Genomic DNA, 72,089 nt, shown 5'->3' with positions numbered 1-72,089 from the left:
AATTTGAATTTGGAATATTTCTTATATAGATTCAAGATGAGGAAGTTCCTTGAGGCAATGAAGCTGTATGCTGTTGGTACCGCCGGGGATGAGAAGCTGAGGAGAACGGCTCGTTCCAGGTGGGATGCTTTTACAAACAATATTCAACAGTAAGTACTTTCCCATTTGACATTAAAGAGTGATGGATAAAAGGAACTCTTTCTTTTAATTATAATTCTAAGCAGTCTTCCTTTTGAAATCCCCTCTCTCTCTCTCCCCCCCCCCCCTCTCTGTCTTTCTCTTTCCATCTGTACCTGCCCATCTCATCACTCCATTCACCACATCCTCCATCTTTCCCTCCCCAGGTTTCCAGAGCGCAGAGGAAGGCAATGGAGAAGAAGAAGATGGTTCACCGACTCTCCTGAGCATCGCTTCAGACCAAGGGTTCCTGAAAACGTAACAACCTTCTTCCGAAGGCTCAGGAATATTGACTGGACCATGGTAGCTACGTGCTTCCGATTTGTCCAGCATGAGGTAATTGTAGCACTAATGATAACATACCACATGTACTCTTCCTGCAAGTGATGGCAAAAGCTGCTTTTGGTTTCTATCAACAGTGTAAAAAATAACAAGACAAGATACATATTATACATTGAATAAAGCATAACAAAAGAATGTCCAAGACTAAGCCACATTACTGATTCAAGCTGAGCAGATAATCTTTATATGGAGTCAATATTAATTGGCTTTTGTATAGTGCGATATCAATATACGACTGCTCAAAGCGCTTCACATTTATATTTACCCGGTCACTGGATTAATAGCCTTTTTAGCAACCTTTGCACACTTGCTAAACCAACCACAATGATGGTTGTTTCCTACCGGTACCCAATAAGCACCGGGTTGAGAGTGGCAGAGTGTGGATAGACGCCTTGCCAAAGGACGTTAGGCCAAGGTGGAAATCAAACACGCGACCCTCTGATTACAAGGCAAGAGTCAGAACTGCTACACCACGGCGCTTCCAAAGGCATGTAAAGTACAAAAGAGATATCAAAAGTAAAAGATAGTAATAGCCCACTACAGTAAATCATGATGGAAAACATTCAACTGTTAATATTTAACTGTTTGTTATTAATTTGTGTAATTTATTTCACTTTTATATAGCACGTAACTTTATAATGTTTATAAACACCATATAATACTAGCATACTCCGGCTTTAGCGAGGCTACCTTAATCAGGTACTTGAGCATTTAAGGTATACCTTCCTACCAGGTGCCCATTTACTTTACCAGGTTCAAAAGTGGTAATTGTAGATAAAAACTTCACCAATTAGGGCGTATTTTTGTGATATGATTTGCATTTGATCGGATCTTTCAATGTACAGTTGTTAACTAAAAGAATCAGTTACCAATTACATTTTACAAATCAGTTCGTGTACACTTAAATACCTAGTTGCTTGCCGTACGAAAGGCGTGACCGCATTGGTCAGATAGTGTCATGGGCACGCGCAATACTGCGTATCAATCAATGAGATCGCTCGTGGCATATCATGTACGCGTCTGCATTTAAGTGCGACTTAAGTCATACTTAAATCTTTGTGAAACACCCCCCTGGCTATATATTTCCTACAGGAGGTGGACATAACACAGAGGGATACGTTGAGAAGCAAAGATGTCATGAAAGTTCAGATGGAACCAGAGAAAAGTAAGCATAACTTTTACACAGTAGCAATTTACCAAGGAGTGTTTACAATGTGAAATACACACCAAGAAAGTTTACACCAAGTGAAAAATTACAAATTTTCAGGTGAAATGCACATACCTTCCAAAATATTTGACCAAGACGCAATTTAGTCTATTACCTTGTCCATGTTAACACAAAACAACAGACCAAGTTGCAATTTATAAATTATAAAAACAAATGCAATATTCCTATAACAAAATTACTATCAGCCAATCAGAATGAATGATTTCAGTAGCTTTCAACTGTTATTGAAAATTTTCTACATTCGAACAGGCCCCATCTCTCAAAGAGTTGCAATTGATCTGATCAACCACAAATATGGAAGCCAGCAACGTCAACATCTTAAATGCTAACTACTATATTTTGTATATTCATACATGTACATTTATTCATTTTTATTCAGTGTGCTTCTCTGTGTTTACAATTGACATCGTTAAAATTTCCTGTAGAAAATATTATGATAGTGATGGATTTCCATAGAATTGAAGTTGATCAGATCAATCAAAACTCTTTGTAAGACGGGACCCAGATGTGGGTTTTATACAAACAATTCAATTCAATTATTTTTATTGTCGTGTTCAATTAAAAAACACAAAAATTGTCCTCAGACTCTTATTAACAAAAAGTACATTGAAACAAAGAATAATCAATCACAAACTATAAATACATCAAAATAATACATACATGTAATATAAATATATCAATGAAATAAATATACCCTGTTTGCATGCTTGAGCACCCCAACACGACACCAACGACTGGCCGACTGTATGAAACAAAAGTGTCAACCGCAGTGGAACCATGCAGTCTAAGGTGGGTACTCAGGCTTGCGAACAGGTACCGGAAACAGGTACCAGAAGCTATTACATGGATACAAACCTTTGCCATGGCTATCTTATGGAGATATGAACATGGTAATATAGGGTATTTATATTGCGCACATATCCACCTTGTTAGATGCTCAAGGCGCTCCTATATTACCCGGCTAAGCTAGGCGTTCATAGCGCACACAGCTTTTTAAGAAATTACTTCCTACCGGTACCCATTTACCTCACCTGGGTTGAGTGCAGCACATTGTGGATCAGTTTCTTGCCGAAGGAAATTACGCCATGGCTGGGATTTGAACCCACGACCCTCTGTTTCAAAGTCCGAAGACTAATCCACTGGGCCACAACGCTCCACCTGAACATGGTAACTAAACAAGTTACAGAAGAATGCAATACGTTTACATGTAATTGCTGTAAAGCAGAAGCATCTAGAGTCTGGAGCTAGTGTCAAGTGAGACATAGAATTATCAATAGTGCCATGGGGTCCTTTACCATGCTTATGGTAAATTTGGATCAGGGAAACAATGTCAAGATGTTCAAATTACTTGAACGATTTTTGAGCAATGGTTATGGAAAATGTGGTATGCGCATTAGTGTTGGCATTAATTTAATCCATTGTGTAGTATGAACATCTGTACAAGACAAACTTTTGGATATGCCAAAATGGTAGTGGCATATGGATCAACAACAACCAAAAATGATACACCAAGAGAATGTGAAGAGAATATGTTGGCTTTTAGAACAATAAAGAGAGATTCTTCAGTGCTGGTGAACAAACAAAAGTAAAGTATCCATGCCTGGAGTACCATCGTAATGTTTATGTTTTGCGTAGATATTGGTTTTAAAAGAGCATGCATGCAAACGTATATGTACAATTTATGTAATAATGAGCCTCTCATAGCGTTCATCTCCTTTTAATCTTGAGGTAAAACAGAGGCTGAAGCCAAAGGCTGCAAGGTCCAACTTTCCGACTCCACCTACCCCGTCTTGACCCTCTACGTGGACGAGAAACATGGGAAGCTTACTTCGACCAAGGAGAAGGAAGACCTACGACACCATGACCTGATGGAGATCACTGAGGAGTTTAGTTCACCAGGACAGGGCGATGATCACCTGAAGGACGAAACGGATGATGGCAATCTTGCAGAGAAGGGCAAGATGCTATCTGCAATTGATTTTGAGGGTAGTCTCCAAGGTCTCCAGAATGGCCATGTTGGGAGAGGGGTGACTGATGATCCACCACGTGTTGATAAAAAGAAGTCTCCCGCCATTTCTGCGTGTAAGGAGCTGTCAGCAGAAAAGCACGGTAGGAAGAATTTGAGAGGTTTAAGAACGTACTAAAAGAAAGTAATTAATGCTTGTTCATTAATATCAAATCACGTACCTTCTGTTCTTTCTGTATCAGTCACTTTAAAAAAATATAAGTTCTACTAAAAAATTATATTAAGTATTCTAGACAAGTAATCAAATATGGTTGATTGTTTATCATTTAGATCCTTGCCATGAGAGTGAACGGGATACAATAGATGACGACAATGTTGATAGGTCTTCGACATCCTCAGATGACAGTTGCAAGAACAGGATGATGGAGATCTTAGAGGATGCATTCAAGCTAGAGCTAGCACCCAAGGTCTCAGCTCTCATGGCGGACTACTGCGACAGCACTCAAGGAAGCAACGCCGCTCAGGAGTCTTTCGACGTCGACTTCCAGTCCTACCACGATGACGACCCAGATGAGGTGGACGTTGATGCCGTCGAGTGGGTTGGCAATGGTGAGGTAGGTGGAAACTTACACCAGCAGGATGGCCCTTGCCCTGCAGGAGATCCGCAGGAGGGGGACAATCACCGGGATGACTTTGAAGCTGGTGAAATCAAAATTGATGGTCTCATGCTGAAGGATGTGATCAGCAGTTCATCTGACGACGATGAGGATGGTCGCAATTTCATCAAGGAAGGAAGGTATATAGATGTCCAGAAGATGCTTACGGCCAATCTTGAGATGATCTTCCCGGAGACAGTGGGCCATTCCCCAACCTCTCCTTGTGACCTGAACAACAACACAGAGGCAAGGAAACACAGAGAGAATGGGAAAGAAGGTGACGTCACTGCAGGAAGCTCGCTCTATCAAGGTGAATTCAAGCTGTTAACCTGTTGACTACTGAATTCTGTAGTTCCCATAAACTTCAGGGACCACATGTTTGATATAGGCAATGGGTGTAGATTGCCTTCTGATTTGTGGCATTTCCTAATGAAACCTGTACTTCACATAGACTGTACAGGGACCACTAAGTTCACGTATACATACAATGGGCATAGTTGTTCATTCAAACTCATGGTGTTAACCCGTTGACCACTGAATTCTTGATATATCATAGACTTTCTAGAGAGAACAGAGGTTTCCCGTAGGCAACATGTTAACCCATAGACTACTCAATTCTGTTTTTTTTTGTCATTGACTTTATACATGGATCATGCAGTTCCATTAGGCAAAGGGTAAAGATCATAGTCTAATATTACTTAAGTTTCATTACCTATTGTCCAACCATCACTTGGTATAATACTCATTTGACTTAATTGGTATTTTTTCAAATGGCCAGATTGTCTACGTTTCAATTTGCCAAATCAAAATTTGATTCATACACAGTTCATTTAATCATATATACTGAGTAGTGTTTTAACAAGTGGATATAAGATGAAATGGGTATGCCTAAAATGAAAATTAGATAAAAGATTTAAAGCTAAATTACAGTTGTTGCAGTAAAACACTAATTTCGTGAGAAAGTCTGTAAAACCAAGGTTAAGTATGACTATATCATCGTGGATCTAGATCTGGTACAGTTACATAAACTGAACTTTGTGAAATCATAAAATCTAAGCTGAAATACGATCACACTGAAGATCGCCAACACAGATAGGCACACGTGGGACAGTGTATTATTATTGCTGGAATAAAGACCAGACGGAAGTGACCGAATCCGCGCTTATTTTGCTTATTTCTCAGCAATTACACAATTTCTTCCAGAATCCTTTGGCACATATTTTTTATTCATACAAACAGACACTTGGGTGGTCATTATATTAGATTCTGTAAAAAGTAATTTTGAGATCATTACCAGAACTGGAATTTACCTTTAAATGTACTGTACAGCAATAAGACAAAATATTAGTACACAAAGAGCTGAAGATGAACTAGAATGAGGCCATGTGTGAAGAGACCAAATGGAAAGTAGATGAAGCGAGTGTTGACCAAGTGGCAATTTACCTACATTGACTCCTAGAAATAACAATCTCACTTCTTTTCCTCAGTTTCAGCCCTCAACGACGCTGCATTCATCAGTGATCTCTCCCTCGAGGTCAACGTCAACGAAAGCGTTCCCCAGCCGCAAGAGGACAACGAGGGCAGGACTGGAGAAGGGGAGTTAGAGGAGGGAGAGGATGATCCGTTGAGAGATAAGTCACTTCATTTAGCACTAGCCAAGTGAGTGGAGCAAGGAAATAATAGCGGGTGTTTCACGAAGAGTTTACTCTGTCTAAATGTCATACTTAAGGCAGGGGATGTCAAAAGTCCCAGCCGCATCTTTTCCGCAGGAACTTTTGCAAACGGCTTTTCATAGTCAATTGTCACATTTCATCACTAGGGAATGCAGCACAGTCGCAATGAAAACATGCATAGTGCCTTACTAGCGATATTCCTGATAAAGGATGTGATTTTTGACAAGTGCAATATTGTTGATGATTATTGTCCCTTTACTATCATCTGACCAATGCGATGATGCGTTAGATACCATATGCCACTGGAATATGGTATATATGTGGGGGCATCTTGGTCTTGTGGTTGCGAATCTTGCCTTTCAAACAGAGGGTTGTGGGTTCAAATCCTAGCCATGGCGTGTTTTCCTTCAGCAAGAAATTCATCCACACTGTGTTGCACTCGACCCGGCAGGATGAATGCACTGAGCGCTGAAAGGCAGTTTGAGCTAAAGCCTGGGTAATAATAATAGTAATAACAATGCACCTCGGAATAGATTATTTCTAGATAGATGGCACTATATAAATGCCTATTACTATTCTTATTATTACCAAGTAGCAAAACCAGTATTTTCCTCTCAAAAACATTTTAGTTTCTGTGTATGAATTAAATTATAGGCTCCATCATTCTCTGTATCATTGATGGTTATTGCAAAATGTATATTTTCAAGACTAGTTGTTTGTAACACACATTCAATGAGAGACCACACATTGTTAGTCAGTTTGCTCCCTCTTTGAATCTTTGTGAAAAATAACCCAGAAATGCTAACCCATTTTCCCATCCAATCAGTCAGTGATCTACAGAAGATATGACCTTGTTGCATGGGGTCTAGTTTCACAAAACATATCACCAATTACAGCTTGCCATAGAATAAGCCACTACAATCATACGCTTTAATTGTCTGTGAGCAAAGTTAAAATAGAACTAATAGCATTTGAGTTGGAGTTATGAAGCATCATTGAAAGAGAGTGGTTCGAGATGCATGTATATATCTTAAAGACTTTAAAATATGTATTTCATTTGCAAATTTTAACCATTTCGGAGGCCATGATCTATATTTCATTTTGCTTCTCAAAGCTTTAATGATTCAAAACCTCTTCAATTTTGCATCCTTGGTTGGCAAATTGAAGCTCCCAATCCCCCCCCCCCCCCTATCAAAAAACCTTGTACGGATTTATTTTGTGAATATGGGTCTGTCTGTCTTAATTGCTAGGCTCGATCTGACACAGGCAGAAAAGGACGAGGTCCAAGAGTGGTTTGGAGGACACGGCAGCGTGCGCAACCTCATACACAACTATGAATCCAAGATACAAGAGATACAGTGCGAGACGCTCCGATCTAACGTGACTAGCCTTGGCGCCCTCTTGAGGCGAGAGTATGGCATGTTGGATCAAGGAAACGCCCACGACGCAAGGCGGTGTGTGAGCGATACAGCGGCGCTGCATCGGCCGACCGAGCCACACGCTACAACTTCAGGTATGCCCCATACAGGCCAATGTGTAGTCTGCTATGAAGGAATGTACATTTTGTTGAATAAATAGGTAGATGATAAAAAAAATGGTATTACTGTACCTCCAATAAAATTTATACTCTCTCATATTTTTTTTGAGGGGGGTGGAATGAATGTAGTCTGCTATGAAGGAATGCCAATTCCTGTAATCTGCAATACAAGAATACCTAGGGTGCTGGTCAATTCAATGTGGTCTCACCCTGAGAATGAGATCATATAAATTGTGTTGAATAAATGGGTAGATGATAAAAAAAATGGTATTATACTGTACCTCCCATATAATTTATACTCATATTTGTTTTAGGAGGGGGGCAATGGATTTTTTTAATGAATATCGATTCTAGTTGAGTTTCAAGGGCAAGCTTGAATTGCAATCGCAAACAAAATTAAAAATTATTTAATGAATAGAATAAGGGAAATTCAAAATTTCTGTGACCAGGGGAAAATGACTAGTTTGTAACATTTTTGGAGGCCGGGGATTAGTTAGTGTCAGTTGGTTACTATTGAGATGATTCAACTCTTTATTCAAGATTCCAAAACTCCAGATCACGTGTAACTTTTGCCACGGTATTAATCATTGATAATACAGTATATTTGGAGATGCTTTACAGAGAAAATTATACCATAGCATTGACATAAATATGCCTTTAAACCAACAATTAATGCTGACAGACAATTCTTCTATGCTGGATACAGGTGAGTTTTCAACTAATTCTTAATGCTTTCTTCATATTTGTAAAATGGTTTCAGATTCAAGAATAAAGAGGACTTTATTCATTTGGCTCAAAAGCTTTTTTATGAACCCATGATAACTACAGAATTCAGTAGTCCACAAATAAATTACTTCTGGGGCTCATTTCATAAAGCTGCTCGTAAGTTAAGAGCGACTTTAAAAACGACTGGTGAACCTTTCTTACGCCCTTAACCATTGCCAATGGTGTGTACCATATACCACAAGAAAGGATCACCAGGGGGCCGTTTCATGAAGGTTGTCAGCACTGACAAGTTGTCTTTCTCCGACAGTTACCATAGTAACAGTCAGAGGCCAGTGCCTTTCAGCCAATCAAAACCAAGGATTTCACTGAAATAGTCAGCACTGACAATTTAGTCAGTGCTGACAGCTTTCATGAAACACCCACCTCTCGTTCTTAAAGTCGCTCTTAACTTACGAACGGCTTTATGAAACACCCACCTGTTCTCGAACAGAATGCCCAAGAGTGATGCCAACCCAAGACACCAGGAAAGCCCCGCCTTTTAGTGTTGGCATGGAGATGGATTCGGATGACTCCTGGCTCTGGCCTGCCAGCGGGGAGGAGGATGCAGCAACCTTTGAGGAGCAGCTACGTTGGAGCATGGAGGTCATCGACCTCGAGGGCGAAGAGGGAGAGACAGGTGCAGAGAGTGGCAGAGGGGATGCAGATAAGCAACTTGAAGGTGGGAATAGTTGACTTGGGTTGTAATGTTAGTGGTGTAAATGGTGATACTACTGCTGCTGCTCCTGCTGATGACGATGAAGAATAGTGATAGTGTGGTGGTGGTGGTGGTGGTGGTGGTGGTGGTGGTGATGATGATGACGACGACGATGATGTTGATAAAGAAGTTAATATGTAGTGATGATTGCAACGATGATGATGACGATGATGTTGAAAAAGCTGATAGTGATGGTGAGATGATTGTGATGACGATGACGACAATGATAATGATATGATGGTAATGATGATGATATAATGATCATAATTGTGAGGATAGTGGTGATGATGATGATGATGGTGATGATTACAAAGATGATGTTGTTGAAGATGAGGATGATGATGATGATGATAATAGAGTTTTCAAGAGAATTAATTAAAGATTCAATTACAAAGTTAGGAAAAATTTTACATGTTATAGGGATTTTATCTATAAAAAATGAAACAATTTAATACAGTAATTATAATGGTGCTTCACCTACTTTTTCATATTTTGATCCCCGCCCTCCCATCCTTCCCTCCAGTAGATCAGAAAAGGCTTGTTTCACCACCCCCTCCTACCTGCACCCCAGAGGAGCACTCGCCACGCCCCATCCCAGACACCCAAGCAGATAACAGTGCCGCAAGTCATGTCAACAACTCTGGCGACTGTGAAGTAACAGGTAAGAAAACAAAATAAATACACAATCAATATCCCATTTTGATCATTAGAAATTAGCCTTATTGTCCCATTTTCACACTATACTTCTTTACCCCAATCTTGATACTAGGCCTTCTTCAGCTAATTTATAGATTTACTTTTCATAATTTTCATGCATAGTGAGGATAATCTGAAAAGATGTGTGTAAGCCACAAGATCCAAAAACATATAGGTCACAGATTTCATCATTTAGTATTTTAGAATTTAGGCATGTACTGAAATACAATCATCAGGGGTGTGAGAGTTCATAATTTTTTCATTTTGATTTTCAGCTTAATTTTCAGGTTATTTTTGGCTTTCCTCTGTACCAAAAGTATGGGAGCTTTTTCTATTTCAGACTTTTTCAACACTCTTCAGCTTTTTTCAGATCTTGATTTTCACTCACACCCCTGAATCATGGTCTGGCAATGGAAGAGGCATACATTTTTACTTTGTTCAGTCGACAATATGTCTTTTTTTCTAAATTGTTCTACGAACTACAGAAGAAGCAGCGGGGGTAGAGCTCCGCAAAGCCCTGACGCCGCCCTTTCCATCCCCGTCCACCTCCCCCAGAGCGGAGGCAGAACTCACACCCAAATTCAGTCCCCCGAGCGTGGTCGGTAAGAAACTGATCAAGATCGATGTGATGAGATCGCCCACTGTAGAAGCAATTCAGAACACTTTTGACTAGCTTGAAGAAAAATGCTGACCTATTGTGACAAAAGGGAGCAAGTGACAAAAGGACATTCTTTTTTAATTGTGTAATATCGGTGATATACATGCACACTTATAGAGAGGAAGTTCTGTTAGGATGGAGGGGGGAATAATTGCCCCACCCGATGATTTTAAAGAAGAGAAAAGAGATCAAGAATTACAAAGAAAACGGAACAAGAACACAAATACACAAGGTCCATTTTATCACTTTAAGTTAGATTGCATGAAAAAAGAGTTTGTTAAACATCAATTGTGTTTACCAGTATGTGTTATTTATATCATCATTATTGTTTATCTTGAACTTGGTTGAAATAATTTTTTCTGACAAACTGAACCAAGCAATAGTCTTAAATGCAATTTTGATGTTTTTCTCAAATTTTTCTCTTTCTATAATGATTTATACTAAATGATCCATTTATTTATTCAGATTTTTGATATTATTCAATGTATAATGCGAGCACAACTGTACTATTGCATCTTTAATCTCTTAGTTGTCATATTAGTTTTCTTGCCAGTATATTTTTTTACAATTTTATGATTGTAATTGTTGCAATATTACCTCAATCAACAATTTGCCATGTTTTGTCATACTTCCTTAAAGTGAACATTTCATCAAAATTATTAAAATGTAATTATCTTGTTGACATTGAATATTTTCAACTATTACTCGTTCTGTGTTTACAATCTTCCAATTGTCCTTGTTCTTCTCTTTTTACTGATTGCATTATAAATTACATTGTATATATTGTATTTAATATAGTTTTAGTTTCCAATATGTAGATAGTCAAAAATTGCTTTTCTAAAAAAGAATATAAATCAAATGAAATTTTGTATGTCTTATTTGTGCATTCTTTCATTCATAATCATTTGCAATCACATGATCTTGCCAAAACTTTTGTTGTGAAATATTTCCAACTGTTAATAATAATAATAATAATATAGGGTATTTATATTGCGCACATATCCACCTTGTTAGGTGCTCAAGGCGCTCCTATATTACCCGGCTAAGCTAGGCGTTCATAGCGCACACAGCTTTTTAAGGAATTACTTCCTACCGGTACCCATTCACCTCACCTGGGTTGAGTGCAGCACATTGTGGATCAGTTTCTTGCTGAAGGAAATTACGCCATGGCTGGGATTCGAACCCACGACCCTTTGTTTCAAAGTCCGAAGACTAATCCACTGGGCCACAACGCTCCTGTTAGCGTGTTCTTTTTTTTTATCGGCTATGAGATTGTACATATTGTATATCAAAGTATTAGTTATTTTTTAATTTGTAAATATCTTCTCAAAATTCGCTTCTCTGACGAAAGAGAATTTTTTTTAAAAATGTATTTCATGTTACTTGTTCATTCATTCCTTCTATCACAAAAGCATTGCATTCGTGCCTTTCTTCGTTCAAACTTGTTACTTTGTGGAATTACTGTTGACTTTTCTCAATTCTTTGCATTTTTTTTCATCTCATCTGCTTTTATTACACATTTTACTATGCAATGCACATGGTTGTAGGGTACTTTGATACAAACTATAAAATAAAAATAAATATAGAAAGTATTATATTAGTCATTTCCAGTACAATTCATAGCTAAATATAAAATTTTCAACAAGAACATGTTATTCTATAACAAATTTGATCTTATTGTTGTTTAAATGTTATAAGGGTGTGAACATATTCAATATTCATCATTTATACAGATATCTGTTTGTGATTTTTTTTTTGTTCCCTTGTATTTTCATTTTGTCTTGTATTTTTTCTACACTGATATTTCTTTATTCTTTATTTCATTTTATTCTATGATTTATTTTTTATTTATTGCTTTTGATTTTTTTGATTTATTTAATTTATCCATTTTTAAACTGATTTTTTTTTTTTCTTATGTTTTTTTTGTAGGGGGACATTCCTTTTTTGCTTTGCAAATAAAAAAAAATACCAGTAGGTCTCCTACCTCTTTTGTATTCATCTGTTTATGCTGTTTTCCAAAAGTGGTTCTTATTCATGAAACAGGGTACGAACCCCAGAAACCTCAAATTTCCTTCCATGAGTTGTATGCAATAATGGATTCGTTCGGGGGTGTTGTTTTTTTGTTATTTACATTAAATATGTATTCAATCTTTCAAAACTCAGTCTTCCAGGTGCATTATAGCTTGCAAAATTATTGAGATATACTGAAAAAAATTATGTTGTGCTAGCCATTTGCGGGTATTATTGCTTGGTTTCATGATGTGAATGATTTATATATGATATTTGTTCTAGAATTCAAAGAGTATGGTTTATTTATAATGTATAATGAATGTTGGGTCCATTTTATGTATATTTACTTTTCATATTGTTACTTTATATAAATATGGATAAATATAGGGGCTTTGAAGGGAGGGGGGTTCAATTATTAAAAATGAATTTCATCATTTTCTTGGGTCAGTCCATTGGGTTGGGTCCAGCATTTTATTTTTTTTATTGAACCGATTTCATTTCATTCTTCATAAAAACACATACAAGTCAATACATACAAGTGAAAAATAATGAGCATTAAAGATATAACAGAACTTTAAAAAATGTTTTTCATTTAATCAACTATAGGCATATATTTTCCAGTGATTACTTCCACAAAAAAATGGTATCCCACAAATGTTTACAAATTAACATCACGATTGTTGTAGCTTCAGACCTGACCTTCTATTGCCAATTATATATGAATTTGATGTCCATGCAACGTTGGTTTAAAAAAGGTGGTTTCTACTACAACAAATCCAGAAATATTTCAAGATCAAACATAAATTACTATGGTTGGAGATCTTCCTTACATTGACACATTTAATCTGAGCCACGTCTGAATTGGATCTTCACTGTGCAATAGAATAGTCGATACCTATGTTACATGAACAACATGGGTTTTTTTTTGTTTTTTTTACCCAACCCAGTGGATTTACCATATAAAGCTTTATAGATACCCAGGGTACCATTTCATTACATTGTCATTTATGAAAATGACAGTAAACCACTTGATTTTGAATTACTGAGAAAATCTGTTAATATGGTAACTCTCATGTCATATTGTGTTGGTGTTAATATCATCTCTGAACCTGAGCCACATGAGCTACTCTAATGGTATTATGTAAATGTATTTTTTTATTTTACTTGTTGAAAATTTGGTAAACTGCCGATTTTTCTATTGCCAACTCGTCCACTCATCACACGGTCTAGCTTCATTTAGTCTGATGCCATTCCGTCCATCAACATTTTGTTTAACAACCATTTTGTCCAATAACTTTTTGGTCCAATCATCACTTTGTCTAATCACCAGTTCGTCTATGACCACTTCGTCTCATTATCAGTTGGTCTGATATCAATTTTATTTTCATTCATTTCGTCCAAATAATACCTCGTCCAAATTGACCAATATGGACCAAATGGCTATTGAACCAACTGGTCATTAGATGAAATGGTGAGTGGACAAATTGGCAATTAGACCATGTGAATGGTGGAGGAACTGATAGTAGACCAAATGATACTGGACGAGTTGGAAATAGGACGAATTGACATTAGACCAATCGGAAATAGACTGAAGATTCAACAAGATTCAGGTGAATTTGTTCATATTAAACATAACTCTGTTAGTATGGCAAATGCAATTGAGTCACAATTTTGTCAATGGTTATAGACCTTATATAAGAAAATGAGCTCTAGTGAAATGAACTACTCTGTTTATTATGTATTTATGAATTTGTTGTTTGTTGAGAATTTAGCGTTCTTGCCATTAAATGGTCGTTGTCTTTCTTTTATATGGAATAAAAGTTTTGAGTCTTTCATGGCTCAGCAATGCTAAACCCGTCTATCATTCTTATGATTCACTTTTCATTGTTTTTATTCATCTAAATCCCATAATGTCACTTTTCAGAAAGTGATTGGAATTCATTGCTTTTTATGTTGGTTACATTTTGATGGAGGTGTTACCATGTATAAAGTATCATAAATGCAAGCTGGCCTTGGCCTTTATGTACATGTATGATCAATCTGCATACTCAAATGTTCTTACAAGTTATTCTTGGTGGTCCCCAAAATACTAGATAAGTCTCCAAGTAGTTCATTCACATACATATTCAATAAATGAATACTAGGACTTGCTTTACAGAATCCTTACAATGCAAAGAAAAAAGTGTTTTAATTCTAAAACCTATAATATTTAAAGGGATGCTCCTGGCTGAAAATATTATGATTTAAACAGTAGAGAAAAATCAGACAAAACAAAACACTGAAAATTTGATAAAAACGGACAAGGAATAACAAAGTTATGGCATTTTAAAGATTTGCATTATTCCGGTGAAATAGTTCTAGGCATGTCGTGAATATTCAATTAGCAAATTGATAATGCCATATCCCCATTTGTTGTTCTGTATTTTATTACATAAAATTTGGTTTATTCAAATTTTTTCTAGCAAGAACTTAAAAAATTGAATTGACAACTGATTTAGTGTAGAAGATATTCATTGCTGCAGCTAATTTTATTATAAAGGAGACACATTATTCACACACGTATGAAAAAATTAAACGGTTATAATTTCATGTAATAACATAAGAAAAACGAAAGTGGGGATGTGACATCATCAGCCCAACTAATGAATATTCATGATGACGTGCATATACTATTTTTATTTTCCAAAAATATTGCAAAACTTAAAAATTCAATAACTTCGCTATTTGTCATCCGAGTTTGATGAAATTTTCATCATTTTGCTTTGTGAATTTTACTTTGTTTATTTAGATATAAATATTTTCAACCATGAGTACCCCTTTAAGATGAGTTATGACGGATGATGGTATATATAGATTATACTTCTTGAATGCCAATCCGTTTTAGCATTGACAGGACACCTTTGTGGTTTAACCTTATAAAGTGCATGCTGCCATCTGGCGATGCAAGTGTATTTACCTAGCCGAGGTTATCTCACTTTTTGTCTCGCCTGCATAGCAGAGCGAGACTATATAGGCGACGCTTTTCCGACGATGGCGGCGGCGTCAATATTGAAGGTTACTAATAAGTTTTTGACATGACATCATACCTTAGAAAGTATATAGACCTAATTCGTGAACTTTCCCTTTCTTTCTCCCCTCTTCCTTTTTTTTTTGTTTTTGTTTTCCCTCCCTCTCTCCCCTTTCTTCAGTACTGTAATAACTGCAAACTATCTGAAAGATCATCAACGAAATGGATGAAACCATCAATCGAGATTAAATAACAAATGAATCCCCCAAAAGAATAGCCTTAAAACTCAATCTTTGCCTCATTTTTCTGTCATTACCTCCTCGTCTCCCTCTCTCATCAAAATCATCGTACCTAACACATCTCAGGAGTATCTGAGGCGAAAAGAAAGTGCGCATTAACACCGGGCTTCCCGATCGAAAAATATGTTGCCATGGATACCATATAATCACACATCTCCTATATCCTTACGTCAATGTAAGCCGGATTAGCGCATGGACGCGTACATCCCTAATACTCGGCGCGATATTGCCCCCCCCCCCCTTAACTTCTCCTCGAGCTCGGTCTTTATTAAAGATAATCACTTGATCAGTGTTGAAACAAGCTGTAAACAAACCAAACCAATAACATCCCTTGAATAATATCTGATATATGAACGAGGCCCAAAGAGGATTTTGTTGTTGTTGTTGTTGTTGTTGTACAGGGACCAGTCGGGTCCAATAATCAATCGGTTAATGCGGATAGACAAGAACATATTATTATTAAGGATAAGATTTTACTCACTCTATCGACCCCCTCTAGGGGTATGAGAGTACAACATATTAATTAATAAGAATAACATTTATGACACATGCGAGCACCCCCCCCCCCTTTGAAAGCAAAAAAAGTATATAAACACAAGAAATGGGAAGAGTAATAATTGGAGATAGATTGTATATCGTTTTCTTTTTCGGGTTTGAAGACAGATTTGAACCCAGAGACTTACAATGATAAAATGTGTTGCTAACAAATAACAACCATAACAAATATAGCTAAATTTGCGCGTTCATGTATTAAATATTTTTTTCTCCTTGGCATCATGCCCATATATCTTAGCCTGAGGTGGCGATATGTTTTTCTTCCTATGCATTAGATAATTATCAACTCATTCGAGTAAACATTCCGGGTGCATGATGGCAATAATAACTGAAGAAATTTTCATCTTTAGACAATCAAAAATCGTTTTCTCCACGTTTGAAATTTAAAACCATGCAATGACCCTTCCAAAAATACAATGAATGACTCCACTAACACTCTAAATTTCAAGGATTTCAGATAAATCCATATTGTTCGCTATTAGGTACCAGCCGAATATTGGATTAATTTTTAATCTTAAGGATTAACTCTTGAAATTTCAAAAGATTTGAATAAAACTATTTGAGCTTTATATTGAAATCTACATGGTTCCAATCTAAATCTGATATTCGGATGGTTACTATTCAAAGTCGATCTGGATTCATTTTTAATCCTTGGAATATAGAGTGTACAACTCACACCGTAAAACCACCTCCTAAAAATATCAATAAAATTAAATGTAAAAAGGGAGTTCCAAAATCCAAAAGATCTCTCATGGCGAGGTCTTTTTCATGTTGATTTAAACCATTACAATTATTAAGCTAACAAATGTAGGAAACGTGTTATGACATTATCAAATGTGATGATGGCCGTGTGCAGACATTTTGTTCGGGAGTTAGTAGGTCAATGATGATACAGATTTCATAAGCGAGAAAGCGAAGTGAGCAGGCAAGCTTATTCCGAGTTTGGGGGTATACTTTTAAACATAAAAATGAATATATATACATATATATATATATGCGGCAGTTTGAGTACAATTTTATTATTTTAAATTGTAGCAAAAAGTTTTTGGTTGTTTGGGGTAGAGGGGGCTACTTGTCACCAGCTTTAAAGCAGATACGAACCAATAGCGCCATCTCGAGTCCTCAACTACTCATACCTGGCCAGTTTCATGACCCATAATGCTAGTTTATAGTCTCGTAATATAGACCAACTTGAATGATAACATGCTAATTATTAAACTACTCAATACATTTATACCGCAATAATTATGTCACCAAGTAGCAAAACAATTACTTTTACTCAAATGTTTTTTTAGTTTTTCTATACAAATACAATTATAGGTCAATTTATTCTCTGTAGTATTAGTAGATATCTGAAAACGTATATTTTAAGACTATGCATTTATAACACACAGTCAATGAGAGACTACCCACAGTTCACTCCCCCTTTAAAAAAATAGACTTGTTTACTCCACCAAACCTTCCAACCCACGGTTGTTGGTTTTGCTTTCTTTGGGGATTTTTTTTTTCAACTTGAGTTTAGGTGCACGCCACAAAGCCTAGATTCCAACCCCTATACTCCCAGATGAACCTTTACTGCCAAATCACATATCGAAAAATTATCAAAAAAGGGGGAGAAACACAGGATAAAATACCACATTATATAACACGCGCGCATGCAGTTTGTTAAGTAATGTAGTGACGTCGCCTGTTTTCATGACCTTTTTTCTAATTAATTTGCGTCATTGAGAAATGAATTCGTGCCAAAAGACGTCAGTAAAAAACATGTAAACGAGTTGAAGAAAACAAAACCGATTAGGGTTGATAAAACGCTGCTTTGAGATGAAAGAGCTAACAGTATGATAAAATGATTGGATAGATATCATCGCGAATTGTAGGAAGACATTTATCGTAAACTTTCGCTCATTGTCAGCACAAAATTGTAGAAGAAAGATCTTATTAAAGCTGGGCTATATAATACGGCCATAAATGGAAAGAAATTGCTAGAATTGAATTGAATTGAATTTATTGATTTTTTTCATTGATTTATAAAGTTCGAAAAAAATATTGTATAACCTAATAAAAATAAACACAGAAACATGTTATCTGAATTTGGACGTTTAAAGTCCAAATATGTGTGCCGAAAAATAAAATTGAAAATGGTATTTAAGGCGAAATTGAACGAACAGTAAGCCGTCGCGAAATTAGATGACAACTTTGGGCCATTAATTTGAACGAAATTCTCTCTAAATTGAATTTCTACAAATTTAAACGAATGATACAGAACGAAAATGAATGAAAAAGAATCATGTGTGCAGAGGGTGGACGAAAATCTTTCGAATCTGAACGTCCATTCGTTAATTTAAATGCAACTCTGATGAAATTGGACGGGAAAACCTATAATAAATAGCATAAAATTGGTTTTTGGTTTTCTAGATTTAATAATAATAATAATAACGTTTTATTTACCCAGGGTAGCCACTTCAGTTAGAAAACTGCTCTACCAGCGGGCCCTGCATAACATATGTTATTATTACCCTTCTCCAATCTAAATGCTGAGCGTCTCGCAAGAAGGCAGAAGGTCCCATTTTTATAAGTCTTTGGTATGACTCGGCCGAGGATCGAACCCACGACCTCCCGTTCATGAGGCGGACGCTCTACCATTGAGCCACCATGCCCGGTTTATGGATAATTTTTTGGCCTTAACCCATGTTGCCACGGAATTCAATTCGGAATTGATACCTGACAACTATTTTCTATGATTCTGTGAGAAAGAAAATGATTGGTGTCATTCGCATACATAATAAACATGATAAATGCGACAATCTGCTAAAATCGTTGGTTCAAAGTATAAAAAGCAGCTGGCGAATTATGGAACCCTGGGGAACACCGCTGTTAATATTTCTCAGTTGTGACATTATTGTTAATGAAAACATATTGTTGGCATTTATGTAAATAATTACGGTACCAGTCTAAAACAATGCCTCATAGGCTTCATAATTCAGGGAAAAAAATATATAAATATAATTGGAATGATAACCTCAATAATTATATTCATTATTGATTAATTTTATTTGCTTATTCTATACTGCAGGGTTGGCCTGTTTAGGTTTGAGAAACTGCTTTACAATAGCGTCTCGTGGTTAAACAAACATCATTCAAATGGCATGAATGAGAATACAGAATAAGGTAACATAATACACTATTAAAAACAAACATTGAGAGTGGATAAACGGTAAGCTATAAAGTAGATACCATTTTAATGAAACGGAACAATGTTCAAGAAAACGTATTAGTCCGTAATAGATGAAGAAAATTAGGGTGAACTTCAACCATGAGTTAATCTTTATGATCTTAGCTCTGTTGGTTCCGCTGACCCAAAAAACTAAACAAGCCTATACGAGGACATTTTATGTAGAATGATTATTACAAGATTCAATCCTCTTTGCTTGTGTTATTTGGTTGAATTATTCTTTATAGCCTTTGCGTTTCTCAAATTGATATTGAGTAAAACGTATATCACAAACTGACAAATGAAAAAAAAAATAAACATGATTAACCCTTTGCACGCTGATGTTGCAATCTTGTACATTTGTACAATTAAATTCAACAATCGTAATAAATAGTTTTCTCCCCTATACCTTCAAGTTAGATATTAAGCTAATAAAAGGCAATAGTTCTTGGATAACATCTACATAATAATAATAAAGTATCAATGGTGCAATATGGATATCTTGAATTAAAGAAACTGACATGGAAACAATTTTCATTATTATCCCCCGAAAACTAATTCAGCGCGCAAAGAGTTAACGATCGTGACAACTCCCCCCCCCCCTTTCAATGCCATATGATACAATGAAATTGGTATTTAAAAAAATATAATGTTCCGTGCAGTCATTCAAAATAGGCATGCGGTTTCTCTTCAGCAGCGGTGCGATAGTAAAAAATATTACCTTGACACCTTCTGACGTAATCATGTTATCAGCCTCCTGCTTTTCACTCCACTTCATAGTCATTATTCAATCAAATCCGCGATCTATTCACTTTAGGACGTCAAAGAGAGACGTTGCCATGGAAACGGTGTCAGAATTTCTCTGATTGGCAAGACGATAATTATAATCAATGCAAATTGTTTATTGCCATGCTCTGCTATTGTTCACGTCATCTAATGTGAAGGTGATTGGCAAACTTTCGTCTCATGGCTTGTGGTCGATTATTCAAACGTTATTAGTGATCAAAATCAAGACCTATCTATGACGATAATGATGATGATGATGGTGATGGTGATGATGATGATGATGATGATGGTGGTAGTGATGATGATAATGTTGATCATAATGATGATGATGATGATGATATTAATGATAATGATCGTAATAACAACAGGAATAATAATAACAATAATAAAAATAATAATTATGATAATAATAATAATAATAATGTTTTATTTACCCAGAATAGACGCTCGAGTTATGAAACCACTCTACCAGCGCGCCCCTGCATGCAGAGGCCTGCACAAAGTAATGTTTTATTCTTCTCTGATCAAAATGCCTAGCGCCCACTAGCGTACCTACGGGGGGGGGGCAGGGAGGGCACTCTGCCCCCCCCCCTGACGAGTCACAACCCATGCAAAAACGTATCTTTGCCCCCCCTGACGGGCTTGAAAACCCTTTTTTTTTTTGCTTGTCAATTTTTTTTCTGGAACGAAATCCTTTATTTGTGATCGAAGACCTTTTTTTTTTTTTTTTTTTTTTTTTTTTTTTTTTGCTTGTCAATTTTTTTTCTGGAACGAAATCCTTTATTTGTGATCGAAGACCTTTTTTTTTTTTTTTTTTTTTTTTTTTTTTGCTTGTCAAATTTTTGGGCGAACGGTTTTGCCCCCCCCCTGTGGAAAATCCTAAAGAAAATGAATGAAACCCCTGTTTAGCCGAATTAGTATACACATGGACCTAATAGGTCCATGGTATACAGTACCGATAAAACATTCCTTAGGGATAGCTGATTCATCATGTCCGAAAGAAGATAATGAGATGAACAAATACACTGCAAAAACTCCGGTGTTGATCTAACACCAGCCCGGAAGCTATATATGTCCACATCAGAGAAGTGTTAAACAACACCAGTTTCGTTTTGGTCTAACACCAGATGGGTGTTTATACAACACCAATTAGTATTAAAACAGCATCGGTTTGATTCCAAACTGGTGTTGTTTCAATACTTCTCTGGTGTGGACATACATAGATTCCGGGCTGGTGTTAAATCAACACCGGAGTTTTTGCAGTGTAACATAATGAATATACATGATCTGCCGGAGAAGGGGGGGTTGCCGTATCAAAACTCTTTCTGTGATAGAGAAGAAGGAAAGGACCAGTTATATTCCATATATAAAGTATTATCTCTATAATCTATGTTTAGGCAATTCTTTGTTCTTTGACCTTACTGGTACCTTGATGCGTGTAGGGTTAATTGTCAGTTTATAATTTTTTTGAATAATTTAATAGCTAAGTCCTACTTTTAAATGTTGAATTCTACTGGAACAGTTGAATAAAACAATATCTTAAAACAAAATGAACGCTCGAACTTCTGCGCAGTGACAGCAACCAATCAAAACTTAGGAATGCACATCTCTTCACTGAACGAGTTTATACAGATCGCAAGGCGTGAAGAAGACCAACATTCCTTGTCAACTGACGTAAGTCTTGTGACTCTAGTCGGACGATTGATTAAACAACGGGCTAATTCTAGACTAAAATATTGATTTAAGAAGCGATACAATATGTGTTAGCCCAAACAATTACTATATATAGCCCTTAAAGCTAGCAAACGCTTCAAAGAATACGATCTCGGATTTTTTTTTTTTTAAATAGAAGGCCTTACATAAGATTGTCGTTGAAGTGTTAAGAGCATTGTACTATTGCCCGCCTTTTGCTAAAAATAGTTCGTACTGTCCCACGTTCATATACGTCATTGAATGTTATTTTATATCAAATGTGTGGTGTAGACAAACAGAGCAGAGGCGTCTTCTGAAGATTCCGATGATGAGCTAAGAAGAGGAATGCCAGGGATATGCATATATAATTAGATAGAATGAAATAGCAGACCAAAAAAAATAACGGGGGATACACACACTCACACCTGCCCTCGATATTTTCTTTATGTCCATATGGAGCGTTGTGGCCCAGTGGATTAGTCTTCTGACTTTGAAACAGAGGTCGCGGGTTCGAATCCAAGCCATTGCGTAATTTCCTTCAGCAAGAAATTCATCCACATTGTACTGCACTCAACCCAGGTGTGGTGAATGGGTACCTGGCAGGAATTTATTCCTCGAAATGCCACCGCGCTGTAAAAGGCTGCGGGGCTAAGGCCAGTGTAATTTTATTTATGTCCACTTATTTATGCCTAAAATTATTAGATGATTTCTACTCAAAGAATGCACCGTGTCAAATATTTCCTAAAAGGAGTAGGCCTGTTCATAATCCTCGCTCGTTTCATTCGCTTGACCAATACTTGTCTTGTCAGTCATCCGGGTCAAAGTGTTGCACTATTGATTCATTCCGTATAATGCGTACAATCGAAATAATACATGTATTTTGAACTAAATGACCTTACATTTTGGGTGAAAACCTTTTTTTTTTTTTTTGCTTGTCAAATTTTCCAGGCCCTGGTCCCCTTCCTTTGTTTAGGGGCCAAAATGTGTAAATAAAGCCCGCGGAAAACTTGTTTAGGGGGTATTTTGCACACAGAGAAAAAACTCGTTTAGGGGGTGTTTGGAAATAATTTGGTCACGCATGTGTACAGCAATACGTAATATGACTACCCCCCCCCCCCCCGGGGAGGGGGCTGTGGCACGTGCACTAATTTGTGCGCCCCTCCCAAAAATAAGAAGGAAAGAAAAAAGGATAGAGAAAGAAAATATGGAGGGGGTGACAAAAAAGGAGGAAGAACAGTGAATGAAATAAGAGGGGATGATTGGAAAAGAGAAAATGTTCAGGTCACTATATAAGAATAAAATCTTTCTCTCGCATTTCTTGTTAAATGAGATACATATCCTGCTCGAGAGGATTACATGGGACTTAAAATATCCCGTTTTCCATAGTTGATTATTGACATGCATTATACAATATAATATTCTGCACGCGATTTGTGTTTTTTCTCATTATCATATTCAGCAGATCGACACGCATCCATTTACAAAAAGTGCAGAATGTTGAATAATATTTGATTTTTGCGTTACGTATCCTTTCTATAGATTCACACAAAAAGGTCCTTTTTTCATTATGTCAGTGGATCTTTTTCTCCCAATAATGCTTTGCATTCGCTTGAGTTGTTAGGTATGTAGCCTATTGCATTCACGATTTCAAAGAACGTTTAGAATGTCCCGTTAAAGGTCAAGTCCACCCCAGAAAATTGTTGATTTGAATCGATGGAGAAAAATCAAACAAACATAACGCTGCAAATTTCATCGAAATCGGATGTAAAATAATAAAGTTATGACATTTTTAAGTTTCGCTTATTTTTCACAAAACAGTTTTATGCACAACTCGGTGATATGCAAATGAGAGAGTCGATGATGTCCATCACTCACGGGAGAAATTAAACTTTGTTTCACTTGACAAGGAGGAGAAAATTAGAATATTTAATATAATAAAATACACAAGAAATAGTGAGTGGGTGACGTCATCAGTCTGCCAATTCGCATACCGACCAGGATGTGCATAATAACTGTTTTGTGAAATTAAGCGAAACTTTAAAATGTCATAACTTTTTTATTTTACATCCGATTTTGATGAAATTTTCAGTGTTTTGCTTGTTGGATTTTTATCCTTTTTTTCAAATCAACTTTTTGTTGGGGTGGACTTGTCCTTTAATGGCCCCCCAAAACATCAGCTCCTACGTCGGGATTCTACATAATATCTTCACCACAAATCTTCTTAATGTTTAACAGCTTTAAACATTCCCTCAAGTTCTGGTCATTATTATTATTATTATTATTATTATTATTACTATTACTATTATTATTATTATTATTATATACAAAACGTACGTATTCTTTTATTGAAAATATCTAGTTTCAGAATCAGATCATATATATATATTTAAAAAAATATCTTTGCTCTGCGCGTTCACATCAATCGTTTACTGAAAGTGAAATACCAATCCTGACAATGGTTACATAAAGTGCAGAACGTACATTAGGCCTGCCGTTCTTGGGTCGAAATTTCAACGGGGATAGGAATGTACAATGATATTGTGTGCATGACTCAGCGTTATCCATAAATCCTATATGGAAATCGCATTTAGTCACGCAACTCAAGAGATCATCCTCATTGCCATTTTTTTTGTTTTGGCCTCCAGTTCTGGACTGAAAACGTTGCAGTTAACACAGCCGTCCAATAAGTTTTATGCTTCACACACCATTTCAGTTCACAAGTTTATTGCCGTGTTTACATACTCTATCGTTTCTATTGGTACACAAAGTACGCAACAAACTCACAGCTCCATTGACCAATCAAAGGGCTCGATTCCCTGTCGAGTTCGAATGACGTGTCATGATGTCATCCCGAATCCCCGCTTACGAATTTTGACGTCATATTTTCTGCAGGGCGACGTAACGATATCTCGCGCCGTGTGTTTTGGCAATAAAAACAATAAAGCGAGTGCGTATGGGTTACGAAGGTTAAAATCCATATGCCCTCGTAACCAGCTGCTGCATATATTGAAATTTAAGCCATTTTCTACCCTTATAAAGATAATAGATATATTTTTATAAAGATTACGCGGAAACCCCGTTCATGAGGAAACAAAAAATAGAAACATTGCGACTTTGGTTTTTTAAAATGCAGGTGTTCTTTACAATCAGCCTTGAAATTTGTTACTTGAAATAAATACAGGGGTAGACCTGTGAAGGTCAGGATGATTTCCGATTAAAGCCTCTCTCCCAGGGTGGAAAGAGAACGAGAAAGATGGTAGAAGACAGAAGGAGATAGAGATATGGGGGAGATAGAGGGGGGGCAAGGAGAGAGATAAGGTGAGGCAGAGAACAAGGGCGGAAATCTCTCCTCCAAGGTAGGGGGACCAGTGGCTGGAAAATTTTACAAGATAAAAAAAAGGTAATCACCCAAAAAGTAAGGTCATTTCGACCAAAATAAATGTGACAAGCAAAAAAAAAAACGAAAAAACCACACAACGTAATCACCCACAAAAGTAAGATCATCTCGTCCAAAATACATGTTTTATTTCGATTTTGAATGATGTATTTCTTTCCATCATGAATTACCAAAAATAGTGCTGTGTCCCCCCCCCCCCCCCCCACTATTTTGGGTAGGGGGCGCATCACCCTTGGGTTTCCGCCCATGGCAGAGAAAGAAGAAGACATACACTATGACAGACGGGGAGAGAGGGGGTTTGTGATAATGAATAATTCTATCAAAAGGCAAATAACAATTTAATTCTGATTGGGCGCATACACAGCAAAAACTGTAGTGCTAACCGTTGCACATAGAGGACCACACCAATTATTTTAGACCGGTGTTAAATTGACAGTGTTAGTTTAAAACCTATAGGTGTTATTACAACACATTTTTGGGTGTTATGTTCAATCTCTAGGGTGTAATTTAACATATCAGCGCGTGGTCCTCTATTAACACCAACTAGTGTCAGTTTTAACACCACAGTTTTTACAGCGTATAGCGGAAACTCGGGACTATATACTAAATATTCAGACTGCTGCATGCAATTAGCCATTTTCCTTCATTTTCCATCACAAAGGTTACTTGTGAGAAAAGAAACAAAATGCTCCAATTCTATTTTGTTCGTGCACTGCGAAAACTCCGGTGTTGATTTAACACCAGTCCGGAAAATATATATGTCCAGTACGCCAGAGAAGTATTGAAACAACACCAGTTTGGAATCAAACCGATGTTGTTTTGATACTAATTGGTGTTGTATAAACACCTGTCTGGTGTTTGACCAAAACGAAACTGGTGTTGTTTAACACTTCTCTGGTGTGGACATATATAGATACCGGGCCGGTGTCAAATCAACACCGGTGTTTTTGCAGCGGTCTTGTTTACAACCAGAATTGAGGTCAACATAATACTGAAAGGACATGATAACAAATCTATGAATACAAATTTATCTGCACAATACTATGAATATTTTTTTAGACACGGTAGAGCCGCCAGGATATTTTGTAGGGGGGGGGGGGTGGGCAAGATGACAAAAACATGACATCATATGCGGCAAGACCTTTTTCAATTCCATTCAATTCTTTATTCCATTTCCATTCAAAACATAATACAAAATAATATAAATCAGATACAATTTTACAGATAAACATTCGAACTTCGTAAAAAACAGTATAAAATTGAGCATTAATGGGAATGAGTGGGGGGGGGGGGGTTCCATAACAGCAAAGCTTGTGAAGTGTGGATCCCCTCGGAAATGAAAAAAAATATATATATATTGTCGACTTATTAATATATGCGTATATATACAGGAAAGAAAAAAGAAAAGGAACAAAAAGGTCGAAACCAAATTGATGTAAACATAATTATTTTGAATTACTGACCAAATGCAAAGCTAGTCACACAAATAGGTCTCCGCTATGAAGGATATATTGCGCAATAGACAGAAGAAAAAACAGAAAGAGAGAGGGAATGACAAGACATAGAAGACAAGACAAAACAAGAGACAGACAGGACAAGATAAGAACATAATAAGTAAGACAGAAAAAAGGAGGAAAAGTCAGAATGGGGAAGGGCTGACCACAGACCAGCTTGACCTGGCGAAATAACAAAAGATGATTTAACTGGACAATATAAGATAAAATAATACAAATGAAAGATGTAAGGATGATAATCAAGACATTGAAATGTTAGTTCCGTTGCGAATAATTATAGGAATGAAGCAGGATAAGATTGAGTTTACGTTTAAATGCATTTAAAGAGACACTGTCTTTAACATTATTAGGAAGGGAGTTCCAGAATTTAGGACCGTTGAATATGAATGTATTTTGGGCCAGTAAAGTTCTGTAAAGTGGTATATGAAATTTGTCAATGTCCCGTGGGGTAGTTATGATAAAATTTGATTTGATTTTATCATAACTTTTTCTATCTTCACTGTTCTTTCTTCATTGGTCTTTCTTTCTTTTTTTTCTTTCTTATTTATACTTACTTTACTTCTTTCTTTCTTTCTTTCTTTCTTTCCCTCCCCTCTTTTTCTCATCTTTTTACGGATTGAAACAATAAATGGGGCGTTCCCTTCGTCCCCTGCCCCCCCCCCCCCCCCCACCTGTGGCATCGTCCCTGTTTGTACATAATGAATTTGTCATAGACTTCCAGTCATGCTTGATTGTACAATAGAAATAATAAAAAAATATATTGGCAAAGGCTTGAGGAAAATCCATACAAGAATAACAAAAAGTTATTAGAATTTTAATTATTTGATTCGTGACGTCATGTGCGAGCAGCTTATATCGAATGGTATAAAATTAATAAAATGCCATTTTGTCAGAAAATTGAAAACGGTTTTTATTGTACCTTCAGCATATCAATACACAGATGATTTCACACCCGCTCCTAAAAAGAAAATAAAAAATAAGTCATCATGAACCATTTAAAAAAAAAGAAATGTATGCATTTTATATTACATAACATATCGTGGGGCAGCTGCTCGTTTATGACGTCACAAATCAAGAACTTGAAATTCTAATAACTTTCTTAATCTTTAATGGATTTGCCTCAAACCTTCACCAATGTTTTATTATTATTATTATTTGCTATTTTCGTCAGGGTGAACTTCCCCTTTGAAGGCCACAGACCGGTTGCATTTGTAATGTTGTCGAAAGGTAATGACGTCACACAGGCTAAATGCTAACACATATCACTCTCTTTCCACGCATTCTCTTCGTGTATTTTTTTTTCTTGCCAACGCAATGCTGACATTATTTGTCACGGTGCGTGGTTTTTTATTTCTATAAAAATGATCTTTAGAAAGAGGACTATTTGAAACACAATATTATAGCCGAGAATGATACGCGGATTTAATATTGATTGATATCAGTGCCACGTGCCATAAAACTTGTTATATTAACACGGTCGTAAGCAGTAACAGTTTAAAGGACAAGTCCACCCCAACAAACAATTGATTTGAATAAAAAGACAAAAATCCAACAAGCATAAAACTAAAAATTTCATCAAAATCAGATGTAAAATAAGAAAGTTATGACATTTTAAAGTTTCGCTTAATTTCACAAAACAGTTATATGCACATCCTGGTCGGTATGCAAATGAGGAGACTGATGACATCATCCACTCACTATTTCTTTTGTATTTCATTATATGAGATATGAAATATTCTAATTTTCTCCTCATTGTCAAGTGAAACAGTGATTAATTCCTCCCTAAACATATGGAATTACATGTTTAATAATATATGGTTCAGTAATTTAAAGTCGGTCCCTATGGTCAAATATGTAAAAAATGAAATATTGTATAATTCAAACAATAAATAACAAAAGAAATACTGAGTGATGGACATCATCGACTAACTCATTTGCATGTCACTGAGTTGTGCATATCACTGTTTTGTGAAAAATAAGCGAAACTTTAAATGTCATAACTTTCTTATTTTACATCCGATTTTGATGAATTTTTCAGTGTTATGCCAATTCGATTTTTCTCTACTTATTCAAATCAATTTTTTGCTGGGTTGGACTTGACCTTTAAAGGCACTGAAATCGTTTAATCTGATTGGGTAATAGTAGGGGGGCCTACATTTTGTTACTATAATAGAAAATTGTGTATTTGTTATTATAACAAGTATTGATGAAACTTGTTATTTTCTTTTTCTTCTTCTTCCTCTTCTTCGTCTTCATTTTTTTCTTCTTCTTCTTTTCTTCTTCTTCTTCTTCTTCTTCTCCTCCTCCTTCTCTTTCTTCTATATTGTCCTTCTCTTCTTCTTAATACAATACGATACAATATAAGTATTTATAGATTGTATCACAGCGCTTTACAAAATGAGCAAAAATATATTTTTTTAAATGAAAAAAAATAATACATAGGCCTACATAAATAACAAGGAAGTTAACTATTCTTCATTTTCTTCTCGTTTTTCATCAGATTATAGATTAAATTTATCATAGTTTTGATACTTGTCTGATCCCCCATCCCTCTCTATCTTCCCCTCTCTCTACCCCCCCCCTCTCTCTCTCTCTCTCTCAATTCAAATCACTCTGCGACAGAATGTGCATTTAATGAAATTTAAACCTATTTTGAAATCATCATAATTCTAAAAATCGAAGGATAGGGGGGAAAGGGGGTGAATTCCACATCTAAATCTACATATTGTCTCCAAATAGTACATCGTTATAAAGTTAGGTATCAAAATAGGAAATAATGAAATTAAATACCACTTACACCCACTTAACAGATATGCGTGCAGCTGCATTTTTGCTGTTATAGTGACGTCACAAACTTAGATATTTACGCATACCATAGGATCGACCCACCAGCATACGTCTGCTCTAACAATCGACATTTCTATTTATTTTGTAAAGTATCCACATATATATTTATCATGTCTATTCACTAGCGTACCTACGGGGGGGGGGGGGGGCAGGGGGCACTCTGCCCCCCCCCTGACGAGCCACAACCCATACAAAAGACATATACCTGCCCCCCTGACGAGCTTAAAAGACCTTTTTTGCCCCCCCTGACGAGCTTGAAGACCTTTATTGCCCCCCCCCCCCCCCCCCTGGATGAGCTTGAAGACCTTTTTTTTTTTTTTTTTTTTTTTTTTTTTTTTTTTTTTTTTTGCTTGTCAATTTTTTTCTGGTACGAAAAAACCTTCTTTTTTTTTTGCCGATTTTGCCCCCCCCTGTGGAAAATCCTAGGTACGCCACTGTGTCTATTTCAAAGGTACATTGTGCTGCAACCAGCCATTCATAGAATACCAGGTCGTCGAAGCAAACCGGGGGTTGGGTAAATTCTACTGATGTATTTTGTTTGCATATTTTGTTTATTTGTTTTGCCTCCATCCTTTTAACTGGATATGTGATTTAAACCGAATATAAAAAAAACAACTAATAACGATAGTTATACAATATATTTACGTCATGATGGGCGTCATGCAATTATAAGTATTGTTTGGATCGGGGGAGGGGGGGGGTCAAGCTTGAGGGCATATTTTTCTTATGCAGTCATGAATTTGAGTCGTGTGCCTCTGTGTTCGGGATGTGTTTGTGTTTCAAATTGTCGGACTACTGCTTATAATACCCCCGCCACCGTCCCCACTTCGCCCCCCTCCCCCCTTCCTTGCGATCCAAAGCGAAATACGCCAGGGTAATATAATCCCGAAGTCCCGGATCATAAAAATTAGTCATGTCTGGACGATAGACTGAGGGGCTCTGTCGTGCACGGGTGATATTCAACACTTTAAACAATGCAATACACGTCAAATACAACGTCAAAATATGACGTAAGTAAGTAATGCTGTTTCCCAATCCTTTGCGAGCATTGCACAGAATCGTTGCGGAGTCATTATGGTCATGGTATAGTACGAGCATTATCGTGTACGGATTCTTGCGTACCCGGATAGTTTCCAACTTTCAGCCAATCAGCGTTCAGTGTACTGGTGACCGCCTGTGCATTGAGGTACGCCACGTGTACAGTGAAAGAACCAACATGACCAAAGGCTTCAATCAATCAAACACACAAACCCTTCGGATTGTCTCCGTCACGATACATCATTGTGACGTAAAAGAAACGCTTTTCTGACTACTACATGTATTCAAGGCGTTGGTCATTATTGTACGATAGTAACGCGAACACAGGCCTGTTACAATGGACAATTTGCAAAATGGAATTGAAAAATATATAAAATACAAGAATTCAATATTTTTAACAGAATCAAAGCAGTAATTGATTAATAATAATTAATAGCAATTCTTGTGTACCCAGGGTAGCCACTTCAGCTCTTGCTGAACTGGGCTTCGTCTTACAAAGAGTTACAAAGTTACTCTATCATGTCTATGGAGATCCATCAGTGTCATAATTTCTTCTACAGGAAATTTGTAAAATGTCATTTGTAAACAAAAAAGAACACACCAAATTGTCAAGAAATCAATGAATTTACGGATAAACATTCATATCTAGAAAAATGTTTCAACAAACAAGCATTTTATATGTTGACGTTGCTGGCCGTCCACAGTTGTGATTGATCGGATCAATCTCAACTCTCTGTTCTCCCAGCGGGTCCTGCACAACGTGATATGTTGATCTTATTACCACCCTTCTCCATTCTAATTATGACGAGCGCCTTACAAGAAGGCAGAAGGCCATATTTTTATAAGTCTTTTTTGTAATAAGTGTGGTGTCTAGCTGTGACACAACATTGATATAATCGTTTCTGTTATATGCAATAGGGTGTAGCGACTGAGTGAGAAAACTTCATAATTTTCGAAGTTGAAACTTCGCAGTTGGTATACTGACTTACTATACATGTAGATTACGCAGAGAGTATTGCAATGAAACGGGTCTGAAATTGAGAGGAATTATTTTAGCTGGTGAAACTATTATATTTTGGCACACTTATCAGACAGTATTGCTCTACAAATATAATTACATGATGCAACGCTTAAAGTTCGCTTATGTCTGTAGAAGATGTTTGGAAGAAAAAAAAATCAGCTTTCACTTGATTTTTTACCATGAAAATTAGGCTACCCTCTGCGGCATTTATCAACGATTTGACCCGGTCTAGCTTTGCTGACGTACATGATAAATAATCGGGTCACATTTTATTTATTTTATTCATACGTAAGCAAAACTAGACCCGGTAACATTGGTGATTAAAAATGCGCTGTAATGGATATCTGAAAATCGTGGGAAATGACGAAACCTGGATATATATTTAATTTGGTGTTGTCTTGTTGATTTTTGTGAAAATCACCAACAATCAATCTGATTTATTTTCATTTGGTCTACTGCCAATTGGTCCAATTGCCAACTCGACTATCATTTGGTTTACCATCAGTTCGTCCACTATCCAAACAGTCTAATTGTCATTTAGTCCATATACCATTTGGTCTAATTCTTGGACTAAGTGTTGATTGGGCGAAATGAGTGAAAATAAATGGGTATTAGAACACTTGGTTATGAGACGAACTGATGATAAGACAAAGTGCATTTGCACCAAGAGTTACTGGACTAAATGGTTCTTAGACGAAATGTTGATGGACGGGATGGCATTTGAATGAATGAAGGTAGACTATGCGGGAATTGGACGAGATGGCGATTTACCATTTGTTGGGTTGGTTCTCAATTGTGTGTAAGACAATGAGTCAATCTCATCAATCAAACTAATTTACGTAAGTCGGCTTGTATTAATCATGGACCTACTTGGTCCATGTATAAATACAGGATATCCTTCAGACGTTCGCCGAAGTCCGTCGACCCTTCGCTGTTACCCGGGGTGTAATTAATAGTTTCTATATATAGGCCTAATTATGACACAAGTCCATACTTTAAACGAACATCAAGCAAGCTCTGACAAACGATACTTTTTGGAGAGTTTACTGAAAGGACATGGAAAACAGGAAACTAAAAACAGCCAAAATTGGGAAAGGCGTGATGTTGCATTACAGGGGGCACCAAGGGACCAGCCCAAGCCCTTTTTTTTCCAAGTAGAAGAAGAAGAGACAATAATTGGAGAAATAAGATTATTAAGATTATATTACTGTATCGAACAGTAATATAATAATGTATTATAATGTATAATGTACTCTGATTTATGTATCATGTAATAATGTAAATTTAACCTGCCGGCCTATAATAGGTTGCCGGGCCTGGTTCTTGTTATTCTTGATCTTTAATAAAGACATGATGTACTCCTACGAATGGAATGCTTAAAATGTGGAGGAAGTTTTTGTTGTTGTTGTTGTGTGGGAGGAGACTATCAATGAAATTTGTTGCTGTTGTTGTTGTTGTAGTAAGCAAATAAAGTAGGTGTTACGATGCCAAAAGAGCGGTATAGTTTGGGTTAAACAAAAACTAAAAACCACTGAAGAAAAATGCCACAAAAATAAACAGGTAACTAGTTAGGAGAAGACATTACATAAAGATAAAACATTTCACAAATCCAAAGTAAAAACAAAAGGCAATAAAATGTGACTCAAAATCCATGTAAGGTTGATTGAGAGAGATTTAAAAAGTAGAATTAGTGATAATGACGACAATGGCGATGTTGTTGTTATTGTTGATGATAGAGAGGATGATGATGATGATAATGGTGACGATGATGATGAAGATAAACTACGACGATGATGATGGTGATGATGATGACAATATGATGATGATGACGATGATGATAATGGTGATGATGATCATAAAGATGACGACGATGATGGTGATGGTGATGATGACGACGATGATGATGATGATGGTGATGATGATGATGATGATGAAGATGATGACCGTGACGACGAAGATGATGATGATATTGTGGTGGTGGTAATAATAATCATGAGCAGTAACACGCCACCTCTCCTAAATCTAAATGTTGACCCTGGCTTACAATATTTCGCCAGACGTTGATGACGTCATAACGAGGCATACGCTACCACTGCGAGGTGTTGATGTGTTAAACGCTTCGTCATACCATGGACCTATGAAGAGATGGACGATTAACGCGAGCATTTCTTTGACCCAATGATAGTCACCGTCACCTGGTTATGCGCATCTTAATGAGAACATACAGGTGTTGTAACAATAGCAATTACCATGACTACCAAGGGTATCTGATCACTCAAAGACGGAACAGTTTCCCGGTCTTGACTTTTGTTGGCTGATCCCCTGTTTCAGTATGTGCCTTTCAGTCAATTTGCTTCATATATGGATCAGCAAACTTGAGAAGCAGACGATTTTTATGATATAAAATATGATATTATTCGATCCGCTAACTACCGCTCACACATAAGGACCTCAATAACATTGAAAGATACACGATCTACACATGTTATGTGCCACGTATATCTGGAATATTATGGAGAAACTTGGGAAAATTGAATTTTAAATGGTAAACAATCAATCACAATATTGCCTCTATATCAAAATATGCAGACATTTCCCCAAATAAAACACATGGAACTAAGATTAACAAAGGTAAACAAAAACTGCACATCGATTATCCATTATTTCATTGATTTTCTATCAACTGCGCATATAATTTGTGAAATATAAATGTCCAATAACGAACTAATTCAGTCCCTTCTCACGGTGACGATCATAGGACCAAAGAAGACTAGTATGAAGAGAATGTTATTCAGATGACAATTACCGTCACCTGTTAGTGAATTCATTATCTAAGCGATGAATGTCCATCTCTTCATAGGTCCATGGTCATACCTAGAGGCGTAATTATTTCCAAATTGAAGAAAGTAATGCCTAATCAGGACACTGTTGGCTATAAATTACTCTTTTACATTCCGAGCGAGGTAATCCATCGTTGGGACGAGGGCAAACCTGCACTTTGCTTGCCCATCTGGGCCCCGTTTCATAAAGAATTGTTTTTAATAACAAATGCAAAATTTCTATAACAAATTTACTATCAGCCAGTCAAATTGAATGATTTCAGTAGTTTTTAACTGATACTACAAATCTGTTATCACAACAAGTTTTATGAAACTTAAGCTGAAAAAAGACGTATACAGCCATTAGTTCCGCCCGCTATCTAAATATTTAATTATAAAAATGTTTATTAGCCCAGCTACATTACATTATTAGTTTGAGGATGAAATGTACCCAAATGAAGAATACAATGTGCTTAGATAAGAAATTATATGAAGGTCTATAACATATCTAAAATTATATTCGTTATGCTTATTATTGTTTTTAATAGACTATGTTTGACTCGGCCATCCAAAATCTTGGTTAAGGTTGTCAAATTGCTTAAAATGTATTAGAATTTGAATTATTTAGACGATTTTTTGGGGGGAGGCGGACGGGGGGGGGGGGGGGTTGGTAGACCAACAACACCAAAAATACAGTGGAAATGGGAGACAATCTTTTGAAACCATGTAGACAATCACAACAGAGGGCGTTATCATGGTCGTATTGCATCTTCAAGAAGCCCTCTTCATGTTCACCGTTGTACTTGGGCTCCTTAACAAGTGGACTCGTTCCATCACAAATTTACTATCAGATTAAAGAATTTCAGTAGCTTTTAACTGTCATTGCAGATCACGCCATTTAACGTGTTAGGGCAAAAAATGTGGTGATTTAATTTATGGCATATGGGTGCAAATTGTGGATTCTTTGTCATTTACAACTACAACGATCTTAGGAATCTCTTTTATAACATGTATGTTATAATGTTAGTTAATTTGGATTTGTTGATTCTTTGTCAAATACAACAACACTTCATGGCATCCCTTCTATGTTATGTCTCTCCTATTTATAATGAATTGGGTGATTTGAGCCCCTCCGGGCAATGGTATTTTTTTTCCCGGATGGCAATGACACTTTGGCAAAGGATATGAAATGTGTGTATTCTCTGTCATTTATGGTGTGCAAATATGGGTATGTATATTGCGGCCACTGATGTGCAGTACTCGTTATGCTAGTAATATCTGATATTGTTTATTTAGTAGCATTTGCGCATCAGAGTTACTGTAGGGTAGGTGGGGGGGGGGGGGGGGGGGGTGTTGGTATCATCATCATCGATCATGCGTTCAAGGCTCTGACTTTTATGCAACCTCATTTTGACCATGGACCCTACATGTTTTGACTAACATCGCGAGAGTCGGCGATCACTCGTCGTCATTCCAAAAGTCTATTAAACATTTTTTTGTTCATTATAAAGCAATTAAACAATGACCGACCTGAACAAATATTGGAATGCTTTAGATCATGGGAGTTCCCACTTCCCAGTACCTTACGTAAAAACGGAGTAGTTTCGAAATTTTCTTTCTAAGAACGAATGAAAACGATAAAAAGAATCGTAATGACGTACGCGCCAAAGCAAACAGAGTTCCATGAAATTTGAAGGTTTTCGTCTAAACTCTTCCGCTTTTGTTTACCAACCAATAAATCCTTCATTATAGGCCTATCGTGGAATTTCAAATGAACAATGAAGAAGAAGAAAAAAAAGAAGAAGGACTAGGAGAAGGAGAAGAAAAAGAAGAAGGAGGAGAAGAAGAAAAAGGAGGAGGAGGAGAAGATGCACCTAAATCGATCATTTCATAATTAAATAGTCTAAACAACTAATTTATTCTTCCTGTGTCTTTTCATTTTTACATTTATTAACCCTCTTCTTCTTCTTCGTTTTATTCTTCTTATTTAATCTTCATCTTCTGAAATCTTCTTCATCATCATCATCATCTTCTTCTTCTTCTTCTTCTTTAATCTTCTTCTTTTTTATAGACCTAATCATTGATCCCTATCTACTTCTTTAGTCCCTGGTTGATATTATTGTTGTCGTTCTTATTCTTTTTTATTTTTATTGAAGTTCATGTCTTTTGGTTCCTGTTTTCCTTCCTCCTCTGCTGGCTGCATCTGCTGAACTGGCATTTAATCACTGCTATATCAACACCACCTCTTGCAAATCAAATCTTTTGAAACTGATGGGGGCGTAGGCAGCGGGGGAAGGGGGCAGTTACCCAATTTTCATCAAAAACATATAGGAAATGCTTCAATTTCACATCAGAAAATGCAAAAGCGCCCAAATGAAAAGCTTGGTTGCTTCGCTCCGGCCCTCACACTTTTTAGTTTATTTGAACATTTTTACGAGTCTTGCCCCCCCCCCCCGGGAAGGGGGAAGGGGGCTGGGGAATCTGAATACGGCCATGATAGGGGGTATTATATAACGCAGAAATGGTCTTGGTTTCTTCTGACTAAGGTTTTCATTCGGATGTTTCTGTACTCGTTTCTTTACTGATACCTTTTTATTGTCAGCGAATTGTAAGCGTTTGTTATATACCCCATTCAATGAGCAGTATATTAGTTGGTTTTAAAAATTAGGTCTACTCTATATATTGACACATGCAGGGATTTTAGAAGTTGCAAATTGCGTTGCGGTTAGGGCCTACATATAAGTCAAAACCTACATGTATATCTATGCATTCACGCATTCCTTCATTCCCTATCCAGTGATTTATACACTGAAAAATAACGACAAATGTTCATAATGTTATTCAAAGTTGCGTAATTCCATTATCTCGATTGGGGATGATTTGTCGTGTGGTTTCGATGTATTCCACGACCAACATCGGCGAACACGCCAGCGATTTATTCACCACTGATCTCTTACACATCATTACTCCGTTTCCTAGGCAGCGACTTGCGTCATACGTCGGCACGTTTCCATGGTGACTAATAGGGCGCGCCACGCGAAGCTCCGCCTATGGTGGCGAGATTGCGTGGAGAACTGCGAAACGCTCACAGAGCGATAATTTATGGAAAGGGAAACAGTGAAACGTCCCAAGTCCACTGGCATTTTAAATTGATAATACGATTGTTAAGTATTATATCAGGAAGTATGTGTGCGCCTCGAGAGAGAGGGGGGGGGGGAGAGGGGGGGGGGGTGGTGAGACCTACCATACATCTATTAGGACCTTGGCCTCACGAACTGGGCATGTAATATGGAAATGAAAAGACAAACAAAAAATCCTGCAACATAAGTTTGCCCCTTTTTTGCTAATGACATGTGTTATGTGAATTATATGCGAGTGAGTATGAGAGAGAGAGAGAGAGAGAGGGGGGGGGGGGCAAAGGGGAAATAGAATAAGAGAGAGGGGAGAGAGGGAGAGAGAGATCCCCAGAATGACGTCATAAATTTTGACGTACGGAGCATTCATACACAACACACGTTTAGCGAATAGGCATGTGCACACACACATACTGACGACACACACGTACTGATAATATATCATGCGAAATGGCATATCGACGGATATATTGATATACTTCATTTCGCTGGGCTGGCCCTGGCGAAAACTGTGAATTTTGCTTTGTATCTGTAACTTTTCTCTTTAAAGCTGTTTTTTCTCAAGTACAACGATTCTATGAATAGAATATCAGGACTGCTTAATCGTCAATCAAGAAGGAATTTAATTTTGATTTGAAAAACGTGTTATATTCCGTACTATCTACCGCTATTGCGCTGGATGCATGCATCCCTTCGTGACTGTCTGTGTACTTATATATTTACCGTTTCAATGTTTTGATATTGCTCATGAAGTTTAATAGTTCATTCATACTTTGCAACGCATCATTGTAAAGCCTAACAGTACAAGTTTGGAGGACGATCCAAGCTTTTGTTCAAAGAGCAGCTTTAAACGTAAGAAACAAGACTTTTTTCACCTGCAGATACATTCAGCTTCATATTACACGCGAAACCTCTGCACTATTTTACATTGTGATCAATGAAAATTGTGCACCAGTGCGGTGGATCGGATCGCACCAACAAGGCATGCACGGGGGATTGTGAAATCACACTAATTCATTCACCCCCTTTTCCATCAACAAGGGTTTCTTATTCTTGTCTGGATTTAACACGATGCATGATGACCATTTTCACCTCATGTCTACATAGGAATATACGACAGCTGAAGCGTTTTGGAGCCCCTTCGAGCCTGGATTTTGCCTGCCGTTTAGAGAGAGCCGTGGTTGAAAGATGGTCGTTATGATGGAGGAATCGGCCGACCCCCCAACTCAGGCAAAACCTCGCCGCGGCCACATACGCGTTGGGTTCTATGACATAGACCGCACCATTGGGAAGGGGAACTTTGCAGTGGTGAAGTTGGCAAAACATCGCATTACAAAATCTCAGGTAATTGTTTTACTTCAATGAATGGGTTTGTCTAAATCCAAGACCTTGGTCCTTTTCAACCCTCATGGTAAATTCCATGAAAAAGTTTTCAAAAATCAGCAGTGCATCAATTAAAGTGTTCATGAACATGTTGTATGCATTAAATGTGTACATCACCATGAGATGGGATCATCTATTTGTAAACTTGTTCGTTAATGCAAATATAAATGCCCTGTATTGTCAACAATGTATTTTTAAACCAAAACTAATAGGTCGCTGCAGTAATCACCCGTCATGTCCAAACTCCATGATTTCATTCTAGGCTTGATAATATGACTTAACCCTTTGCATGCTGATGTTGCAATTTTGCACATTCATGCAATTAAATTCAACAATCGTAATAATTAGTTTTCTCCCCTACCTTGAAATTAGATAAGCTAATAAAAGGCAATAGTTGTTGGATAACATCCATATAATAATAATAAGTGTCAATGGTGCAATATGGATATCTTGAATAAAAAAAATAACATGGAAACGATTGTTATTATTATCCCTCCAAAATTAATTCAGCGTGCAAGGAGTTAAAATAACAATGGTGATATTTGATCATCTTCCCCATCGTACCAATTTTAGTCTGCCTTTGTGCAGAAAACTGTTATACTTTAATACCAACTGATTGTGCACCCCAAAGGTTCATTGAAATCAAATTTGATTTGATTTATTGATTTCATTCCACATAACAGTAGTAACACAGGGAGTAACATAAATATAACAAAGACATTTTGACCATCAGAAATATATATCCATACATAAAATCACTTGCAGAAGATGGATTGTCATTGAAAAGCAAGATTGCTTGAAAAGATGACAAACGGAAACCAATATTGAATATATATAGTCAAATTAAATGAGCAGAATTAAATGGATGACTACAAATTACTAAAATATTAACCAAGAAAACAGAAAAACCCCAAACAAGCTTGCTATAATATAAGACTTGTGTAAGTTTAACCTTGTTTTGGCAGATGTGTTGAACACACATTCTTTACCCAAATAAACCATACAATTTAATACCATAGTGTAGTAATAGTACAAGCATTCTCTGAATCCGATGCATAATAATACTTTGAAAACCAATATTATATTTTCTCCACTAAATCTATTTTAAAATTTAGGACTACAGCACAAGCTAGAGTAGAGTGTAAGGTCCCAATTTCATTTGAGATGGTTATAGTAAGTCACACAGTGTTCACTGGAACTTTTTTCTCTTGCAAAAATAAACTAATCTCACAAATTGAAAAAAAAGGAAATACACAATATTGGCTCTGCAATGCAAAACTAGGCAATTGTTCTAACAGTACACTATTATGTACTAAATATGTGATCGAAATTACAGTGATCATACTGTCGATCAATCATAACTTAAGTATTCAAGTAATCGATGTGCTTTAATTTGTGTTACTCAACTTTTCCTGATCTGTACACACTCCCTGTAGACATGAGTTTTGTGAATGTATGCAGTACTTGCCTGCTGCTTGTGTCAGGGGCAAGATTGATTTGAAAGGAAAAGCCATTAAATTACAGGTGGCACTTTCAGGGAAACCCCTTACCCAACAGTTTTGAAGGGGGAACTAAAGATGTGGAAAATGCTGGTATTTGATTAAAGAGAAATTCCAGTATTTGCAGTAAACACTGATTTCATGAGAAAGTCTGTAAAACAAGGCTTAATTGTCAGTATATCATCGAGGATCTAGATCTGGTACAGTTACATAAACTGAACTTTGTGAAATCTTGAAATCTACGCTGAAAAATGTTCACACTGAAGATCACCAACACAGATAGGCACACGTGGGACAGTGTATTATTATTGCTAAAATAAAGACCCGACGGAAGTGACCGAATCCGCGCTTATTTTGCTTATTTCTCAGCAATTACACAATTTCTTCCAGAATCCTTTGGCACATATTTTTTATTCATACAAACAGACACTTAGGTGGTCATTATATTAGATTCTGTAAAAAGTAATTTTTAGATCGTTACCAAAACTGGAATTTATCTTTAAGGCATTCATTTTGAGCATTCAGGTTGTGTACATTAATTAGGAATAATTGAAAAAAGGCCATTGTTGTGATTTTATGATCATTGCTCTTCAGAATAAAGATGCTCTGAAGTAATATGGCAAACAGATTACACAGTCCCCATTTTCTTTTGCGTAGTACATTTCAATTTGGCTCAGCAAAACAGAGGTTTTTGTGATCACATTGGTTGTGATAACTAAATCTTATAACGTAGGCCTACGCTTTTCATTCACTTTGAGACATTTCCTCCATCATGGTCCCTCCATGCGTCTCTATTAAATGTTGTGACCAGATGTAATCTTTACTTGAGGCAAAGAAGGACTTGTGTACAGCTTCTTTTCTGACCTGCCTCTATCTTTGGGTGTGTCTGTATCCATCTCCTCTCTTTCTCATATTCGTTCTCCCCCTCTGTCTACCTCATTCTCCTCTTGCCCCCCTCTCATATCTCCATTCTTCCACTTCTCCCTCACTTACCAGTTCTCACTCTATAACCTTCATTCTCCCCTTCTCCCTCTCTTACCCACATTCTCCTCAATTCCCCCTCCACCACCACTCTCCCCTTCTCCCTTTCTTATTGCCTCTCTCTGCCCCTTCTCCCTCTCTCCATATTCCCTCTTCTCCATCCCTTACCTTCATTTTCCCTCTTCCTACTCTCTTACCTCCATTCCCGCTTCTCCCCCTTCTCCCTCAATTTCCCCTTCTCCATCCCTTACCTTCATTTTCCCCTTTCCCACCCTCTTTAATAGCTCCATTCCCCCTCCTCCCATTCTAAACTCAATTCTCTCCTTTGCCACCTCCACTCAAGATCTGCTTTGTTACCCCTTCTCCCACTTCTATGTTCTTTCTCCCCTTTCTCTCCCTCACTCTCTCTCTACCCCCATCCTTCCCTTCTCCTTCTCTCCAACGGGCCCAAACCACATCTCCTTTACATTCTCATGGATGCAAAACTCATAATATATTCTTAGTGAAAGCAAGGAGCTCTTAGATAAAGAAACCACATAAAAGTGCATTCACAAGAATGCACTAGTACATGAAATTAATTGATTTCATGTAAAGAGAATGCAACATTTGTAATGCTTACCACATAATTTCTGTAATATTTGTGCACCTGCAAGCCAAGGTTGCATGTACTTGTGAAAAGTGGAGTCTGGAAGCATAATTCTTTCCTTAACAAACTTATTTTTCTAGAAAGTCAAAAAGGGGCCTAAGCTTTCGATCCTAGCAGAATCTTCGTCGGAGGCAAAATGACCTTATTTTTCTGTGGGAAAATGGTTGGGCATGGAAGAACACACTTACAGACCTGATATTGTAACATTACTAAGTTATTTCCAGTATGTAATGAAAATGTTAGAATTGTAGTAAATTCATGAAAATTTTTTATCATTCCTCTCTGGATTTTTTTCATTCTACATGCCTCAAAGTTAGTGTATGGATTAGCCTGCCAGGCATTGTATAATCATAGAGCTATCTCTTAATAGCTCCATGGTATAATCAATTTTTATAAAATTGTGCTAGAAAGTAAGAATGTAGTTGAGAAATCATGAATAACTTAGTAAAGTAATATGAATGAACAAATGAATTAGCTTACTTAGCTCATCAATAAATTATCGATTGTTCAAATCAAAATTGTTTTTTAACTTTTTAGAAATGGTCAAATGCAAAATATATTGTTACATGTAGGTATTATTGATGGTAAGTCAAGGTGGAGCTTTAAGAAGTTTGTGTCTGTCAGTTCAAACTTGTTTCTGTATCTTTCTTATGATTTGGTGTCCTTTCGATTCTGTATCTTCTGAGGATTTGGTGTCCATTCTTTTCTGGTTGAGTAGGCAAAGCATCCTCCTCCACTGCCCATCTCCCCAGCTGAGCTTTTCAAGCCTCATTTAGACCAGCAATCCATACCATGCTGGACAATAGCTGACCATTGACTGACCCAACTAACTGACCCCCTAGATTGCAGTACAATGATTCACCGAGGCTATTGATCTATTGTTCGCTGTTGTGAAACCTACAAGGAACTTGTTAAGCCCTGATAGCAAATGTCCATTGTCCACTATTGATCAAGCATTGTGAATTCAGGGGATACTCTTAAGTTAAATATTATGATACTTGGAAAAGGGGAGTGAGGGCAAGGTCCAATAATATGTAGGTGTATTACATCGTAGGTAGAGTATCGTAGCTATATAAATGGGAGAACCATAGTTCAGATTCTATCTGTTTAGTAGTAAGTACCCCTCCGAATATGTAGGCCTAAATCAAAGTTTATCTTCAGTGTGGTGTTTGGCTAAAGTCAGGGGAAAAAATACATGGGTCTTGGGGGAGAATATGCCCCACCCCCTCCCCCCAAAAAAGGCTTGTAAGAACCCTAAAACATAAAAAAAGCAGCCCTGGAAATTCCAGCAGTTTCTAATGTTAACAACTGTAAAATTTTTGGCTCTCTGATGGGATCAAAAAGTAGCCCTGGACAGTTGTTATGAGTTTTTCCCCCTGTCCAGTATCTTTGTCGTTTTTTTTTCTTTTCTGAAGAATGTGGTGACACATTAATTCCACCACATACGACTGGGAATTGTGTGCTTTTCCAGTCAGCCCTGAACTTCTCTATTTAAATACTGTGGAATCTCGGCAAATTTACATTGGATTGGAACAAGAAACTCAAAGGAGTAACACGATGGATGGTTCTGCTGTCAAATGACTGAAGCTCCTCAAGTTTCAAACAAAGTCAAGTAAATCAGAAAGACGCGTCTCTTATATATATATATATATATATATATATAACGATATTACGTTCCGCGTGTTGGACATAGAAGATATTAATGAGGCAAAGTGGTAATGCATTGTACTTAGTTCCAACAGTTTATTTTGAATTCCAAATTTTCGACGTTAAACATACATCTTCCTCAGGGATACAATAAAGCTCACAGAGACAAGAACTGAAATAATTCAATCATGAATGTATTTCAGTTCTTGTCTCTGTGAGCTTTATTGTATCCCTGAGGAAGACGTATGTTTAACGTCGAAAATTTGGAATTCAAAATAAACTGTTGGAACTAAGTACAATGCATTACCACTTTGCCTCATTAATATATATATATATATATATATACACCTGCCTCGATATGCGAACATGGACATATTATGCCAACGGACCATGATATGCCTAAGGATAGGATTCGGTCTGCAAGGAAAGAAGCCAACCTTCAAGCCACATTGCAATAAACATTAGTAGACTGGCATGCTTGCCCAGCCCCAAACTACATTAGTGACGTCTAAGAATGGCCAACATTTTATAGGCTGTTGCATCTCACATGCAATGTGAATTATTGGTATAGGCAAAATGCCTCGGTGTGCTTTCTAAACTTGACCATGATGGAATGCAGTTCAATGGCCGTAGGAAAGAGTTACGTATGATCGAGTAGGCCTAATTATGAGAACTGGGTCTGCTCACAGATGAACTACATGCAAGCATTGAACTACTACATGCTCAATGCAAGTATGTACCTTGCATAAAGGTTAAATCATTTGGTAGCATATATTAACATTGTTAAAGACAAAGATGTTTTTGTTTGGAAAATAAATGCTTACAGACTGCCAGAGACTGATGTCTGATGAAGAATTGCAAATGATTATTATTTTTTGTTCATACCCCAAATTGTATGATCCTGCATTGTACTGTAGTATATGTAGGCCTCCTGAGTAAAAGTTTGAAGGTCCCCCCCCCCCTCTTTCTCGTATCTTGGGCATGATTTTGCATCACATTGCTTGATACAGTCGGCCATAAACCTATACATGTACATTTATGCTCTTGCCTCATGTTGAGGCTTTCAACAGACCAGGGTGGACGTGGGAGACTTTTTTTTTTCTTTTTCAGAGGCAGTTTTGTTGTCATATTGGGGGTGATTGCTGAATTTTGGGGGCTATTTCTTTCATTTCAAGGGCTTCTCTTGCTGCACAATCAGCAATTTAATTCTTTTTCACTTTTTACAAATTAGGTATTTAATATTCTGTCGTTTTTATTTCCTAAATATTCTTGAATTTTTAGAGTGGAAAATCTTAGAGTGGCTCTGGAAGAGAAGGTTGCACTATGCATTTTCATTGGGGAATTTTAGGGGGGATTTTGGTTGTTGGGACTGCTACAACATTTACATCACAATGTAGGCGAGTAAATATTCAGTTTGTCCAATTAAAGCCTGAATTGTGAGACTACTACGTCTACAGTATGGCAAGGGTCCTGGGTTGGTGACCTTTCAGTGTGAAGGCTCCTGGGAGGTCATGCTCAGAATGACGTCAAAATGGAGAATGTGTTCTCTCTCAGGATTTTATTTGGTCATAACCCCTTACAAGACAATGAAGGGTTGGCGGATGATCGGGTCCAGCTGATATGATGACCCCCCCACCCACCCACCCTCTTCCACCCCACCCTTATGCCAACATCCTGTCATGTTTTACCTAGTTAACCCTGTTGACATCTTGATCAATGAAGGCAAAAACCAATGCATTGTTTCTAAAGGAGTGTATTTCACCATAAGAGTAAAATATTGAAGGGGCATGCTAATGCTCTTATACCCCTTTCATAAACCTATCCTCCAATTAGCCGCCTAATAGTAATGCAGATAATTCAATAAGAATTGCGTTCACAAACTCCGAAAATTATCCGCATTATTTTTACGAGCGCCCGTCCTGAAAAAGGTGGATAATCATCATGACAACTGGACACGCCCCCTCCGATGCGGTTGTGTTGGAAAAGGGTGACCTTGTGACCGCACCATGGCAATTATCCGCATTATTTGGAAATACGTTCATAAACTCAAAATCTTGTCCCGATGCTGCTATTATGCGGATAATTGCAGCATCAAAATAATGCGGATAACTCTGGTCCTCCTCCGATTTTACGACCAAATTATGCTGCTATTAGCCGCATAATTGGGTTTATGAAAGGGGTATTAAAGTACAGTGGTATCCCCCTGCTATGGTGCAAATAGTGACAAAAATAGCACCTTTAAAGTTAGCCTATGGATAGACTATGTGTTCATGTATTGTCTTTTCACGTAATAACCCTATTCGCTTGAAGCAGATATGATTTTATTTTGAGGATCATGCGACACGACACTCCTTAAGCTCACTGGCTTGTTAGGATTGATCAACTTATACATGTTTACGCGTCCTACTTTTAATCCTACTTGCATTATTTGTTGCTATGTAAGGTAAGCCATCAGCAAGCTTACATGCTGCGGCCACACCCACATCCATTGGTCTTTAGACTGTTTTTCAAACACTTGGTAGGCCTATTTTATTATGACAGTAGCCTTTCTTCCTTTCGAATGTTTACATCCGGTATGTTCTTCCTCTCTCTGTCTCTTCTCCAATTTCATTGATTTTATATTTATTAGTATATGGGATGATTGGTTCTGTCTAATTTCCCTTCCTGTTACTAAAAACAATTCAGCATAGGAACTACACGAGGGTAATGGGCGATTTGGCCCTCATCACATCTCAAATCACCCCGAATTTCTTTTCAAATCGAATGCTATAGCTTTTTTTTCCAGTGTGGCCCCAAGATCTTCCATAAACAATGGTACTATGGATGGCAGACAGGCAGAGTGATGATATATGAATACATTATTGTTGCGACAAAAAAGAGTCCTTGAAATGGAACTGCCCCCCCCCAAAAAAAAAAAGTAGATCAGCAACCGTCCCAAAAAAGCTCCAGAAAATATTTAAATATTTCCTACCCTCATTGCATTTCATTCCCTGTCCCTCATCCAATATCATTTCACTGGTAACAAATTTATTACCATTTTTTAACAAACTGCACTTTTTAATAGTTCAATGTATCGTAGGTACACAAAATATGCAATATGAAATTGGCTTAAGTTAACAATAAAAATTAGTTGACCATTTGATTTGGTTCCTTTTTGTTGCATTCTTTGGTGTGAAATGAAATCCCTTTGCCAAGTGCAGAAACCAGATCATGTCAGATACAATGTCAGATACAATCCGAAACATGTTGTCAGTTTGAGGCCTCTGTAGAAACTGATGGGTAAGGGATATGTAGGATAAATGTGATCTTACAGATCATAATCATATCCACAACTTCAATGAAAAATGCTGATTTGAGTAGTTCCTTCATAAAAGTCCATGTAGGCCTACATAGTTTAGGGATGATTTTCTAATTTTGAGACAGTGTAAAGTTACACTCTGCATTGGATTATTTGATTAAATCTGAAACCTAAAGTAGGCACTGGCAGGAAATTTAAGTCTACTGGTTCTTCATGTAACTGTAGGCCTATTTTTTTCTTTCAAAATTCATGGAATGCAATTAACATATTAACAATCCCATTGTCAACTGCACACTTCATTGAGGTGTTTTGATTAGAGCTAAAAGGGATTAAGTAAGGGGTCTCAGTTTGGTTATGGGATTAACAGTGTATTGATTGAGGGTAATCAAGAGGATTAACGTGTGAGAGATGTCTGTAACTGATAAGAAGTGACCTGGCAGTGATTGTATTTTGTTTATCTGCCAGGTAAACTTTGAGCTTTATGAAGGAGTGTCAAACGCAGTACAACCGTGGTTCAATGCCGAATTCTCCTCGGGTGCAAAAAGAAACAGGCCTGCATGGTATATAGGCTGTGTGTCGGGTCTCAAGACATACATGTATGCAAGATACATTTGATCAGGGAATGTCTTGAAGAATGATTGCAAAAAGAAACAGTTAAATCAAAATGATTGTGATTAAATTGGTTTTGATCCCACCGCTGCCACCCTACAATTTTGAGCAAACTGAGGACACACATGTTAATGTGAGGTCGGCTAAACAACCACACACACAAAAAAAAATCAACTCATTTATATACAGTAAGTGCAAATGAAATGGTTGCTAATAGTTAAGTTATGGAATGCTAACTGACTTAAAGACGGGGGGGGGGGTGTAAAAGACATTACTGTTGGTATAGGGGTATTAATGTTTGTGTGTAGGATACAGACTAGAGTCATTGAGGTATTGATTTGTGGCAGAGACTTCATGTCACTTCCTTCATTGTCATTCTTCAGGAGATTCATAAATTTAGTAAATTTCTTTTGTTTACCTATTGTACGGTTACACTTCGTAATTCCGAAGGTTCGTAATTCCGAAGGTTCTTTATTCCGAAGGTTCGTAATTCTGAAACACGTAAATTGCCTATACCTCGATGTTCGTTAATCCGAAAACGTAAAAGGGTTCGTTAATCCGAACATTTGTGGCGTTATTCCAAAGGTTCGTTATTCCGAAGGTTCGATAATCCGAAAACGAAATAAGGTTCGTTGTTCCGAAGGTTCGTTAGTCCGAAAACGAAATAAGGCTCGTTAATCATTAGTTTTCGGACTAACGAACCTTCGGAATTACGAACCTCATTTCGTTTTCGGACTAACGAACCTTCGGAATTACGAACCTTCGGAAATACGAACCTTCGGAATAACGAACCTTCGGAATATCCGAACCTTCGGAATAACGGTGCTTCGGAATTACGAATGTATGCGCTATTGTACATAGTCCCACGCCGGGGTCCCACGCGGCTATACATAGTTCAATGATAATTTATCCATATGATACAATTTGTATCATATGGATAAATTCCCTTTTTAATTAAATATGGACACATGTACGTGCATTTGTGTATTCAAAGTAATCATGGTAATGCATTAGGCCTTTATTGTATTATTTTCCTCAGCTTTGTATTGCTTTTGAACACTAGAATAGTGTAAATTTGGCAAAGTAGGGGAAAAACCCTCTCAGACTCAGACAAAAAGACATTCCATCCACTTACATGGATACTTGCAATTTTGGAACAAACTATGTTGTGAAAATTCAAATATAATTTTTTTTTCAGAGATGAATGCAGAAGGGGAAAACCCTCTCAGACTCAAACAAAAAGACATTCACTTACATGGATACTTGCAATTTTGGAACAAAATATGTTGTGAAAATTCAAATATAATTTTTTTTCAGAGATGAATGCAGAAGGGAATGAAATGAAAAGTAACAAATATTTTGGATTTTGAGGCAAAATTGTTAGTCATGGGAATATGAATACTGAAAGTAATAAACAACCTAGATTTTATTTTTTTTTGCTTGCTGAATAGGAGAGAGAGAGGGAAAACGTGTTAGATATGGAGCCGAACTCCTGATTATTTTCCATTATCAATTTATCTGACCCCAAAAAGCTACCCAATCATTTGCATCGCTGATTGCATCTGTGCTGTGACGTCAAAGGAGGGTTATTCTGATGACTCGCAGATAAGGGTAGGAAAAAAAAAAAGACCATGTGATGTGATCATAAAAGTCTCAATAGCTGTAAGTGTTACATTATTTGGTTTTATAAATAGTGTCGCAGAGAAAATTGATAGAGGGCTATTTTGGCAGGAATACTTGTGCAATTGATTTTTTGGTCATGATTGATAATGAGAAGGGGTACAATGGACAGTAAGGAAAATAGAACCGTAGGCCTATACACAGGGGCAGGAGTACTTCTTCACCATATTGTTTTACATGCATGTATTAAAACGTAACGTTAAAAAAAAACCTTGAGTTGCTTGAGTTATTGGTCAAAATCAAATCTATAGGCCCTATCATATTTAATTATTTCTTCATGTGCCTTGAACAATTTGAAATTTTTACCCTAGAATTTATAGGTGTAACCCCAGTAAGGCATGCTGCACTCAACCCAGGTGAGGAAAATGGGTACGGGCAGGAAGTAATTCCTCAAAAAGCTGTGAACACCGGAATAGGTAGTCTAGCTTAGCTTGGGTAATATGGAAATGCCTTGAGCACGTAACAAGGTGGATACTTGCGTAATATAAATCCTATATTAATTATTATTTATTAGGCTATAGTTACATGATTTTAAAGATCTATTTGATAAGTGTTATTATGATTATTGTTTTTAATCTATTTAAGAATTTTATTGAAGTCCTTAGAGATTGTGAGTTGAAACAATGGTAACCTTAATTCATTAATTTGATAATGGTAGAAATAAAAAAACAAAAAGGAGAAAAAACATTAGTAAACAATGAGTAACATGCAGCCCGGCAGACACACTAGGGAGCTGGACAAAAATGGGTATTTTTGAGAGCTGAGAGAGAAAACAGTAAGATGGCAATAATCAATGAAGCGCAGTATTGCTTTTGCTCAATTGACGCATTTGTACTCCCTTCGGTTCGTAAAGGAAAAAATACTCCAAAATAGATTTTTTCCCAAATAAGCCCTATCTTAAATATAGCAAGTCTGATGAGTGCTTTGAGATTTGCCCCTCTCTCTCCTCCTCTCTCCGTCTCTCTCCTTTCCTATCAACCGTGCGTGTGTACTTGAGGAACTTTGGACGAAAACAACACGCAGGGTCGGGAGATTACGCCGCAAATCCTGGCATGACGGAGCCCGATTCGGAGAAGGGGATCGGGGAGTGCTCACGCAAATTGCAAGCCCCTCACGTCATCGAGCGGCATACTAATTGCTCGTCTTCGCCAGCAAGCTCTGCATGGCAAAGGGACATGGATCCGACGGTTCCATAGCCAGAACAGTACATGTTTCCTATGACGTCAATGTAGAGCACTGGCTGTACACCCGTACGTCCTGGGTTCCCTCATATAAGTGCCTTTCCAGCAGTAGTGAGGTGGATTGAGTAAACTATGACGTTCTATGGTTGTGAATGCATAATACATGTACCTTGGACCAGCTGCATATGCTATGCATAATGAGTAATATTGTGAAGTTTCTGTAATTCGTTTGACCAATACTAGCAAATGGCTAATGGATTGAAAGGCAAAGTATATGTACATGAATTTGTTCATATGCAGTGATTGTGGTATTGTTGAAAGCGGCCCTTTATCCTGAAATCTAATAATAATATTAGCATTTAGAGTGCGCCTTCTATTTAGTTTCCTATTCAGAGATTAGCCGAGACTCTCTAGAGGGAATTCTTACACAGAAGGGGTGGGGGGGGGGGTGTTATTTGAAATATGATGAGAATAGATTTGTCTTTAAAGAGAGAGAGAGAGGGAGATGGCCAAGGGGGAGGGGAAGTAAAAGAACTAAATTAACGATATAATTCACCTTTGAAACATGATTAACGATAGCAGAAACAAGACTTAGGATTTCAATGAAAATGGCAAAGGAAACATCATTATAATTCAAAACATTAAAACCCACAGGTATATCCGTTTCACAAGGTAAATTATGTATTCTCAATATCTTTTTCATTAACTGTACATCAATATTAGATAGTTAACATTTTCGATGAACATTTCTTAGACAAGAGTGAAACATTTTCATAAATTATTTTTTGTGACAGCTAATACATTTTATTCTCATACTAATATGAATCCTTTATTCTACTATCTGTGACAGAGTATCAATCATACATATAAACAAAAAGAGACTTTTGAGGAAAGAGCAGGAAATATTGAACTTCACTGAATTTATTTATCATTACCGTATAACAATATTTTAGTACATTTGTAGGCCTGCCATAAAATGCCTTTGATTCCCTTTTCAACAAAAATGTTGATGTATTATCATTATTAGGGTATCATTATTATTATCATTATTATTATTATTGTATTGTTATTATTGATGTTGACATCACTATTATTATTATCATCATCATCATTGATTTGTATTATTATCATTATTATTATATCATTATTCTTATATTATATGGTTTAGTATTTCTTTCACCATCATCATCACCGTTGTCTTACAAATTACTTGTATTATACTAGTCTGCTCATTGATTATGAATGAAATTCAAGATTTTAGTCAGTGATTTTCATTTAGCATGATAGAGATGCAAGGAATTACAGTAACTTTATAACACTTTTCACTGACCAAACTTTTCCCAACAATCTCCCCATGGTCACGAGCATACTATATATCCCCGCTGGGTATTAGTGTTTAGAGTGAGAAGGAAAAAATAGATCTGATATGGAATGATTTCCTGGGATATTTTTAGGGATGCCTCCTTCCACAAATAGCATGGCCTGGAATACACGCAAGCATGTCAGGAAAGTATTTATAGAACTCATTTACGCAATCGATCTGCTCAAGTGGCGGAGAGGGGAACATACATGTACATGTAAATAACATGGCATGTTTAGGCCTATGTATAGAGATGTATGGGATGGACAAGTCCCATATATACATTCATGTATTGCTCAAAGAATACAATCCAGTGCTAAGTGATAAAGACTGACTATATTAATATATCCTTCTGGGGATTTTATGGAATAATGGAGGGGGGGGGGGGTGGTGGTAGGGGACGGGGGTGTGGGTCATAATTTGAGAAATACTTCTCTGACCAGAAGCTGCTGCTATCTAGTTTGGTGAACTACATTTACATGGACATGTATGTGAAATTGTAAACTTATACAATTAAAATCACATTCACTAGCTTAAAAATGGGGTTCTTCCCACCCGCCCCTTCCCACAAAGGTTCAACAATCAAGAATATAAAAAAAAGATGAGGACATAAATAATGAAAATAATATTGAACATGGTTTAAAATGTGATCTTCATGTAGTTTTCTGAATGTTATGTCAGAATCTATCACTAAATTAATGTTTTTATTTCAGAACTGCAAGATTTTTGCTTGCTATCGACTTTTCCGAAATATTTCCCAATATGCCATTTTCTGCCCCACATTGCATAAAATATGTACTGTAAATGCAATGAAAGGCTTTTATTGTTTAAAATTGATTTCTTAACAGTCGGTTCTTCATTTAATTTTTTTTCTATTTGAATAACTTTGCAAATGATAAAGCACCCGTATTTTGTGACCCTCTTGTTATTTACAAACTTACGTCATATAGTACTTCTGTTGGCACCATCTTTGCCGAAACTCGTCACTTCTAATGGAAATAATAGGAATCGTGTTAAAAAATATTCCATTACGAGGGCAACAGACATCTCGGGTGGAGGGCCAATACGAAAAACAAGGATTGGTTTGCAAAAACAAGGACGACATCTTGTGATGTATGCGGTATTTTTTGCGTGTTTGGGAGACAGAGGTATGACGTAGGCTGCCTGGTCTTAATCAAACATAGGGCCAGGTGATGTCCACAGACTAGAAAAATCAATCTATCTCGTACGATGATGACGTTCCTATTTCTATCTTTCTCTCCCTCTCTCTGTCACTCTCTCTCTTTGTCCCATTCTCTCTCTATATATGTTTATCTGTTTCTCTTTTTTTAACGTCTCTTTTGTCCGACTCTGATGGCCCTCTTTATTTCCTCTCTCTCCTTTTGTCTCCCCCTCTTCCCTTCTTTCTTCCTCTTCCCCTCTCTCTCTCTATCTCTCTAAGAGGTGTCCTTACATGTACGACCTTTCCCTTAGATATGAAAAGCCTTTCCCGTTTCTCAGGATCAATTAGAAACAAAAAATATACATCTTCTTGCAATCTTTCAATTCTTTCTTGTCTTTTTTTCCCAGCCACTCAAACAAATAGGTCATATTTTTCTATTGTACCGTTGCCATTTATAACCTCAAGAGATTAAATGTACTTTATATACAAGAAGAAGCTGCATTATTTTTTATTATTATTACATACATGTAATATATTCTCGTCCATGAACTTGTTCTTTTTATCACAATGCCCCTTCTATACTAACAATTGATTTTAAACTTTTCAGTCATTTATAATATGGCAACCACTTAAACCACATTCATCCTCACAAAGCTGAAATATCCATACATCTATATAAAGAGAGTCGTAGAACCATTTGTGTAAATAATAGTGAACACATACCAGGTATAAATTCTATTTTGTGGTCACCTTTTCATAATGTTCCGATTGTTTGCTTTTCCTGCGTAGGCCATCTTCGAGGTGTGCAAGGTAAATGTCAGGGGGCGTCTTTTTATAAATGCGGTTCATGATACTAGTTTGTACCGCAGTATACTTGCATGTTATGTTGATAGTGCACACATTTTCTGACAAGGGAAAAGTGAAAAAAAATATTTTATGGGGGAGGGCGGGGATAAGAATGAAGGAGGAGAAATAATAAGAGAAGATGTATGAGAATGATGATATCCATGGATGAAAAGAAGAATAATAATGGAAAGAATGAGCAAATGAAGGATGGACCCCCACCCCCCCCCCCTCATTTGGGGGTATCATGGACCTAATAGGTCCATGATATTATAGAAGCAGAGGAGGGATTGTTGAACAGGAAGTGATGATAAAGTTGCCAAAAATTTTAATTCTTTTCTTGCTCTTTACATTTTGTGTTTTGATATCAGCCCAGAATAAAAAGGAGTCCTGCCGTAAAACTCTAAATTTTTATCCATTTATGAACCTCAACATATTCAAGGAATCAATCCCCCACTTCTAATACTACAACTGAATATCCAAATGAATGCTAGGAGTTTCTTTTTCAAAAAACAAAAACAAATTGGTCTTTTCCATGTCTGTAAGCCTGTACATATGTTTCAAATCTGATCTATTCTGTTTTGTCATAGAAAATACACAGTAAGAAAATTAATTCTGTTTTGCAGAGGTAAATTTTGTGAATTTTCACACAAAAGGTAAAGAACAACAAGGATTTTCCATTTTGATTTACCAGTAAATAGAAAAATCACTGACCTTGTATGCCTTATGTTTTGATTCTTGCTTTAACTTAATTTTTGCCCTTTTTCTTGTCATTTCAGGTTGCAATCAAGATCATTGACAAATCCAGGTTAGACGATTCCAATCTCAAGAAGGTTTACAGGGAAGTGCAAATCATGAAGATGCTCTCGCATCCGAACGTCATTAAATTATACCAGGTGAGTGAGTATTCAATTAGAACGACTTCGGTGCCAGTGTAAATATGCGCTGTGGTGGATGGAAATGAATGATATTTGTATTATAGTTCCATGCTGTATAGTGACCACAAGGTGTACAACGCGATTGCAGTTGGATTTACAAGTAGCATTATGTGATCTACTCTAACAACATACTAAAGGCCCCAACAACCTTTCAGATAAGTTTAGCTAGCAGCTAGCTGGTGGCCAGTGTTATAGCTACAGTGGATGGCAGTGGTCGGGCCAACCGGCACAGAGGATTGCCGACCACCACTCATGAAAAACTCTGCTTCCCTCCACTACAAATTTCAAATGAAACGTGTTTCAAAACTAACTCCTTGCAAAGAGGAATTGCATTCATTTCCATCTTTATATCTTGTTTTATTTGCATATTTACATTATATATTCTTGTATTTGATAAATATTTGTTTATTTTCAGAGATTTGCTAATCCTCCACTTTGGGCTTTAAGACCGCTAACTTGGCCTGGGAAAAAAAACTTTATAAAGCCGTGAAATAGCAACCACCACTAAATGGGTCTAGCAAGAACACTGCTTGTGACTAGCTAGCAGTTAGAGCTCTATTGAATCTCAGCCAGTTGTTATAATAGAGTAGAAATATGCATGTAGAGAAATAATCAAGAAATATGTAAGCAATTGTCGATTCCAGGGGGGGGGGGGGTGCTCAACTGTATTGCGGTACCCATGTGCGACCTGACTTTATGCAAACTGACCCCAAATAAGGGTTATCCATTGGTCACATTTATACTCTATTCACGTTTATTTGCAGGCTCTTCTATCCGGACAATTTTGCCCCCTAAACAAGTATAACCCCTAAAAATATAAGTGTTTGGAAACACTCAATTGTTTTTTTTTTATTTGTATTCATTATCATATTTTGATCCTAAAAAATAATGCTGTATACTGTACAGCACGCACATGCCTAAATGTCAAAGAGTGGGCATTTTCCAACCCGATGCATCCTATTTTATACATTGTTGTGTCCTGCGCAAAAGCAAATTTTATGACGTACTGGTATGTATGAAAAAACATGTATGCATGTCATCCTACGCAGCTTCAACTTTTATCACAATCCAGTCTATATTTCCTCATTCCTCTTCGCTACACATCCCTTCCTCTTTTCTTATTTTATTATGTGGCTATTTTGCGTTCCTTTGGGTATTATATATTTTTTCCTTTTTTTCCTGACACTGCGCCACAACATGGTAAGAAATTCTGGCAGGGACCTCGGAAGTTCGGTGTTTGTATTTGGGATAAATTGCATTCTTTGGACCCTGGTCCTTTATCTTCGTGCAGCGGCCATTGACGTCATTGCTGTATGACTGACTGTGTGTTGGTAAACTAAGTAGTCTGCGATCCAGACCCGGAGGTTGGGTGATGGGACCTGTACGTACGACTCCGGTTCAGTTCAGAATATGTTATTTAACAGTCATGAAATAGGTTTAGTGGATCCCGTGGTTATAGATACACATGTATAGTGAAGAAGAACGTTGAGAAAATTTTATATTAACAATAACGCTGAGGTAGTGATCGATTGCCAATGTTTTTCAATTCAATTCAGGTTTATTGCTAAACATGATTGGCAGTCAAAGACTGGATGGTACATTTTATGTTTACACAATGCCTGCAGAATATGATAAAAGAAGAATTAAGAATTATTAAGATTCACAATATATATACACAAAAAGCTGAAATTGTTACTGCTTGATTGCCAATGTAAAATTTTTGTCCATTCCAAAAGCCATGGTAGTACATGGAATTGTTTCCATCTAATGTTGGGATATGCCCTCTTCCAAAATGGAGGGACCTTTTTGAGGATGAACCAAACTCATTAGGGCCATCTGCACCATCCTGAATTTTCAAATTAGCGCGCTATTTCTGATCCGACAAATTATCCTGATCTGAACCATCTCAAGATTATTTGCAATGGAGACGCAATTATCGCGCTAGTTCGTAGGAGTAGTCTCGAGATTGCAATCCCAAGTCAACTTGGGATTATTTGCAAAATAGCGCGCTATTTTACGAAGTATAGCGCTAATTCGTAGGTGCAGACGCACTCGGGATTATTTATTCACGGCGTCAGACCATAATGCATCGATGCCTCGCTCGAGCAGGAATCGCTCTTCTTGCAATGGTGGAGACGGGGGTTTCTTGAATCTCAAGATTAATCGCGAAGAGGGCCGATCGGGCTAAAATCTCGAGATTGAGCAAACTCAGGATGGTGCAGCACCGCCTATTGATTTTCAAAATGAAAGATATATATTGTATTTTCCATTATTATTTTTTATCTAGGTTATGGAAACAAAGAGTATGCTATACCTCGTAACGGAATACGCAAGCAGTGGGGAAATGTTCGGTAAGTTTACTTTAAAATCTGGGCCCTGTTTTACAAAGAGTTGCGATTGATCCAATCAACCACAACTATGGAAAGTCGGCAACGTCAACATCTAAAATGCCTATTTGTTCAAAATATTTTCTAGATATACTGTATATATCCATTAATCCATCGTTCTGATAAAAAATTAGTGTGCTTCTCTTTGTTTACAAAGGACATTGTTCAAATTTCTTTCGGAAAAAAATATGACATTGATGGATTTCCATACAGTTGAAGTTGATCAGATCTATCATAACCCTTTGTAAGATGGAGCCCTGGAGCCCTTGGAGATGTTTCTCTTGAAAAGGGAGTATGCATCAACAAGCAAATTATCAAGAATATCTTGTGACCAAGAACTTGAAGAAGGCCTTGTCCATTCGCAAGTTGGTGAGGTACTAATCCTGATAAACATTTTCCTCAAAGAGGCATTCAGGCCATATGTTCCTTGGTGGTTTGAAATGATTATGATCTTCGCAGCAGCAGCAGCAGCAAGTTAAAATATGAGAATTTCTTTTATGAAAAACAACACATTTCCTTTTTCACCCACCCCATAAGGTAATTATTCTTTCGCCATGTGAGATTCATAACATAGACCTAAAACTTCGTCTCTATTGAAATTGTAAAACGCAAAAGAATATGAAAGCAAAATGTACATGCAGAAATATTTGTTACAGACTTTTGCGCTGACCCAATTAGTTTCAAGACTAAGGCTATGACGTTTTATGATTTTACAATATTGTTTACACAGTACAAACGTGAACGAGTCTGTTTGTTCACATGTGGTGTCTGAAAGCAAATGATGCTTCGATTGCTTTCAGTACATCCTCATGCGATGTAAGCTATTGTGTTAGCAAACAATCATGAAGGGGGGGGGGGGTGCTGTGAGACGCCGATCCAGGGTAATTCAGGCGTAGTTGAATAGAAATGGTACATTGAATTGATAAAAAACATATTTGACCCGTTTCTTTTTCATAAGAAAGGAAGTTGCTTTTATTGTGAATATGCACAGCATTGTAAAGATGGAGCCAACCCGTTGGGAGAAGTTTGATTCTCTGCTGGTTTTTGTCCCTCGATCCTCCTTGATTTGATGAAAACATGTTTGACACGTTTCTTTTTCATACGAAAGGAAGTTGCTTTTATTGTGCATATGCACAGCATTGTAAAGATGGAGCCAAACCGTTGGGAGAAGTTTGATTCTCTGCTGGTTTTTTGTTCTTTGATCCTCCTTTGAATATCTCTTGACGTAAGTCATACATTGGATTCCATTCAATTGTGTGTCTGCAGTAGAAGTTGCTTTTCTGTATATGTCTAGAGATGTTACCATGATGGTAATTGGTACGTTGTATTTTTCTTCTATTCTATCTCCTATTCCTATGTATTGGGAATTAGTCTTGATATTACTGACTGTGTTCACCTAGTTCGCACCCTGAGGAAAAAAATTATGATGACAAGAGTAGACCCTGAAATTGTGCTCCTTCCAATTTTAATGCTTCCATTCATGAAGTTCAGCTTAATGAGTCTCTTTTTCTTTCTTTTTATATTAAAAAAGAAAAAAATACTGGTGTCTTTTTTGAGCCCCCCCACAAGGTAGCACCTTGGATATGTGGTCCACCCCCAACCCTCCTCTACGTAGACCATGAGGCAACTCCTAGTCCTAAGCCACGGACATAACATCCTGATTCATCATCCCAGGAATTCCGAAGAAGAGGGTCAGAACCAATATTGCCTACCCTTCTTGGCCCTCATCGTCAATCCACCATGGGTATATTTAGTACAATAAATGTTTTGTCGGCAAGACATATCATCCCCATCTAACGGTTATAGAAGTAACATGTTTAACTCTCCCTGACGTCATTGCATACTTAAGCATCTTAACCCCTTTCCCTCCGCAAACAAGAGCATGCCAGGCAGGAACTGCCGCTCTGGCTGTGCGGGGAGCTCGGGGGTTGGACGTCGGAGGTTAACGCGGAAGGCGGTCAACGCATTCACAACAAACAGAGCGAGGGCGGTTTGACCTGACTTGGTGTCCGTGTAACATGTACTCTACATCCGAGATGCGGAGGGATGTCATAGGATGAGACATGTCTGGAATGCAGGGAATTTGGCGGGAGACATCCGGCCCTGACACACATAATGCCCTGTTCTTACCGGTAGATTGGTCTGTAGCCAGGCATAAGGTCCGTTGGTCTATGACTATGGTACTGCTGAGGGAGCATTTCATGAAAGGTTTTGTCAGTGATTTTTTTCTCTGACTCTTCTGCTCCCAGCCAATGAGATGTAAGGATTTGCAGTAGCTTGTAACAATAGTAGAGAACTTTGGGGAGACATCCGGCCCCCGACACACATATATCATACCCTGTTCTTACCGGTAGATTGGTCTGTGCATCCAGGTTCTCGGGAAGTGTTTTATGAAAACTATTGTCAATGATTTATTTGCTCTCGGCCAATCAGCTGCAAGGATTTGCTGTTCTGCGGGAGACATCCGGCCCGGACAGGTACCAGAGATTGGCCTGTAGGCATAAGGTCCATGGTCTATGATTTAATGCAGGAGGGGGGGTATTTCATGAATATGCAATTGCGACAGGTATGAGAAAGGCTTGATATAAAAGTGAATTAACAATGTAAAAAATAGGTTCAGACTAATACATGGGATATTTCATTTACATTTGGTGAGGTAGACTCGGTTAGTTCAGAATTACATCATAGATAGACAATTAGGCAAACACCCATCATTAGTAAGACATGCTTAAGTTATAGGCCCATCTTTCAATATTAACAGGGGTAATAGCCTTTTAAGTACTTGCTCTGAGATTCATTAAGGCCTATAGATATACAAAGCCTCATAGGCCTACAGTAAATTCAGTTGAAATTGTATGCTAGCCTCAATTGATCGTGTTCATCCATGATCTACCATTAATCTGGAATTTATTTCAAATGTGAACGGGGTTAGAGTTCTTCAGACCAGAGGCATGGCTAGCTCATTACATGACGTGTTGCGGTGACACGGTTGGTTGATCCCGCTGACCTAATTCACTTGGTCGGGTTCAACTGATGCTTTCTGCATGGTGTGGTGGGACTGACTGATGATCTGAAGCTCAGTCTCTATTTACTTTTCTTCAAGCTGGAAAGCACAGTGTAACACAGTGTAAACACAGTGTAATTACAGTAGTGTGTTCACAGTATATCTACAGTGTGTACACAGTGTAGGCCCTATTCACATTGTGTTACAATGTATTCACAGTGTGTTCACATTTTATTCCCATTTTGTTTTCTATGTCTTCAGGCTTCAGCTTGTACACTGTGTACACTTGTACATTGTGTTTACAGTGTATTCACAGTGTATTCAGATCATGTTCATAGTGTGTTTACACTTTTAAAATGCTTACATTTAACACTGAAAATAATTCCACACTGGGCACCTCTTTGGCGTGAGTATTCACAGTGTGTTCACGTAGTGTGGAATTTTGTGTGTTCACAGTGTATTCATTGTGTGTTTACACTGTAGACTTGTGTATTAGCAATTTAGCATACTATGTGAAGATGGGATTCACTCTGTTAATAATAATATGCACATTTATATAGCGCAATAATAGAAATGTGTCTAAGTGCTGCATACTATTTCCCTAGCTTTAGCACGGCTTTCCTGAGAAGGCACATCGGGCATTCAAGGAATTCCTTTCTACCGGGTACCCATTTACTACACCTGGGTGGAGAGTGGCAAATATGTAGATAAACACCTTGCCAAAGGACGCAATTGCTGCGGTGGGATTTGAACCCCGGTCCTTGTGATTCAAAGTCCGGAGACTTGACTTATCCACTGAGCCTTAATCCACCTACAAGGATTTACTTCAACAGTGTGTAGATAATTTTACACCGTTGACACCTTCGGCGTGAATATTCACCACGTATTCACATAGTGTAGACTTTGCGAAAGTGTTCAATTTGAGCACCTTCACCGTGTGGAGGTGATTTCACACTCTATACCACAGTGTGGGCACACCGTGGGACACTATGTGACAGGATAGCAATATGGGCCCCAAATAAAATGGTTGCCTGACCTTTCACTAGAATAACCTTTAATAGGGGCTGGTTATTATTGTTTTAATCCCATATAGCTGGGACACAGAAGCAAATAATAAACTGCATAAATATGCCCTTTTCATGTATAGGCCTACATTTAGGGCAATGGCCTACATACAATCTAGGCTGTGGACATTGTGATTGCTTTCACACAGATGTTACCATTTATGACCATCAAGTTCAAAACTCAAATCTAAAGCATTGCATCATATTTAGTTTGAACTCTGGTATATTGGCCTTGTGAAAATGAAATATCACATAATACCACTGTGCCTGATTAACCTGTGTAGTGCACTGAATACAAGCAGCGTTTGAGGTCATACATTAGACTCCACACTTAAAACTCCAATATCATTGCATCCAAGGGGTGTCAGGGTAGTCTGTGATATTAAACTCCATTGTAGATTTAATGCAATAATGCTGAATATGAATAATAATATTCAGTTTTTACCAATAATATGTAGGCCTGTGTGTACACAACTTGGAGCAAGATACTGATCATAGAAATGAAGCGATAGCCACACCATTGACAAACTGCTTTCTATTTCTTTGGCTTATCCCCTTGTCATTCCTATAGAGTACCGAAATGATGACGTCACTAATTTTTTCATGCATTTCAGCGTTTTTAATACTTTATTTTAGTAGAGCATGATGAAATACCTCCACAACCCAATTTTGGTGGGAAATTTGTCCATGGGGGCCTTAGATATGACCTCATGGATACATAATTAGCCCCATTGAAGTCAAAGTATTATTGGCCTGGCTCCTAACATTTAGAACCAGACCAATAATACATTGATTTCATTGGGGCTAATTATGTATTTCATGAGCCTGAGGTCATATTCAAGGCTCCCTTGGACCGATTCCCACCAACTTTGGGTTGTGGGGGTATTTCATCGTGCTCTACCAAACTACGGTATAAAAAACGCTGAAATGCAAAAAGGGAAACTTGATGATTCCACACTACGGTACCCTATAGCGAAATAAACCGGAGAAGACGTTTGTTTTTCCTATCATAGTACTGCCTTTCTTCCTACACTAGACACCGTAGAGCTAAGGTCTCCTAGCAGTGATACAAGTCTGCAAATATGTTTTGAAGACCCCTTGCAAAGTTGCCTTCCAGGGTTGTGTGTTTGAACTCATGCTCGACTGTGACGTTTGTACACACTGAATGATGGTTTCCCTGCATACAATGGAGCTACTAGGCAGAGCTCCATGCTCATACATGTACATGTACATAGTTTAAACATGGAGCTATAAAACACATATAGCTCCATACCAGTTTAAATGATATAGGCCTACATGTATGCCTACAAAAGCCTAAAATTGTACAATTCTAGCAGTAGATATTAGATTTATCAGACATTAAATGCCTCGGTTCAGCTCAGAGGCATTATTCGGCAATCCTGCCTTATTTTGGGTGAATCTCCTGCACGACCCGTTGTATGACATTTTTCCTTCATGTTGATATCATTACATTGAAAATCAAAGATAAATGTATACCAGGAACCCTTGCCTTTAAACATCTGGCTACATGTGTATTCTGAAAGGGAAAATACAGAAGCAGGAACGTGCAACTTCCGAGGAAAATCGACTGAATTTTAAATTGTTGAAATCCCACAGGGATGTCTGTTAGGACCTTCTGGAAGACCCCCTGCAAAGAGGTCAACCAGGTAGACTGGTGGCTTGAGTTACTGGGCTGGCTGTGGCATGTATGGGTGGGGGTATAATGTTTGCCCCACATTGCATGCAGGCTCTTCTTTGGTTACAACGTTAATGTGACGCACGCTGGAAGGTGGTTGGAATTCCTTCCAAGTCAACGCTCCCATGCTCTCTCGGGACGAATCATTTCTATCTGTCTATCTATTTATCTATCCTTCTTTCCAGGAATCTATATAGCGTACAGCTTATCTTTCTGTATACAGAAAATTTTGACCAATTTGTAGCTTTCCATCATATGATTCTATATTTCAATAAATCTCTCTGTAGGTCAGGGCTTTAATATATAAGCCTTTTTTTGTATTGAAAGTTTGTTTCACTAGTCTACATTTTTAACCCTCCATCTCTGTCTTTTCCCTCTTTGTCTCTGATTGTCTCTCTCCATCTCTCAATGTTTCTAATAGATGTCTCTGTCTGTCTGGCTGTGTGTGTGTGTCTCTCTTTCTCTTTATCTTTCCTTCTCTCATTTTGTCTTGTTCCTGTCTCTGCACATACATGTATCTCCCTCTATTCCCTGTCTTTCTATCTCTAACTCTCTTTGTCCCACTCTCTAACTCTCTCTCTCTCCAGTCTTGCTCTTTATCTCCCCATCCCCACCCTCATCTCTCCTTATCTATCCAATCACTACACGCAATACATCATTTTGCCTGACATCACTGTCCCCTCCCCTCCCCCTCTCTCTCTTTCTCTCTCTCTGTGTCTTCATCCCTTCACTGTCATTCCTAACAATCACTTAGCACTGACACCTTTCACACATCCGACCTATAACGACCTTTTGTCCTCATTTGAGGTCAACTTTGGGACATTCCATTGCCTAGTTTAGTGGGCAGCCTACAAGGCCAGTTGCATAATTCACTCTGGCATACAGCCAGACACAGCTGGTTGCTTTTGCTTGTAAACACAATTTATTATGCAGTACACAAATGATGCATATTCATGAGAGGGATGCATATTCATAAGAAGGATGAATTATTCATGAACCCCTCATGCATAGTGAATACAGCCAATAAGGGATTAAAACTCAATTTACAAGTAGAAGCTGTATCCAGCTTAGCTAAATAGGATTATTACTTTGATCTTTTTTGTTGAAGATCCATCATAATTTATATACATGTATATGTTACAAGTGTGTTAACAAATACAAATCAAGGAGAGACGAGGAGATGAGGAGGTGAATTTCAAAATTAGAAAATATTTTTAAAGGTTAAATCTTTAGCTGGGGACAATTTGACATCTCAAGTTTGAGTAGCATTTCTGGTTGTTGGAAAAAATCTTCTGTACAGACCAATGTAAAAGAAAAATGCTACACAAACAAATTTTTGTGTAGCATTAAAAAACAAAATGTGGAGCAATTTGCGATCTAATACCATGAAAATTATTCCCTCTTTAATTTTTCTTTCAGATCATGGAAATGAATTGATAAGTAACAAACAAGTTTAACTAATGTACGGGTACATGTTGTTATACTCAAATAAATAATTATAGGGAATTATACGCCACACCTTGACAGAATAAGTCTGTGAGCTTCATTTTATTGACCCCCGCTCCTTACCCAATAACATGTTTTTCATGGTTCTTCCCTCAATTATTAACAATGTTGTTCCTTTTTAAATAGTTGATTTAATTTACTTAGATTCTATAACCTTGTTTTACAATAGGTCTGTACTCTTCATATTGTCCATTTAATCACATTTTATTCTCCTACAATATGTTTGTTAACAGCTATTCACTAGCTTTCTAAGTGTTAGGTAAACTAGAATTTTTTCAATTGTTGATTTGACATGAATTTACATGAACTTTTGCTTTCATGTACTTCTTCTATGGTCCCTTTATTGATTCAGTCAGCCATATTGTATAAAGAGAATTAAAACTTTTGAAATGTCTGTCTGTCTGTCTGTCTGCCTGCCTGCCTGTCTGTCTGTCTGTCTATCTGTCTGTCCGTCTGTCTGTCTGTCTGTCTGTCTGTCTGTCTGTCTGTCTGTCTATCTATCTATATATCTATCTATCTATCTATCTATCTATCTATCTATCTTTTTGACTAATTTATTTTCATCTTTATACTTTATCATGCAGATTACTTAGACACACATGGCCGGATGTCAGAGAAGGAAGCGAAGAAGAAATTCATGCAAATCATCTCCGCCGTCGAATACTGCCACAAACGGCATGTTGTGCACCGTGACCTCAAGGTAAGTTACCATGGCAACCAAATGCCTGGCCACATAGCAACCAAGGTAGGAACAGAAGGCAAATAAATGGAAAGAGAGAGAGAGAGAGAGATGAGAAATGAGGGGATTCCTTGATCATGTAATCGCTCTTTGCGATAAAATAACTGATGGCAAGTTAGGCTTCATAGCAACTGAGGTGGGAACCGCGGGCAAATAAACGGAGGGAGAGACAGACTGAGAGAGAGAGAGAGAGACAGACAGAAAAAGAAACAAAAATACAGATAGAGAGGGGGAAGGGCGATGCCTTGATCATGTAATCTCTCTTCGCGATTAAATAAACCGATAGCCAGTTTACTAGATATTGATTCTCCATTGTAATATTCACTGCAATTGACTAAACTTTTGTTTCCTTGCAAGTCAGTTTAAACCCTGCGTAGTGCACTTACATGATAGCCCTGGAATTGTGTAAGAAATTAAGCACACTTTGCTTTAAAATGTCCTCCGATTTCTCTAACTATAATAACCATTGATTATTGTGCATGCATGTACATGTATATATGTAAATATTCAATCTCCTGACTTCCATGACAGTTCATTGATACATACACACCTCATATTAATGGAGTGAAATTAGAAGGAATCTCCCCAAATGCAATTGACACCCTAAAAACAGTTATCACAATGCGGATGTAACATAACAACGTTTTTCACAACGGTTCAGTAGCTCCCATTTGTGAAGAATGTGAACGAAATTCTCAAGTTCTCTTCATGTTATTCAAAAAAAAGGATTTAAGGATGCCCACTAAAATTGATTTTCAGGTACCCTTACCTTCAAATTTTGGCACATAAGACATGAAATATCTAGGTGAAATTAATATGTATATGGGGTAGGGGGGGGGGTGCTTAAGAAGGAAAATTGGAGAGAAAAGGAAATAAAAGAAAAAGAGATTGGTATGGACACATGGAGGTAGTGAGAGAAAGGAAGAATAAGAAAGTAAATTGGAGAGAAAGGAAAAGATAGAGGGGAAAAGGGGTGGAGAATGAGAAAGAGGGTTGTAGCAAACAATATAGGAAGAGAAATACAAAATAGAAGAAGAGAAAGGAGAAGAGAAGAGAGGAGAGAAATAGAAGAAAAGAAGAGAGGTGAGAGAGAGAGAGAGAGCTAAGAGAAAATGCAGCAGCAAGGAAGATAGAGATTGTCAATAGCAACGTGCAGAAATCATATCACACGTGCCAATAGCCTCACGATGACTGCCATTGACGTCAGAATGGCAGGTACGTTAGCAACCAGGCCTTGCCTTTTGTCGTGGCGTGAAAGCGCTGGCCTAATTACCAGGCAGGCATTTTATGCTCTATCCCTCCCTCTCTCTCCCTCCATCTCTCTCCCCCTCTCACTATTTCTGTCTGTCTCTTTACTCTCTGTTTTTTTGCTGGGTATATGCTGTGTAGGCTGTTCATTCTTTAAATCGTTCTTTTGAACTTCTTGTTTTCAAAACTCCCCTTCTACACAGGTTCCCTATTTTCTTTCTATAACCCTTCATTTGGAGTTTGTTTTTATTTTCCAATGTCTTACCCTTGATGATTTTAGACAATTGCTAGGGTCTGTTTTCTTCTATCAGCTCCTTCAGTAAATATAGGTTGAAAACTTGAAACTTAATGACATGTAGGCCTATATTCTTACATTCCTTTTAAGGGCATGTTTCCCTAGCTGTGAACGATCCTATTGCACCCCTTCCCTCTCCCCTTTCCTCCTCTCACCCCCCCCCCTCTTTTTCTTTTTCCTTTTCATAGTCTGGAAATGAATATTTGTCGGGTATGTAGGCCAAGCAGATCAACATGGACACCATTTTGCATCCGCAACATCCATATCGGTCACACATGCTTTCAAACGTGGCACACCAGCGCCCGACCCTCCCCCTTTTCTTTCCACTTCCCTACCCACGGTCCTGCCAGCGGGATGTTCGGAAACTGCTATGTCCCACTTCCAATCCTATGTAACTTATAATTGAATTCCCCACTCCTGCTGTGGCCTATGACAACTATTTCTCACACCATCCCCAGCCTGTCTGACACAGTTTCCCCACCTAATCTGGCACCATTTCTTCTCCCTTTCTCCTCACTCATCCTACCCACCACCCTACCCCACCCCTTCTCTCACCAACCCCTCCCCCTCATCCTCTCATACCCCTCCCCAATCCTTCAGCCGTTCTTAAATAATGCTCTCCAACCGTCCAAAAGACTCCAAGTTGTTAAATAAGTGCACTGTACATACGTTTTCACACCAGACACACATCCTGGAGGGTTTCATGAAAAGATTTATCAGTAATTTCCACTGACCATCTTGCTCCCAGCCATTCAGATGCCAAGCTTTCCAGAAACTTTTTAACAAAAATCAATGAAAAACAATGTAATTGCTTTGTGAACTTCTCATGTGATCCTAAAACATGTGTATGTATCTCACACTTAAACTCATCCATAAACCACTGCATTAAATCTCAAGATAATTTTAATTTCTGGCCTATATTATTATAAGCTAGTGCAAATACAAAGGGATGTCAATGAAAATGAACTCAGTATGGCATGGGAAAACATTTCTTAGGTAAAAAAAATTCAACCATTTTTACTGACAAGTGGACCATATCAGGCACCATTATGAATGATTAAAATCATCATTATCATCATCACCATTAGAATAATCATCACCATCTCCACCACCACCTGCATCATCATTGTCATTATCATGTTGTTAGAGATGATGAGTGATGACAATGATGATGATGATGATTATGATGGCGATGATGATGATAATGATGATGATACTGATGATGATGATGATGATGGCGATGATGATGATGATAATGATGATGATAATGATGATGATGATGGCGATGATGGTGATGACAATGATGATGATTATGATGATGATGATGATGGCGATGATGATGATAATGATGATGATAATGATGATGATGATGATGATGGTGATGATGATGATGATGATGATGAGTGATGACAATGATGATGATGGTGATGATGGCGATGATGATGATGATAATGATGGCGATGATGATGATGATGGTAATGAAAAAAGACAATAACATTTAACAATGACATCGGAAATAACAATGGAAATGATAATGATAATGGAAGGTAATAATATAATGATGTCAATATTGATGATGATGATGGTGCTGATGATGATGATGGGAGCTGATGATACTGATTCTGCTGAATATAGAAAACATCATCAATAACAGCACCATCAACTAAACACCAACCCTACCATACCTTAACAATCATGAACGGCTTCCACATACCATGACATTACTGTGTGAGGTGCATGTACAATGAGGGGGATGTAACTCCACCTTGTAGAAATCAATTCCACATTTCCGGAGGTAGTAGGTGGTAATCTAGTTAGCTGCGAAGTGATCTGCTCGTAACTATGGTCTTTCTGGCTTTCTTTCGGTCAAGGGTTAGTGTGTACTTTAATGGCAAGTGCATCAAAAGGTATTGAAGGTAATTTTTTTAGATGCATTTACATGTAAGGTGGAGACAAATTTGTGCCCCAACCCAAACCTCTTTCTATATCATTGCCCTACAACAGGGATACACATTTTCACCCCTCGATTGAAATTGGAAGGATATGAATGAATGTAGCTCAGAATATTGTACATGTACGAAGGTGTGTGCTCCTCATGGCAGGCAGACAGAATATGGAGATTGTGTTTACAGTATATATGAAGAATGAAATTTGGAAAAAAAAAGAAATTTGAAAATTGAAATGTGAATTTCAACGTGGAGCGTTGTGGCCCAGTGGATTAGTCTTCTGAATTTGAAACAAAGGGTCGTGGGTTGGAATCCCAGCCATGGCGTAATTTCCTTCAGCAAGAAATTTATCCACATTGTGCTGCACTCAACCCAGGTGAGGTGAATGGGTACCCGGCAGGATTAATTCCTTGAATGCATGAGCGCTGAAAGGCAGCTCGAGCTAAAGCTGGGGTAATAATAATAATAACAACACGCCTCGGAATAGAATATTTCTAGATAGATGGCACCATATAAATGCCTATTATTATTTTTGTTATTATTTGAAAAGCGAAAATTTTGATGTTGCTCATGGGAAAGGACTGTATAATAAGTCATTTAAAATTAATTCTTTTCTCAGTGAACAAACGCAAACTCACTGATAACAGAAAGTGCACTGTATAAATAACATTTTGTTAATGTATCAAGAAATTTGCATACAAATGAAATATTATAATATCTTCAATTTTTTTTTTCATCCTGATCTGTGTCTGCATTTCCAGGCTGAAAACCTCCTCCTCGATGGAAACATGAACATCAAGATAGCGGACTTTGGTTTCAGTAATTTCTTCACTCCTGGCGAGCACCTGGCAACGTGGTGTGGCAGTCCACCGTATGCTGCCCCAGAAGTCTTTGAGGGCCAGAGGTATGACGGACCTCAACTGGACATTTGGGTGAGTTAGAATGATAATAATAATGATATTAATAATTAATAATGATATTGATTATGGTGATGATTTATGATGATGATGATGAGGATAACGATAATGAAATGTCGCAATAACAGTTTGCTTTATCGTGAGACAACAGATTAACTCCTTTAGCGATAATGCTAATGATAATGACAGTAATAATAATGATAATGGTAAAGTAGTAATAATAATAATGATAATGGTAATGGTAATGATAATGAAATGAGTAATAATGATGATAATGCTAATGAAAATGATAATAATAATAATAGTGATAATCATCAGGATCAACGTCATCATCATCGTCAAAATACATATATACCAAAGGCAGCAACTGCATCTCTATAAATGAACTGTTCTCTCTGCTCTCACAGAAATACATAGCTAATGACAGCTAGTAACAAACGAACTAACTGACTGACTGACTGACTGACTAAATAACTAACTAACTTATGGTTTGCCAGTGAATAGCTTAATAAGCTTTTAATCGGTATGCAGATAAATAATCAAGCAATATTTTATTAAATATGTTCTGTTGGGATAATATCAGGTACAGAAGCTTTAATGACGAAGCTCTTGGAAAAGAGAAAAATATTTTCCATGTTATTTTGCAAAATGGGTATAATTTTGTGATGGTTACAACAAAAACATCCAACCCTTTGTTCTTAAAAAACATTAACAAAACCATGAGTCTTCCCTCAATTAGACTTGTGTACCAGGTGACTCACTGCTAACAGCGAACCATAAACAAAGACACAACGCATGGTGATTCATCAGCAGCATTGTCAAAACACCTAGGAGTGCAAGTCTAACTGATGCTGGGTATCAATATGTAGGGTGAATCATTAATGATGATGCATGGTTTGTAATGATTGTGACAGAATCTGTGACATATAGGCGAGTGATGCCCTGGCCACACCAACAAAACTGACTCCTAACCGACTTATGGTGTGTCAGTGGTAATAATGTAATAGCTCCTGCTGGTCTGGGCTTTTTTTCAATGGTATGACTGCAGCATATGAATTTGTTCAGCATCAAGTGACAGAGATCTGAAATCTTTGTATCCACTGTATTTGTGTGGAGTGGAAGTTGACTAAGAATGGAGTAAGCAATTCTCGCTACCCCAAATAGGAACAAAAATCTCATAATGCGCGAGACGAGATAATTTTCACTTCGTCGGGTCGTCATCACCACTTCCGGTTCAGAGTCATGCTCGCGCGAGGTTCGTGATACCGAGTTTTCCACCACGCTGAAATCGATGCCAATCAGCGTAATATGTACAGATTATAATACTTTTTATTTAATTTGGTCAGTTTTGATTCCATTTGAATTATGAATTAAAAAAAAAAATGTATTTCACGGGAAAATAATTTTTATTCATGTTTTTATTAGGTTATAAAAAATTAAACAAAAAATGAATATCTTAAAATTTTGCATTAAGCGACCGGCCTGACATTACGGTCGTATTCGACTAGACGCTAAATATATACAGCGTTCATTCCGTTCAATTTTTCGTCGACCACAAAATGGATAAAAAATCAGTTTCGGAACTTAAAAAAAATCTTAACTGACAGAGGAATACCGTGCAATGGAAAGCGTCAGGTAGAATTAGTGACTTTAGCAGAAAAGGCCGTTAAACTGTATCGTGAAAGAGAGGGTTGTGATCACGAACTTTCCGAGCGAAAGCTACGTTGTGTTGTTGTGCATGACGGCACTGTTGATCTGAATGGCAAAACAGTGCATTGGACTTCCGAAAAGGAAGTTGTAATACCGAAAAAGCTATCCCATAATGCAATGCGCGTTACAGGGATTTTCCCGGATCTCGACGAAATCGCTATTTGGGGTAGCGAGAATTGGTTGACTGTTTTGCCAGTCAAAGCGACTTCTCTTCTACATTACCTATGCGTGACATGGGTTCGATCTCAACTCGGTATCATATTTCTTTGACTAAGTTGCATAAACTTGACTCCAAGCTGATGCCAATTATAGTCATATTTGACTACTCCAATAATAAGCAGATGTAGTAAAAAAAAATTTGAAATTATAGTCATATTTGACTCCAATAATAAGCAGATGTATTGAAAAATAAATAAATTGAAAGACGTTTATACATGTGAACATACATGTAGGCCTGCATGTACAGGCTGTAAATTTCAATTTGGTTCAATTCAAATGGTTATTTCAGAGGTAGAAAGAATACAAGACAGTCCCCAAAGAGAAAATATTATTTCTTTTCATTATTTCACCAGCTGGAAATTTTAAAAAATGTGACTTTGGAGTGAAT

General features: G+C 37.4%; 1 protein-coding gene across 1 annotated transcript; it reads left to right on the top strand.

Moving 5' to 3' along the window:
* The first annotated feature begins 54,810 nt into the window (after positions 1-54,810).
* LOC135154907 (serine/threonine-protein kinase SIK1-like) lies at positions 54,811-71,144 on the top strand. The gene is made up of 4 exons (XM_064103144.1): positions 54,811-54,928; positions 57,258-57,321; positions 65,212-65,327; positions 69,617-71,144. The coding sequence occupies exons 1-4, from the start codon at positions 54,887-54,889 to the stop codon at positions 69,794-69,796; spliced, it is 402 nt and encodes a 133-aa protein (XP_063959214.1). The 5' UTR covers positions 54,811-54,886; the 3' UTR covers positions 69,797-71,144.
* The last annotated feature ends 945 nt before the right edge of the window (positions 71,145-72,089 follow it).

Source organism: Lytechinus pictus, chromosome 8, assembly GCF_037042905.1.
Source record: "Lytechinus pictus isolate F3 Inbred chromosome 8, Lp3.0, whole genome shotgun sequence".
In the NCBI taxonomy this organism is placed as follows: domain Eukaryota; kingdom Metazoa; phylum Echinodermata; class Echinoidea; order Temnopleuroida; family Toxopneustidae; genus Lytechinus; species Lytechinus pictus.
Note: the sequence above shows the minus strand (reverse complement) of the source record. Positions and strands in the feature narration are given on the sequence as shown.

Bases quoted from the DNA above. Each gene is read 5' to 3' on its own strand.
- LOC135154907 (XM_064103144.1), top strand. From the start codon at position 54,887: ATGAAGATGCTCTCGCATCCGAACGTCATTAAATTATACCAG. The intron at 54,929-57,257 runs GTGAGTGAGTAT...TTTTTTATCTAG, and splicing joins ACGTCATTAAATTATACCAG to GTTATGGAAACAAAGAGTAT. The intron at 57,322-65,211 runs GTAAGTTTACTT...TTTATCATGCAG, and splicing joins AAGCAGTGGGGAAATGTTCG to ATTACTTAGACACACATGGC.